The sequence below is a fragment of the Gracilinanus agilis genome, chromosome 4 (assembly GCF_016433145.1).
Source record: "Gracilinanus agilis isolate LMUSP501 chromosome 4, AgileGrace, whole genome shotgun sequence".
Taxonomy (NCBI): Eukaryota; Metazoa; Chordata; class Mammalia; order Didelphimorphia; family Didelphidae; genus Gracilinanus; species Gracilinanus agilis.
The window spans coordinates 505,373,164-505,444,090 of record NC_058133.1 but is presented as its reverse complement, the minus strand read 5'-3'; the positions used below and the strand labels follow the sequence as shown (position 1 = coordinate 505,444,090).

Genomic DNA, 70,927 nt, shown 5'->3' with positions numbered 1-70,927 from the left:
GAAGGTTCTAAGAAGTGGAGGTGAGGAGAGCCCCTTCCTCATGTGTAGGCAAGGGTGTCAGCCTGGGCAAAGGCATGAAGGGACAGTGTGAGAAACAGCAAGACAGTTGGGCTGATGGAGGGGAGTGATGTATAAGCCAGGTTGTGAAGGTCTTTTCGTAGTTTGAATTTGACCTTAAAGGTAAGAGGGAAGAGCTACAGGGTCATCTCCAAGGGTAGTTCCATTGGAAAAATAAGGCATATAAGAAGGAAATAGGTATCCCTGGCAGCTAGGTGGAGAGAGCACTGGCTCTGGAGTCCGGAAGACCTGAGTTCAAGTCCAGCCTCATTCACTTTCATACTGTGTGATCCTGGGCATCCGTTGACTCTGTCGGCCTCAGTTTCCTCATCTGTCAAATGAACTGGAGAAGGAAATGGCAAAGTTCTCCAGTATCCCTGCCAAGAAAACCCCAAATGGGGTCAGAAAGGGCTGGACCCGACGGCGCTGTTATAATAATTAAAGGCAGCATTGGCAGGGTCCCCTCAGATGTGCAGAACGACCGCTAGTTTTGTTCAGTCCTCACAGCAACCCTCAGAGTTCCAGGCTGGTCTCTAGGAGCTGGAGGCCGCGTGGCAGGCTGGGTGAGGAAGACCCACTTTCAGGTCTGCCTTGGTGACCCCAGGAAGGGTGCTTAGCCTTTTTGGGCCTCAGTATCATTTTTTGTAAAAAGAGGTTGGACTTGATGGCCTCGATGGCCCTTTCCAGCCCCCAAACAAGATTTTCTGGAGGAGGGAACTGGGCTAAGAGAGCTTAGGTGACTGCCCGGGTCACCCAGTGACCTAGGGTTGGAGGCTGGATTTGGATTCAGTTCTTTCTTGGGTCAATCCCTCTGGGCCAGGGAGGAGGTGGGAGGGTGCCGACAGACTCAACGTGCCTCAATGTTTGCCAAGCCGAGTGGTAAGAATGGGAAGAGTTGTCTTGGTGAGGGCTAAGGCTGGGGCAGGAGAAAGAGAGGGAAGGAGGGAGGGAGAGATCTTTAGCTTAATCTAATGCTTGGGGAATTTCTATTCTTCTCTGAAGCCAGTGATGGGCAAACTATGACCTGTGGGCCAGTTGTGGCCCCCTGAAATGTTCTATCCTGACACACAACATTATTCCTAATCTGACAAATACAATGAGTAGGATACGATACAATGAAACTTTGAAAGAGTTGCCTTAGAAACAGACTGACAGGAGCATTTCCTTTCCTTTGTCCCTCTCTTTAAAAAGTTTGCCCATCACTGTCCTAAGCCATTTCTTTGGCTGGACCATGCTCACCACTATAGCTGAGGCTGGTTCTTTTCTAGATAGAAGTTCTGCCCCAGAGGGCAGCTGGGTGGCTCAATGGATAAAGAACAAAACCTGGAGATGGGAAGTCCTGGGTTCAAATGTGGCCTCAGATACTTCCTAGCTGTGTGACCCTGGGCAAGTCACTTAACCCCCCATTGCCTAGTCCTTAATGCTCTTCTGCCTTGAAACCAAATACATACTATTGATTCTTAAAAAAAAAAGTGCTGCCCCAAGGTGGAATGGGGTCCCCTCTCTTTGAAGGTCTTCAAGTGAATGGCTGTTCTGCAGCTATGCTATGTTGGGGAGTCCTTTGGGGGTACAAGATGTACTAAATGGGATGCGGAGGTCTCTAAAACTTTTTTTTTTAAAAAACCCTCACCTTCCGTCTTGGAATCAATACTGTGTATTGGCTCCAAGGCAGAAGAGTGGTAAGGGTGGGCCATGGGGGTCAAGGGACTTGCCCAGGGTCACCCAGCTGGGAAATGTCTGAGGCCACATTTGAACCCAGGACCTCCTGTCTCTAGGCTTGGCTCTCAATCCACTGAGCTACCCAGCTGCCCCCTCTCTAAAACTTCTAAAGTGATTTCGCTTTAAAGAACAACAAAAGCAAATAGTATGTACGAGATCCATAGCTTTCTAAAATAATCTTTTTCAGCTAAAACTATCTAGAAATGCTCATTTCCTGCCATGTTTGTAAAATTCAAAATGAATCAGATCCATGGCCTGTGATTCGTGGCCAGGCTGTTCGGCCCAAGTCCATGTGCTTGTCGCTCGAGATCCCAAAGCTCTCTCTTCACACGGTTCTGCCCCTCAGCACACATCTTCCTGTTTCATAACGATGACGATGGCCAGCCTCCCCAGATCGCCACCTTCTTCTTCGTCTCTGGTGGCCAATTAAGGATCCCACCTAGTGGCGCTGCTGCTGCTGTTGCTGCTGGTTTCTTCTTCCTCTGTGTTCTCAGGTCGATGACCCACTTGCTCCCGGGAAGTCGTGCCCCCCCAGGATCCATCTTTGACTCGGTGTCCCGGCTACTTTCGTCACACCACAGAAAGAGCGTTTACGTCTCTACCCATAATAAAAAGGGTCGGCTGGGACTCTGCTGGTTCGGGACTTTGGTCGGTTTCTTAATAACAACCGCCAACCTTTCCCTAGCGAAACACATGGCCCGGACACAGAGGACGATCAGAGGTAGGGTATGATGGGGGTGCCGGGTGGGGAAGAGACACAACAGTGCTTTGGAAAAGGACCCCGTTGGTGGGGAGATCAGGGAAGGCTTGATGTGGGTGGCAGTGTCTGGGCTGAGCTGTGAAGAATTAGGGGGATTCAGAGGGGCACAGAGGAGGAGAGTGAATGCCAAGCATGGTGGGAGTCCTATGCAAATAGGCAAGAGGTGGGAGACACCATATGGAGTCTGGAGAACTGCTTCAGACCTAGCTTGGAACACAGAACACATGAAAGCAGGAAAGGCAGGCCAGGGCTAGGCTAAAAGATTAGGGTTCAGCCCATCCCATAGGTAATAGGAAGCCATTGGCAGATCTATAGGCAGAAGGGATCTTATCCAGCCCTCTCATTTTACAAAGGAAGAAACCAAGGCCCAAGTTGATTAAGCGATTTCCCCAAGTGTCTGAGGGGGGGATTTGACCCTTGATTAATTACCTACCACACCATATTGCTCCCAGAAGGCAGCTGTCCAAAGAACCTGGGATTCATAAAAAATGTATCTCTAGGGGGCAGCTGGGTAGCTCAGTGTATTGAGAGCCAGGCCTAGAGACGGGAGGTCCTAGGTTCAAATCCGGCCTCAGACAAGACAGACTGGCACTTTGGAGATGTTTGCTGAATGAACAACCAATGGACAGGAGCTTGAGGGTGAGATTAAAGCTCACTGTACAAAACTGGAAATGACCTTCATAAATGTGGTCAATGGACCAATGGAAAGGGATGGGATTTCCAAAAGGGAATGTCTTGAAAGAGAAGATAAGAGGTTATTATGGGAGAGTCTAGGGTTGGCATGGCCACCCAAACTTCAGGATGAGGAGGAAGAGAGGGAGGAAAGGGTCCTTGTGAGAAGGGAGTGGTCAAGAGCAGAAAGGTCAGAAGGAAGGAGGGCAGGAAAGGTCCCTGGATGTATGAAGGAAGACATCATTACTCTCTTACTCAAAGGCCAACATTTGTGTGTGTGTGTGTGATTTGAAAAATTATTAGAATATTTTTCCATGGTTACATAATCATGTTCTTTCCCTCCCCTTAGCCAAGGAGCAATTCCACTGGGTTTTACATGTCACTGATCAAGACCTATTTTCATATTATTGATGTTTGCACTGGGGTGATCATTTAGTCAATATCCCCAACCATGTCCCCTTTGAACCATGTGACTAAGCAATTGTTTTTCTTGTGTTTCTACTCCCACAGTTCTTCCTCTGGATGTGAATAGCGTTCTTTCTCGTAAGTCAAAAGCCACCATTTTTAAGAGTGCTGGGTTCAGAACCTGTGTTGTAGGAGTCTGAGGACGTGTACAAAGAGTTTAGAAATGGAAGTAAAGTGGGGTGGAGTGTGAACCTGAAGTGATATGAGTTTCAGGCTGTGGGGAAGGAGTTGGCCCAAAGCGGAGGACTAAGCTGATGAGACCACACACATTTGGGCTGCTGGCTTCAGTTTTGGGAACTGCATGTTCAAAGGCTCATTTTCCAGTTGACCAAAGAAATCTTCCTAAAGATTGGCAGTGTCCAAAAGTGACTGGGTGGATCTAGGGGTAGTGAACTCTCCATGATGGAGGATTAAGATATTAGAGATAGAACTCAACAAGTTGGATCAGTGGGTCTCTGAGGTCCCATCCAAATCTGAGAGTCTGGGATTCTAGGATTCATCAAAAGAGACAGTGTGGGATAGAGATCAAGGCCAGTCCTGGAGTTTGGAAGAAATGGCCTAAAGTCCTGCCTCTGACATACAGACGGGCTGTGTGATCCCTGGCCAAAGAATGGGTGCAGGTTTGAACTGGTCTGTCTGGTACAAAAAGAAATGAAAATTGTCAGGATAAAAAAGTGTCCGGTAAAAGAAAAAAATGGATCAGAAGCCAAGAGAACTTAGATAAAAAACTGGGACTAGGTCTGAGAAATAAAGGCCCGATGTTAGGAGCCTTACTTGCAACCAATTGGAAAGGAAGAGCATCTTGGAAACAGAACAATGGGCACAGATTTGGGTGTTTTTGCAGAGATTTCCCTGTTTTGTTCTCTCTCTCTCTAGGCCTGGCTCCCTAGCAACAGGACCACAAGCTTGCCTTTCTCCCCAAGGGCATCACTTCCTCAGAACTGCATCAGAACTCAGGGGGCTGCTGGCATGGTACTCTGGAGAAGGGAGGAAACAAGATGGTGACTTCTATTGAGTTGAGATAAAAGGGGAAAAAAGGACCTGGATGTTTTCTGGTTCTAGACTCAGCCCAAGTGAATGGACAGGAGCCCTTTAGAGTCCTGAGATCATGGGTCGCCTCCCACAGGAAGCCCTACCTGATCTCTCTAGCAGTCAGTGCTCACATTATTTTGGATTTACCTGTTGACTTTTATCCCCCAGCAGAATGCAAACTCCTTGTGGTTGTCCTGGTGGTCCCAGTGCCCAGCACACAGTAAAAGCCTGTCCCTCAGGAGTCCAGCTCTAAATTGCTCATCTGAGGTCTCCACAAGATGGCCGTCACCCAGGCCCACAGAGCAGCTAGTGAGGGAGCGACAAATGTCCCGGGAGCTGAGGATGCGATTCCAGGCAGCCTCACCGTTCAGGGACAATGCACAGGGAAGTGACAGGGAGAAACCCAGTTCCCATAGCTCAGTGATAGGCTGTGACAGAAGGGGGAAATAATAAACTTAGTGGCTAGAAATGCTGACAGCCAGGCTAGGATGAGAGAATTCTTGACAGCAGGACTCTATCGGGGACAATCAGGCGGTACAGATTCGTGCCAGAGTACATCATCCATCCCAGCCCGAGAGCATCACAACCAGGAGGAAAAGGGACAATCTCGAGAGGAAGTTCTACAGTATTAAAACAAACAACCCCCCAAAGTCCTACCTACATCCCTTCAAGACGCAGCCCAAGCCCTGACAACTTCTGCAGGGATCCGTCCTCCCAAAGCCATCCAGGATCCATTTAGGTGCTGCTGACTGCCCTGAGGGGATGTGAACTCCCTGAGGGCAGGGACAGCTTCGCCTTCCCTTTTCCTACCTGCAGCTAAGGGAGCCTGGTGCCTGGCACACTGTAAATGCTTAATAAATGTCTGTCCACTGAGGGATTGATGGCCAAGGTCAGTGCTTTGAGAAGGGGCTTGCTCTTAACTCCCCAAAGGCCATGGCCACGATGGAGCTAACGGATTGGCTTCAGCCGGACGTGACCACACTGGGCACAGGCCTCTTTACTCTTAGGGTGCTCCGTGGCCATGAGCAGAACTTTGCCTGGACTGGACAGGAGGGTGGTGATAGGCTCTGAAGTGGGCCGGGCCCAGGGGGCGTCTCTGAAGACTGGCACTGGATGAGGGTGCACCACGGGCATGGAAGGGCAAAGCAGGGTGGTGGATAAGGATAGACAGGAGCTAGGAGGTCAGAGATCATCCGGGGGGTGGCCGCAACAAAAAAAAAGAAATCCAGAAAGTCAGCAGAACAGAGACATGGTTCATGGTCGCTCTCAAGATGGAACTTTGAATTGGAGGGCAAAGATTTGAAGAGGAAGATGGCGGCTGGTCAGAACGCTGTTCCTCGAGGGTGGGAGACAAGCCGGCTCCTTCCCCGGTGTCCTCGGTGCCTGGCACCGTCCCGTGGCACACAGGAGGGACATGACAGGTGCTGCCTGATATGATTTGCTGGAGCCCAAGACAAGAGGGGGAAGCAAAGGGTGCACCTGGCTGTAGCTGCTGACTCTGAACTCCATGAAAACTTACTCAGCGTCTACTGTGCGCAAAAACACTGAGAAGCAATTTCCAGGCTTCCAAGACAGAAGAATTCCAGGGCAGGGCAGGGATTCGCAGGTGCCACCCTGAGCCCCTCTGTGTTGGCAATCCTGGAGGAGTGGTGGGGAACGGGAAGGGCTGGAAGCCTGGGAGGGGGAAGGAGGTCTCAGGTTCCAAAGAGGGAGGAAGCTGCCCACTGGTGACTCGGAAAAATTCTTGGGAAGGCTCATGGGATTGCAAGGCCATGAGGTTAGAGCTGGAAGGAACCTGGGAGGATGTTTTGGTCCAATCCTCTCATTTTATAGATTTCAGGAAGCTGAGGCCTTCCTGAGACCCTTGGGGGGGAGGGGAGGGGAACAGGTTTTTTATTTTTTGCTTTGAGAACGTTTTATGGATACCTTTTGTCCTTATATCATACTTAACATATATATGTATACATATGTACATTTTTTTTGGTGGTGGTGGGGGAAGCCTTCCACTTTAGAACAAATTCTTTCTAACTAAAAAAAAAATCAGGCAGCCCCCCCCTCCCCCCCAAATGGTGACATCCTGCCTTGCCCCTCTGACCAGAGGAAGAAGTCCGGGCAAAAGGACACGTCCAGGGTCACAGGGAGCAAAGCCAGGCGCAGGGGTTCTCCAGCTCAGGTCCCAGCGAGTCCTCTTATGCCCCCGCTGCCTCTCCTGCTTTCTCTATCATAGAGAACTTGGAGCTTTCACTAAGAAGCCATTTTAGCCATCAGATGTCTCCCGGGTACCCCAGTGTATCCTAGGGCTGCTGTTCTAGGGGTAGAAGAGAGGCTGCCTCCTCCTTCTCTCATTTTACAGATGAGGAAACTGAGGCAGAGCTGTTCCTAAGGGCTGGAAAGGACCTCGGAGGCCCATTCAGTCCAGGTCCATTCTGCTTCTGTTCGAATAAGCTCCTGGAGCGCAGAGGCTGTCCTAGGCCTTCTCTGCACCCCCCAAGCTCAGCACGGGGTCTGGCACTGATGAAGAACAACAGCTGAGCTAGGGCTGAGCTGTGCCCGATGAGCACCTACAAAGGGGAGTTTTCCCAAAGGAGGCCGCATCTCCCTGGAATCATTCACAGCTCCCTAGAGATGGTCCGGCACCCAGAGTGGAGAAAAGGACTCCCAGACCAGCTGCACCCCCACCCGCCCCCCAGTCTTGTTGGCTCAGCTCCGCCGGGAGAGGACCCAAGGTTAGTCCAATCGGCAGAACAAAATGGGAGCCAAATGGCCTTCCAGGAGTGGGTGGGCAGCCCCTCAGTCACCCACTCCAGCGAGGACACCCCAGCCCAGGCAGGGAGAGGAGCCAGAATGGATGGGGGGGCCCAGAGTGTTTGCAGCCATTGCCTACCCAGCCAAGGGGGGGTAGGAGGAAGGGCCCGCAGAGATGACGGAGGGCTCTCCGGAGCTTCGGGAGTCTGCCCTGCAGGCTGGCTACAAAAGATGCCTCCTTAGGCAGACCCCACCAAGAGGAAACCCCCCAGGCCTGGCTCCTGACCAGAGCAGCCGGTGACCTGGCAATTTGGATTAAGACAGAAACAAGGAACAGGCTCAGCGACCCCAACTGTGTTCACAGTTGCTGTTTCCACTTGGTGAGAGATTACAAATCACAGAACAAAACCAATGATTGCTTCAAACAAGGGAAGGCCTTGGGGGCACCTCCCTGGGGGTCTTCAGGCAGGGGACAACTCCCTGGACCTGTTTCTCCTTCTGTAGAAGGAGGGCTCAGGCTAGACGGGGCATCTGAGGTCTCCTCCAGTCTCAGAACTGGGAGCCCATGAGAGAGGGGCGGAACCAGACACTCCGAGGAGTGCCCAGGAGGCTGCCCATAAAGGCACCAAGAGGCACCTCAGGATCTGACCTGCAAGGTTCATGCTGGTCTGGTTTGAAGAGGCTGAGGGATGACCAAAGGAGCCCTTTGAGAACTGGCGAGCCTTCTCCATTAGGATGCTAAGAAATGCTTTGTTTCCGGGCCCCTGGCTAGAGAATCCTAATAGGGGGCAATGGGTTGCCCTGGACAGAGGGCTGAATTCTGAGGTCAAATCCTTGTTCTGATCCTTGGCCCAGTCCCTTTCAAGCCCTCGGACTCTGCCTTCCTCATATGTCAAAGCAGGAGCTTGGACCAAACGATCTCTTCCTGCTTTTAATCTAAACGATCCTTAAAGGCACTGATTAGTGGGGATGCTAAGCCTAAGTGCTGTCCTCTGTCCCCAAGCTCCTGGGTGCTTCAGCGCCTCTGGTACGGGGCCAGAGCACCTCGGTTTCCAGCTCGATCGGTCCCTCAGGCCTGTGACCCCCTCTGCAGGGCAGCTCTAACACGCCTCCTCCTCATCTGCTTTTCTTTCCTGCTGAATCTGCCTCTGGGACCCTCGAGTGTCCATCCCCCCCTTTTGACTTGGAACGACATCATTCCTTCTAGCAAACCAACTGGAAATGGGCTTGAAACACAATTTCTCCTCCCTGTGGCCCTCCTCCTTGTGTATCATGGAACCCCGGAAGGTCAGGACGAGAAGGAGCCTCCCCGGGTCCAGCCACCTGCTCCTTTGACAGAAGAGGATCCCAAGAGCCCTGCTTGGTCTTAGGACGTTTAGAATGGAACAAGAGGCAAGAAAAGCCCCGACAGTCCATGACAACAGGGGCCACAATAACAAGGGTGGGCAGGAGTTACGGGGCTCATGAGAGAAAAGACATTTTTATAGGCATCTCCCGAGGACTGACAAACAGAACAGGCCAGTCCATCACCCGGGCCAACCCCATCTTTGGAAGCAGAACCCCCGAAAACAGATGTGACTTCTAGAAAATCCCTGTTGGGGAGGCAAAATGCTAGTTTCTGAAGTATTGAGCTTTAGGGAGTACTTGTCTAATTCTAGACTTTGGGATCCTCCACAGAGAACCGCAAAAGACCTCAGAAGCCGGGGAGCCCTCTCACTTTACAGATGAGGAAACCGAGGCCCAGGCAGCTTGAACACAGACATGGTCACCAGTGGTGAGCCACACTTGAACCCAAATCCTGACTTGGGGCAGAAGCTTCTTCCCTTTCAGCACAGTCCCGTGACATCCGATGTTGCTTTCTTAGTTGAAGGAGACCATGTTCTCTCTGACCGGCCCCTCTGGGGTCCTTCCCTTTTGCCCTGGGCCAGCATCTAGAGCGAGTCCCCCCTCCCCAGGCCAGGGAACGGCAGGCTGTGCCGGACGGCCTGAGCACAGGCTAAAAGCGGGCCCCAGGCAGGGAGGCAGCCGCCGCCCCCCAATCCTTGGTGCGGTTTGTGCCGGGTCTTTTTAAGCTGGAGGTACGAATGGGCTTGACTGCCCGAGGCCCAGGGGCCATCCTGACAGCCGCGGAGCTGAGCCCCTTTCCGGGAAGGCCAGCGTCTAGCGCGGAGGGCCGGCTTTTCTCCTTTCTCACCTCCGGCTTGGCCCACGGCCCGCCAGCCCGTCACACAGGGGGCAGCTGACAGCTTCTGGCTCGTTTTAGGGACTCTCCTGGGGGGTCGCATCAGTCGTTCACTTTAACCTCATTATTCATTCATTAAATAGGAGCCAGCAAGCTCACAGCCCCGTCTGGGCCTGAAAATCAAACGTCTCCAAAATCTCTGTGTCGGGGGGAAGCTGCTGCAGGGTGAGCGCATCCCACCGGCCAGCACCTCCCTCCGAGGAAGAAGAGGCGACGCCAGCCGGGGTGACCTCGGCCACAGCCTGGGCCTCCCCCCAGCAGCGCCTGGCTGTGTCCTCGGGAGCCCGTCTGTACCCCCGGAGGGAGCTCCATCGGTGTGTGCTGAGCGCTTCCTATGGGCCCCCGACAGGCCTGGCCTCGGGGAGTTTGCAGTCTGACAGAGGAGACGAGACAGCCGGACTCTGGGCAGGATAAAGGAGGGCCGGAGAGGCTTCCCGCAGACACCGGGCCTTCAGGGGGCTTCGCGGCTGTGCCTGCACACATGCAGGTGGGCCTGGAGGCCGTGGCCGGAGCCTTGGCCAGTTTTTGGAGCAGAGCTTTTGCTCTTGGCTTTTGAGGCTGCTTCTCTCCGCTGAGCCCGAAAGTGGGGCACTTTTTACACCAGAAAAGCCAACCTCAAGCTCCATCACATGTCAGGTCTAGTCCCATGATAGGAAACTGGACAAAACAAGCCAAATTCTGTAGTTTTTGATCTGCCCATCTTTGTGGGCTCCCCAGGCTAGAACAGAAGCTCCCTGAGGACACGGTGCTGACACAAAGGAAGGCTTGTCTGATTAAAAATCAAAACTTCAGATCACATTTCAAAATGATTAATAATCACATCTCCTACTGCACTTTCTGGAAGGAAGGCTGGAGTAATAAGATGCAAGATCCGGGCTCCCCTGGGTCAGGGATGGCCGTCTTCTGTCAACAAAGTCCTTTTTTCCTACCACTGAAGTCAAGTTCTCTGTCTGAATACATGAGGGCGCAATGCCCAGGCCATTGTCCTCTCCTGCAGGTCGGGGCATTCCCAAATCAGGGCACAATGTGAGCAGGACAGGAAGCCACCCGTCAGCCCCCTCATGCCAGGGGCTGCTGCACAGCATACACGGGGAGGGGGGGCCCTCCACGTGCGCCACGATGGGCACTCAGCCGGCTCACCCAATCTGTGGGCTGCCTGGGGGAGAGGACTTGGTGCCGCCCCTGAGGGAAGCTTCCAGTTCTCCAGGCTGAGGAGCAGAACTTTCCTGCCCTCATTTCCTCGGCACCCCTCTACATCTCTCTTCATTTGAAAAATGCCATTAACTTTTCAGGAAAAGTTAAAAGCAGGCTGGCTTTACATTTCTCAACAATCTGAATTTCCAAGAAATAATTCTCATGCACGCAGATTCCACTGAGGAGGGCGATTATACTTCCGATGAGCAAATAATGGCTTAGTAAGATGCTGAAATTGGGGCATAAGCATCCTGATTCAAATGGGGAATTTTCAAATGTCGGATGAGCTGGGCTCAGGTTCAAATGTGAATTCATCCAAGTGACTGCCTTCCCACACCTAGATTACAATTTCTATTTAAAAACCAAACTGAAAATGGATCTCAATGTATTCCACTCAAGGGAGGCCAGCAATTTGCATTTCCTGTCTTGTGAAAATCAGTGAAGTCATCCTTCCAAACCTGGGCCAGAAAGGAGGTTTTCCTTCACCGAATACCAATACAGGGAGGATGAAGCAGACCAGGACACCTGAATGACCGCCTGGATCCACAGCAAAGCTGGGGAAGGTCCTCCCCCACCCCACCCCCTGGAGGCCGGACGGTCCTGGGGAGCTGCAGCCTCCTACAGCCTGGGAGGCGGACGTCGAGCTGGGCGCCTTCACCAGCCACCCCACCTCCCCCTGGAAGCCAGACGTCAAGCTGGGCGCCCTCACCCGGGCAATGACAATCCCGACACCGAGGCCGGCTTACTCACCGGGACTGGGGCAGGAGGCAAGCACTGAGAGGGACGTTCCCACGGCAGCTGCAGCGGCCCTCAAGGAACATCCTCCGCTTACAAACTAGAGACAGAAACATTTATTGTGTCAACTTTCTCTTAATTCACTTCCTACGGAGACAAACATCTGGGAACACCGTTCGAGCTCCAGGCCCGGCTTCTGGCTCGAGGGCCGCCGGGGGCATCCCCTCGTCTGTGTCTTCCAGGTGGGTCACTCAGAGGCGGGCGGCGCGGCTCTTTTCCAGCAGGATCACTCCGACCCGCCTCCCTTCCTGGGGCTATTAGTCCTTATTTCGTGCCAAATTTTCACCAGTGGCTCCCTGTTCTTCCAGATCAGCTCGTGGCCATACGTAACGTACCACCTGGAAGGAAGGAAACCAGTCAGGCCCGAAGTCTGATGCCCAGGAGGACATGGACCACGAGCACACCTGGACCATAGCTCAGAGGGTCCAGAGTCATGTGTACATGGAATTAACTCTAGCCGATGCATAGTCAAAACTCTACCCATCCCAGGCATAGAAATGATGTCATCCTCACCTCCCTTAATGGGGAGGGGGACGAGTTACCCACACGTGACAATAAGTAACAAATCTAGAACAAGGGACGGCCCTTTGGGCAGTCCAAAATCAGTGCAGAGGCTGCCATTTGTCCACTTGAATTAGAGGTGGGCCCAGGGGAAGTGACCGGAGACGCCATCTCTTTAAATACGTGGGTTACTTCCTGTGGAGGCAGTTCCCGCCTTGAACTTGGTGCTGAAGGAGCTCCTGAGACCTCAGGCAGCTTCCACTCTGAATGGTCACGAGGGTAAGTTAGGCTGACTTCCTGGGCCTACCTGGGCCGCTTCCAAACCCTGCCTTAAGTAGGCACCAGCGTATCTGGTTGCTGGGCCTTGAGGCTTGCAGCCTCATTTATTTAGCCTTTTAACCTTCTCTCTCTGTCCAGGCCTCTGCAGGCCTGGACTAGTCTCTCCCTCTCTCTTTATTTCCTTACCTTCACCTTCCTAATTGTAAATAAACTACCTAACCCGATGCTGACTTGGGTCTGATTTAATTACGGAATCAACCTGAATTGTTGATTCGTGGCGGCCACACTTTAAACATATATCTATGAAATACCTAAAATCTCCCTATTACAGTCAGCCGCACGGGCAAAGCTGGGCCGGGGCTGAAACGGTCGAGAATGCGTGTCTGGGTGTTTCACCTAAGGTGAGGGGGTGGGGGCTGAACCCCGAAAGGCCGGGCTGGATGAGCCGCTTCACAGCCCCGAGAAGGGCCAGGAGCAGCGACAGGGTGTGCGTGGTCCGGGTCTCAGATGAGAGGAGATCCCGGTCACGGAAGGCTCCCCAAAGGCTAAAGCACACCCACATGGTCTGCTGTTCGCCTGTGTGCTGGCCATTGGCAGCAGGAAGCCAGCTTTTTGTTCTCATAAAGCAAAAGCTTAACAAGAGGAAAAGCAATGAAACAATAGCCAGTATTTAACCAGGGGCTCTTAAAACCAGATTCTCTTGTAAGAATGATAACTGGGGAAACGGAGTCTTGACTGCTGCAGGCCAAGAGCAAACTTCATAAAAACCCAAGTATCTCCGGCGCTCCACAAGCATCCCTGGGACTGCAGGACGAAGGAGAGGATGCGGAACTCTCCAAGGCAATATTCTCGGCCGCTCTCCCTGGGGCCTTCTGGGAAGCCCCTGTTCCTTCCCAGCACAGGTTCAAGGGCAGTATAAACAGGTTAAATGGAGTTTATGATACTCATTTGGATTGCAGCATAATTATAGTTTTGATCTAGGAAACCGGAGATGAGACAAATAAAGATAACAGCTGTTGAATGAGTCATGTGCATGAGGCCACTTAAAGCAAATGAGGAAAATCCTTCAGACCAAGGAATGCCCGGAATATCCTCTCTTCTAGGGTCAGGACTTAAGAGAAGGCCTGTGAAATCCCTTCAGGAATAGGAAATCGTATTCTCCTCATTGTCCAGATTTCCTTAAAATACAACCTGCTACCATAAACTGCCTTAAAGATTAAGAAAAGATGAAGACTAGGGCACTTAGGTGGCTGAGGATAGAAAGCCAGACTTGAAGACCTCAGACCCTTCTTGGCTGTGTGACCTTGGGTAAGTCCATTCAACCTTCACTGTCTATCCCTTGCTGCTCCTTCTGCCTTGGAACTGATACTTATTACTGATTCTAAGATGGAAGGTAAAGGCTTAAAAAAAAAAAAAAAAGATGAAGATTTCTCAGTGACAACTTGGAGAAACTCAGGAAATGGGAAAGGAGTTGGATTTAGAGACTGAGGCAAAAGTCTCATGTCTTTTGGATTCTTGGTTTCAGAATGCACTGAGACTAAAATTTTGCATGTTAAAAAAAGGCAACCCAATTCTAGGGAAAACAGTGACAAAGGAGGTGTGTGGGAAAGAGAGAGCTGTCAAATGTCAGGTGCTAATATGAAACTCTTTGGAGACTAATAGGCATAAATTCTAAGCATTTGTCATGAGCTTCTTCTATTCTTTATCCTGTGATATTGTCAAGGAAGCTTTTACCTACAATGAATTACTGCCAAAGCTGGGATTTTTATTCAATAATCAGAGAAGTTATAAATGGCTCCGTGGCATGATGGCATCGCCCACGGAAAGGAATTGTTCCCATGCCACACACTGCTACTCTCTGGTTTCTTTAAAAAAGGGTAGGATTTTTCACACTAGGGAAACCAAGAGCTCCCCTTGCCCCTCGACGCGGGCACTGATGGACAGCAAAGAACAATCAGGATCCAGACTCTGAATTTGATTCCAAAGATATTTATGCAGCATTCCTTGTGTGTGTGTGTGTGTGGGGGGGGGGGCAGGCACCCTGCATGCCCACACCTATCCAGTCTCATCATGTGTATGTGTGTAAAACCAGACTATGATTTCACTGGTATAAGAACTCCTTGTGGGGAGACTTCCTTCCCAAATGCAAGGTAGCTCCTGATGGGTGGCTAACAGCCTCAGCCACCTCCCTAGGGCCCTAGCACCTACCGTCAGCAGCAGAACAGGAACACTGGTCTTCCCGACTCCCCAGCCAGGCGTCTAATCACTATACTAATCTGCCCTGCCTGTACCATTGTAGCTCATCTTCTTTTGTGCTGTGTGGATGACGCTCCAGTAAAATCTCTATTTTGACCCTTCCCTCCCTGGCCCACGTTCATTCTCCTACCACTTCCAGTTCACAACAGACTTTGTGCCTGGGTTAGTTTCTCTCACTCTCATTCTAATTCCTTTCTCTTCTTTAAAACCCAATTTCCATGCCAGTTCCTCCAAGAAGCCTCCTTGATTTTTTTTTTTCCACACTCTTGGTGAGTCTATGAGATAGCAAGAAATATTAGAAAAAACCCCAAAGGCCAAAACTAAGGAAGAAAATTTAACAAATCTGATATTAAAAACAATTAATCTGTCAAGGATGAAGGAATCTGAGAAGCAATCAACTCCCTGAAAACCATGATTCAAAACAAAACAAAACATCGTATTTCAAGAAATAACAAATCCAAATTGTTCTGTTAGAACCAGAGGGCAAAAAAATATCAAAAACCCACTGGCCATTTCCAGAAAGAACCCCTTTATCCCCACCCTCACCCCACCCCTGAGAAAAGCCCCAGGAATATCACAGTCAAAATCCAGAGCTTTCACAACAAAGAAAACAGACTGCAAACAAGTGGAAAGAAACTGCAAGTAACAAGAACGCTAATCAGGATCACACAAGAACTGGCAGCTTCTACTTCTCACTCCTGGAGACCTTGGAATACAATATTCCCAAAAGCAAGACACGGGCTTGAGATAAAAACCAGCCAAGTATGCCACTGGGGTGGGGAGGTGGATTTTTAATAGAATGTTGAGCTTTTAAGACTTTCTAGTGAAAAGACATGAGTTGACTAGAAACTCTGAAGTGTAAAAGTGAGTCAAGAGAAATCTAGAAAGGACAATTTATTTGAGTAATTAGAAGGGGCTGTATGACCATGATGTGGTGCTAATATTCTAACAGAAATCAGAAGCACACATTTCCCTCCAGAACCTTAATAGCCTCAAAAGATTTTGATGGAGTGAAATAAGAAATGTGGAGGATCAAGGGGTAGACTGGTTCCATTTTGGGGGCTTTAAGGCTGGACAGAGAAGGGACGATAAAGGAACTGATTAATGCAGAAAAGAGGAAGGAGGGGGCGGAACTTGATATTTCTTATAAATGGAATTCATGAGAAGAGTTACAAGACTTGGAGAAAGGTGCCCAGGGTCTGGGCAAGAGGTGAACTTCACTCCAATGAAATGGACAAAATAGAGCTGAACACACACAGGTTTTGTGGTAGAAACAAGTCAATCTCAATAGAGATACTGGGTGTGAACAACATCAGGAAGGAATAACTACAAGCAAAATAACCTTCCTTGTCCTTGGGGGGGATAAAAAGGAAAAAGAAAGAAGACAAAATTAAAGAACTAGAATAGAAGGGACCCCCCATCTACTCAGAAATAGCTAAGCCGGGGCATATGAATGTGATGGAATATTACTGTAATGTAAGAAATGATGAAAGACAATTTCAGAGAATCTCAGAGTATGAACTGACCTGGATGGAGTGAGCAGAACCAGAACAACGACAATGTGAGGAAAAATGACTTGGAAAGCCTCAGGGACTCTTGTCTAAGCAATGATCAACCATGTTGCCAAGGGGTGTGATGAAGCCTGCAGGGTGCCTGCTGCAAGGGGGGATGGACTCAGCAAAGAAGAGACAGACACACATTGTGTGACATGACCATGGTGTGGATTTGTTTGGCCTGACTATTCTCTGTGGCTGCAAAGGTTTTATTTTCCCCTTTGTTTTTAACTGGGGGTTAGCAATATTGACACTAGAGAGAGAGGGAGGGGGGAGAGCAAGAGGGAGGTAGAGGGGGTTTTTTTTTTTTTTTTGGGAGAGATGGAGAAGGGGATGAAGGGAGGGGGAGAGAGAGAAGGAGGGAGGGAGAGAGAGAGAGGGAGAAAGAAATAAATGAGAAGGAGAGACAGAGAGAGAGAAAGGGAGAGGAGAAACAGAGAAAAAGAAAGAAGAAAGAGAGAGATAGAGACAAAGACAGAGAGGAAGAAAAAGAGAGGAGAAACAGAGAGAGAGAGAGCCAGTCATTGAAACATTTATTTAAAATGAAGAAAACAGAAGGAAGCCCAAGATGAAGATGGCTCAAAAGAAGTGTATAGAATGTGTGATAAGCTTTTTAAAAATCAAGCAGCATGAACTGGAGACTGGGTTCCATAACCAATCTCCTTTTTTTCCTGAGTTCTGCTTTGTAGAGCACAATGCTCTTTGGTGTTTACATTCAAAATAAAAACAGATAATAAAAGTCAGTTTGGTTTTGGATGTCACAGTTCCATAGTGTGAGTTTAAAAAGGTGCCCATTTTGCCTGCCTAACAATGTGCTTGGCAGAGGGCACATCCTTCTCTGGGGCCATTGGGTCCTGTAGGATGATTCACTAGGAGTACCCAGAGACATGCCTCCTGGCATCTTCCCATGGCTTGACAGGGCAATGCTTCCTCTTTCTCATCTCTGCAGCTCGGGACACGCCATCACAGGATTTTGGAGGTATACCTGTTTGGACATCTGACAAGTGCTTGTCTGGCCTCTGCTCTGAAGGACTTCAAGGATGAGGAAGTTACTCCCCCACTCAGGGCAGCCCTCTGGGCCAGCTTGAATTGCTGGAAAGTTTGCCCTCATGTTAAGCCTAGATGCTACCTCTCTGCCTTATCCTCCCCCACTGGGGTCAAGCAGAACAAGTTTATCCCCTTCTCTTCCATATTATGTCCCTTCACACATTTGACCATGGCTCTTGTGGCCCCTACCGAGGTTCCTCTTCTCCCACCCTCATACGATATGGAAGCACAGCCTGTTTTCTGCTGAAATCTCTCCAGCATTATGCATGCGATTCTCCCAGGACACCAGCTGAGGCTTGGCACAGGACAAGGGGACAGTCAGTCGCTTTCTTCTCCCTAGAAGCTGTCTTCGGGTAGCTCTAGACCAGGTTAGTGTTCTGGCTGCTACATCCTTATGAAAGCCCTGCATGCTCCTTTTCAGACAAACTTCTCCCGTCTCGTACTTGTATGAAGCTGGGTTTCTGAACCAAAGTATAAGATTTTACACTCATCCCCGATGAATATCTCTCTGTCTTAAGCCCAGTCCAAGAAACTGTTGGATCTGGACTCTCATCGAGAGGAGGTAATCCTCTTAGCTTTGTGTCATCTGAAAAGGGGCTGGAGAGGCCACTTGTGCCTTTATGGGAGCCACTGATAAGGACGTCAAACAGCACTGCAGGTCCAAGCACTGAGCCTAGGGGGACACCCTGAAGTCCTCTCGCCTAGTGGACAGGGAACCACAAACAACCCCTCAGGGACTAGGGACTCAGCCAGTTCCAAATCTAACAGCAGGATCATCTAGCCTACATTTCTCCATCTTATCTATACAACCAGGAACGAGCTACTTTATGACGTCTGGCTAGAATTCCAAGAGCTCAGAGCGAGAATGGCCGTCTAGTAGTCTTACTGTGCAGAAGAGTAAAACGAGGTCCTCAGAAACTCACTTTCCCAAGGTCACATATTTTAAAGGGGGAGTGAAGTCTAGAGCCCAAGTCTCTTGATCCCTGGTCTAGCGTTCTTCCCACTGAAGTACAGGGTCTCCTTCAGCCCGTGGTGAATGGCCCAGTGGGGCAGAATACTGTTTATATTCAGACCCCAGAGAGCTGGGTGAGGGGGTCACGATGAGGAGGAAAAATGACACATGATGAATGCAGTGATTATACCAATCAAGGCTGATGAGAAATCAGATGCAGTGATTAATCAAGGTTATGCCTGTTCAACTCCAGATTAAGGACACCCGAACCACAACTGGTAGGAGGAATAGTTGCCAAAATGCTGCTTTTTCCAAGTGACCAGACTGTAGAAATCCGACCAGAGCAAATGAGAACACCTGATTTGGGGGGGGGGGGTAGGGAGAGGGCAAGGGGGGAAAGGGAGGGGAGGCATATCTAATTCTCTCTCCATGATGCTGGGGGTGTAGGAATTCTTCTGGATTTTTTTGAAGGAGACAGAGAGAAAGTGGGTTGAGGGTTGGAGGTGGGGAGAGGCTGGTTTGGGGCCATTAAGAAGTTAAACTCAAACTCACATTCCAAAAAAGGCTCCTCCAAGATGTGCTGCATGATCAAAAAACTTCCATCCTAGGATCACCCCAGCTGTATCCATCGCAATAATGGCCTTTAGTGCCTACAACACAAACAGCATAAAGGGACATGAGAAAACGTCAGCAAGGCCTTTCATTGCCAGCCACGTAGCCTTTTCTGCCTGAATGGCCACAAGTCGCCAATGCCGGATGTTAACTTTAGCCTTACAAGACGACCCTGAAGATGAAGCCCTTGCCAGGCCCCTGCCCCGGCCCCAGGCGTGTTTGATGTGTTCACTGGAGACACAGGCTGGGCCTGTGCTAGGGCTGGTGGGAGCTCTGGCTGGAGGAGACTCTCTCAGTGACACAGGTCGACCCATTCTCTGCTACCTGGTCTAAGAGGCTGCACCAGGCCCTTCCCAGCTCTCAGGCAAATGCTCCATCTTTGGTGCGGGGTAGCCACATGCCAGAGGCAGGGAATGACACACGGGACTAACCGTCCGACTGTGCATAGCAGACAGAAGAGAGAAAGAGGGCACGGATGTGGGGGAATATTTTTACACTTGGGCCAGAAAAATCCAGGGGCATTAACAGATCATCCACAAAGCTGAGTCACTCCATCATCTGCCTGGAGTTACATTAAATCAAGAGGAGTATTAATAATTATAAAATCAAACCATCTGGACAAGCTCCCAAAGTATGTGGCACAGCTCCGTCTTATTGGCTAGCTGGAGGCTGGCTCCTTGTCTAAAGCACCACATGGGGTGCAAATCTGGGGGCTGAGGCTGCTCCCCAGTACCACAGGAGCAGAAGGGTATCTGGAGGCCCAGCTGCAGCTCTGGGTGGCCCATCTAGTGGGTCCCCATCTTAGCTGTGAGATTCCCCACTAGGGGCACACTCTGAAGAATGCAGTCAAATGAAAGGACTCCCCAGAATGAGGATGGGGTCTGCCTGCTTTTGAGCCTCTGATCGTGCTTCCTTGGGCCTCCTATGGATGCTGGATCTGCCATTAGCTTATGGTAGGTCCATGCTTGGAGGCCACATGCCTCCTCTGCAGCATGGGCACCGGCTGGTTACTGCTTTGCCCCCTTTAGGCCTTGCTCTCCTCAGCTCTGGGGACTCCCAAGCCCTGACCTCTCCTTGGGGCTGGAGCCTCACTGAAAGGACCAGCAGTGGCTAAGCTTCACTCTTGGTGACCTGTCCTGTCCCTGATATGGGCAGAGTGAGGCGAGTGAGCCACTGAAAACAAACTAGGGGAGCAGAGCCCCAGGGACTTCCTTGGAGGCCAGGCTGCTGGTTCTACTCTTGTTGAATGAGAGCCTCCTAACACCCCTTCTGTATGCTCCTGGCTATGCTCCAGGGCTCCTCCAGGCCTAGCTCCCCTCAGTAAAGTAAAGGGGAACTCAGTAAAGGGGAAAGCAGGAAGGAGGATGGGGAATGGTCTTCTGCAGACATGATGGGATGAAAGGGCCAGATGGGATCTCCTTTAGCAAGGCTGTGTCATCTGGACCTTCCCCAGGACCATCCTGTCATCTGCAAGGGCCCTGTCAGGAGACCAGAGTTCATGTCCTGCCCCATTCTCAGCAAGTAATTTTAGCCCTCTAGGCCTCAGTTTGCTCATCTATAAAATGAGGGGGTTAGATCCACTGGCCTGTGAGGGCCTGTTAGCTCCCCATCACTAGGATGGAGACGGGGTCAGAAGTCCCAGGGCCATGAAGACTCTGTGCTCTAGGCTGTGGGGGGTGAGTCACCCAGGGTGAGTGGATACCAGGCCACCATGTCCACCCTGATGAGCTGAGGCAGCCTGGGGCCAGCCTGCCTGGAGAACCAGGGCTGGGGTCGCAGTGTCTGGCAGCCCACCCATAGGGAAACATGGACTAAGTTTAATGATTACTCTTGCGACAAGGAGCCGGCCTACAAAGTTTCCCCATTTGGTTCTAGTCCCATCTTGCCCATTATGCTTTCTCGTTACTCTGGTGTTGAGAGAAATGCAAAATTGGCTGAAAAGACTAATGCCTTCATCTGTTTTCAGTGAACAGCTGGGCCTCTGCTCAGAGGTGCTGGATCTGGAAATAAAGCAAGCACCCAGGCCTCCACGGAAGCTGCCCAAGGGCTCAGGGAAGGGGCCATCCCTGGAGGGGAGGGAGTCTAAGAAGGGGCAGACAGACAAGAGAAACCATGAACCAGCTCCCACAGGCCAGACCCACAAGAGCCATCCCTCCCCCAAGGCACTCACGTTTCCTGCAGTGAAGGTAAACATGGGGAGGAAGATGATGGCCAACTTCCCTTCAGGGATCTTTGTACAAACAGCTGCCAGGACAGTCATGATTGCTCCTGACTGCAAGAGAGAAGGGGAGGGGGAATTATGGAGAAGACCCAGGCAAACACTCCCCAAGCCCCCAGAGTGCTCGAGGTTGTGCTTTGCTCAGAGGAGCCCTGGGCACCAAGGTAAAAAACAAACAAAAAGCAGGACCTTGGGCAGTCTGCAGAGGCAGCAAGCAGACACTCATGATTTATGGGAAATCTTGAGCAAGGCCTTCCCTTCTTCCCCTTCCTTCCCTAAATTCCTCCTGTCCCAGGCTGTCCCAATCCATTATGTAAGTAATGGACAAACATTGCCACTGGTGAAGTCAGGAACAGTGACCTGCAACCATCCGTCGTCCTCTGCCTAATTACAGACATTTGTAAGAAACGCTTTCAAAATGGAAATTTATGCAATTTATGTCATGAGCCTTAGCAATCACAACATCATCAGAAATGTGAACTGGATGGAGAAAGAGGCCGGGCTCCCAAAGGCTCTCTGGATCCAAGATGAAGCAAACACCATTGGCCCAGGCATTCCCAACCGTGTCTCCTGCCCATGTCCCTCAAGTGAGCTCTCGAGACCCAGCTGCAAAGCTAGCCCTTCCAGGAACACTTCTTTGGCACGACAAGGATTTCTCGCAAAATGCTGTATGTCTCTTGGTCCTTGTCACATTTTGTCATGTACAACTCCTCATGAACCCATTTGGGGTTTTCTTGGCAAAGTCACTGGAGAGGATGGCCATTTCCTTCTCTAGTTCATTTTATAGATGAGGAAACAGGTAAAACAGGTTAAGTGACTTGCCCAGGGTCACACAGCTAGTAAATATCTGAGGCTGGATTCCTGACTCCAGGCCTGATGCTCTATCTATTGGGTCACCTTGCTACCCCATCCCACTACCTTCTACTGGGACAGCCTTGTCTCTACTAGGGTATAAGCTGACCCACAGCACCAAAAACAGGGCTTCATAGGTACAGGGTGCTCAACAAAGGTTTGGGGAATGACTGACTGACTGAATGAAATCACTAAAACCTTGGGTTCATTAACATTTAAGGACAGGCAATGTTCTATCCTGGACAATTTTTGAAAATACTGAAATCAGGGGCAGCTGGGTAGCTCAGTGGATTGAGAGCCAGGCCTAGAGACAGGAGGTCCTGGGTTCAAATCTGGCCGCAGACACTTCCCACCTGTGTGACCCTGTACAAGTCACTTGACCCCCATTGCCTGGCCCTCACCACTCTTCTGCCTTGGAGTCAATACAAAGTAAGGGTTAAAAAAAAATACTGAAATCACAAAAGAAAAACGATCAAACAGGATTCCAGAAGGCCAGTGATACATGCCAGTCCACTCCCTGCCCGAGAAGAGCCGGGGCTATGGCCCATGTAGGAATCTGTTTGGCTTGACTAGGCATATTTGTTACCAGAAGTGTTTTTTGTTTTTTCCCCTCAATAGTGATGGGAGGGAAAGAAAACAGATTTTTTTTTTTGTTTGTTTTGTTTTTAATTTTAAACCCTTAACTTCTGTGTATTGACTTATAGGTAGAAGAGTTGGTAAGGGTAGGCAATGGGGGTCAAGTGACTTGCCCAGGGTCACACAGCTGGGAAGTGTCTGAGGCCGGATTTGAACCTAGGACCTCCTGTCTCTAGGCCTGGCTCTCAATCCACTGAGCTACCCAGCTGCCCTAAGAAAACAGATTTTTGCTAATAGAAAAGTTTTAAGTTTAAAAAGAAAAATGAACATTTGAAAAAGCAGACCCCACACTTCCCATAATTCAACTTGAAAAGAAAGGAGCCACTAGGGAAGCACCCCTCAGCTAGATTTCAATTCTCAAGTATTCTTGGAGCTGTTGTTAATGTGGAGTGAGCATGGTTTTGAGGAAAAGGACCTGGCAAGTCTACGAGAATCCACCATTTTTCTGTGACTAATTTGGTCTCCAAGTGCCAGCCATCTGTACTTTTCCTCCATAACCTCACTGTTTAAGGGTCTTTGGAATTTCATAACCTCAAAAGCATTCTCAAATAGCTTATCTTTCCTAATGTAGAAAGCAAGTCACTTGTGAATCACTGTCATTTTAACCAAAGTGCCTTTCTTTCTGCCTCAAGTCATGGCTACGGGTGATCCAGGCTCCTTCCAAGCTGGTGCCAGCCCTGCCTGTGTCTGTCCCCTGAGGCCCAGGCTGAATCCCCTGAGGTCTGGGGGGAGGGAAGGGTGTCTCTTGGCTGCAGAACAGTTGTATGTAGTCTGTCTCCCAGGAGGGCAGGGCCAATTACTGTGCCTTTTTGGGTGCTGGATCAAAGGACAAACATTCTTTTAAAGCTCTTTGGTCATAACTCCAAATTGCCTTCCAGAATGGTTGGATCAATTCACAACTCCACCAGCAATGCATTAGTGTCCCAAATTTGCCACATCCCTGCCAACATTTGTTATTTTCCTTTACTGTCATATTGCCAATTTGCAAGGTGTGAGGTGGTACCAACTTCTCCACCTCAAAACTTCTCACTGTTTCAGTAAGGGATGCCACATTCTAACTCACAGGAGGAGCAGGCTGGAGAAATTAGAGCCTGGGAGGCAGAGCTGCCCTGAGATGAGAATTTGAAGGGTTTTAAGAAATCATTCTGACATTCAGACTAGAGCAACACTTACTGCACCAAGGGATGGTCCAAATCTGCCTGTGATCACTTTGCTGACATAACTGACGAAGGTGGAGATAACACCTAAAGAAAGTAGAAAGGAAAAAAAACCACATTGTAATCAAGAAGCTGAGTGGTCAGGCCCCTGTGCAAGCCTGGCCTAAGGCTACAGGATGGATCAGAAGGCAAGGTTGGATGGATAGGGAGGAGGGACCAAACCAGCTAAATCCCACGTAAGTTCTGAAGGTCACTGAGACATGGTGGTCAGCCACCTCACTGGTCGGTTGTTCCTCATCCCTGGAGGTCTTCAGGCCAAGCTGTGAGACCACTTCTCAGATATGCTATGGAGGTGGCACCTCCTCAGTGAAAGATTTGACTAGATGGCCTCAGAGGCACTGATCCATTGGGACATCTGGAGATTTGGTTCTGCCTGCCATTGTAGGGAGAGATTCACCCATTTTTGCAATTTACTTTTATTACAAACTTAATTTCAACTAAACATGAAATAAAAACTCCAATTCTCTGGTATGATCAAATAATCTGAGTGATGTTTAGAAACGTGAATAAATTCCTAACAAAACCCACCACCATCTGGAGTCAATGTGATTTTTTTAACCTTTTATGTGTTTTCTTCTTTATAAGACTGGCAAAGGTGTTGGTCCAGGAACACAGCAGGCACAGGAACTAACAGATGGACAACCCTAGTGCTGCTCTAGTAGTGATGGAATGGGGAAAATGGAAGCTATCCAGTTCCTGAGGTTGATCCTGCAGTTAGGCAGGATTTAATGGGGGAAGGATGACTGAGGCCATAGCGATGTATCCTGTTCTCTTCTTTTTATGTGACCTCCTACCATTCTGGGCATTTCTTCATATCCTTGTAATCACCATTTGAATGGGATGACAGTATTTGATCACATCCGTGATCTGTCTCTAATCTCCAAATGTGAGAAATGAGTGGGTTCAATTCAACAAGCATTTATTATTATTATTTTAACTTTCTGTCTTGATTCTAAGGTGGAGGAGTGGTAAGGGCTAGGCAATGGGGTTATGTGACTTGTGCAAGGGCACCTAGCTGGGAAGTGTCTGAGGTAAAATTTGAACCCAGGACTTCCTGTTTCCAGGTCTGGCGCTCTATTCATTGAGCCACCTGGCTGCCTCCACAAGTACTCATTATTAATGCTAATAAGAAACAACTGTGGTCTGCAGAGCACTCTACATAACTTCTCTGGGACTCACAAATTCCCCGGGAGGTTAAGGCTGGTCTGGTCCCTAGGCTATGGGAGAAGTGTCTCAGTCTGCATGGTCTTCCTGGCTACGAGCCTTGTGCTTTTATCTCTACAACATGCTGCCTCTGCTAAGTGCCCACTGTGCCAGCCAGCCTGCATGCACTTGTTAAGCACCTACTGTGTGCCTGGCACTGTGCTGGGTGCCTGCTCTACTGTGTGCCTCCATGGTGCGAGGCTTGGTGCAGGGGCAATGGTACATAAGCACAGACAAGCAGACATAATCTAGCTGGAAGCAGGAGAGCACGATCCCTGAGGGCAGAAGGGCAGAGGAGAAGCTGCAAGGAGAAGCACTTGGGGAAAACTGCTGGAGAGTATCCCTGGCGATGGGGGTGTGGGGGAGCTCTTCCCTCAGGCCACAGAAGCACTGGGCCAGGAGGAAGGGGAGGAAGCCCTCCCCTCCCCCCCGGGAGGACTTCTTGCTCCTTATGCCCACTTCCAGACCATCCTTTTGCCTCCAAGACCTAGAAAGCTCCTCCATTTGCAGGAAAGTCTTCATCGTTTCTTCCTCTTGGCCCCTCTGTGATGCTCTGCCACCCTGCAGGGCTCTGCTCCTCTTTTCCAAGGAGAGCAGTCCGAGCTCCAAGCTTTCCTCTCCACCTTGACCTCTGCTCTCCTCTGGGGGCTGCCCCTGCACACACTGATGTCCTCTCACAAACTCTGGTGACTCCCACAGGAAGGTGCTGCCTGTGATCTTACCATGACCCAGAATGCCGTCTCCTACGAATGCCACTGCATCCAGACTGGGTGCCCCTCCACTCTTGTCCCTCTCTGATCCGTCCTTCGGCAGGCCTAGCCACCTCCCAGGCCAGAGACAGAGCATGAAGCTCCCCCATCTCATGGGCTTCTGGCTGCTCTCGCTTTCCAGGCTCTTCTCAGCTGCTCCTTTAGAGCCCCACTGGCCTCTGGCTGTTCCGAACCTACACCATCACCTCCAAACGGGCCTTCCCAGTTCTGGGACCTCAATCCCAGAGGACTCCTGAGGGCTCTGAGGGCTCAGCACAGGGACCTGTGAAACCCCACTCCAGGAAGCCTTCCCTGATATCTGTTCTCAGTTCTTTTTGCTCTTCTGCCTTCCTAAAAGGACAGGGAAGACTTGTGTCCCCTGGCTCAGAGCAGACACGTGCACACCTGTGGAACATGCTGAGATCAGCTCTATTTGAACGGCTCAATAGACAACTTGCGGAGCTGCACCTGCTTCTCTGGTTGGTGGTCCACGGCTTGACCTGGAGCTTTCCTGGAATCGTTTCTGGGGATTTGAGAGCAGAGCCCTTTCCACGTTTTAAGGCTTCTTCACTCAGGCCTACCTTCTTTCTGGCTTGTTCTTCCACCCAGATGATAGCTTCTAGGCTTTGATTCCAGGCATTATTTTTCACTGAAATTCTGTCCGAATGAACTTCAATGACCCACCGGCCTTCGTGTGAAGACTTCTGGCAGAGGGGAGCTCCTGCTCTTAAATGTGGGCAGCCCATTCCCACATCTGCACAAAGGCTAAATCTGTGTTTGCCCTCATATTAGTTTTTGATGTTTTTCTAAGCTTTTTCATCTCTTCCTGAGAATTTTCTAGAGGCATTCAGACCTTTCTTTAGTTATCCTCCCACATATCTTTTTTGGGCCAGGCTGAGACCTCCCTTTAATTCTTCCCATGACTTTTTCATCTGGGTTTATGGCTGAGTCCTCCACAGGCGCTATCTCCTCTGGGCCTCACAAATCCTTGGGGATCAGGGGTCTGGGTGTGAGCACATCCCCGCTGTCAGAGAGAGGAAGGGCAGTCCAGCCTCACACAGAGAGAAATGGGCAGCCATAGAGTCAATAACTGCCTCAGGCCACCTGGATCCGAATCCAATCTATTTTTTGTCCCTTAGCCATGGGGGACTTGAAGGGCATCCTTAGGGAACTGGGCTTATTTCCTGAGATGCTTTAGTGCCCCTTCTTGAGCTACTTCCCTTTCATTATTATTTATTCTACTTTTCTTTTATTTAAATAGTAAGTTTTCATGAGATCAGAGATGTTCATAGTGGCCCCTTGTAGCCACCGACTGGGTCTCTTTGTGGGGGGACCAGGCACCTCTGGCATGTTAGTCTTCCCCTGCAGGCATCACTGGGGTGCTTCCTGAGGCCTGAAGAGAACCATGATTGCAGTGTGATGGCTCATCTTCACCATCATAGAGCTCTCCAAGTAAGTGACTTGTGGATTTTCTTACTTGATGGCTAACAAAGTGTTAAGTAGGGGTTTCTTGACTGATTAATTCAAAACAGACAAAGAGAATAAAGAATTCCTTTTCACAATGGCATTCTTGTTTTAGGGCCAGGGCCTCAAAGCAGGGATATTACAGATGAATGGAGGGGGAAACACCTCTGAGTCTGAGGCTGAGAGTAGGGCCTACAAGGGGCTTTTCCCTGATGTAGGGGTGCTCTACAAGCTTATTGCCCAATGGGGTGGATAGACTTGAGCCTCAGCATCCATATGACAGTTCCCTCTCCTTTTATACCATTATCAGTTAGCAATAGCTTAGGCTCAAGTGAGTTGTGGCTCACCATAAAACATGGCCCAATCTGGGCACTAGCCTGGGGAGGCCAGTGAGGAAGCAGGAGGAGCCAGCCAAGCCGTAGGGCCCGTCCCTGAGGTGCTCTCTGTCCTGTCAGTCAGTTGGTCCAGGGTATTTGTGGTCCTGTGGTCCTCCTTACCTGCAGACAGGTAGACAGCCACGAATTGCTCCTTCCCAAGGATACTGACAATGCTGGAGGAGAAGCTCCATAACACGTACATGTTTGCCATCATGTGGAACAAGGAGAAATGACTGAAGGTAGACAGCAGCATGGGGGAACATAGGGCTTCTGCAAGAGAAGGGAGCCTGTGTCATGGCCTGGCCTCAGAAGACAGACACCCAGCTATGATGAGGCTAGACAGACTGAGAATAAAGCACAGAATAAGGCAGACACACTGCTGGGGATTGGGGTCCCGTTTCCCATGACATCCGTGCAAGATTCTCTTACCAACTGTCCCATAATTCGGGAAAGGGCCGAGGGCAGGCAGGCCTGGAAGGGGAACCCAAAGGCATGAAGCCTGGTTACTATCTGGGAGCACCCCTGGAAGAACACCTCCCCATTCCTGCTCTTCCCAGGGCTTGGGGGGCTGCTTGAAAATAACACCGATGAAGCCAATCCCCAGCGCTCCTTTCAGTCGGTCATCCCATAAGCTGTAAGCACCTGCTCTGTGCTCCACACTTTGCCAAGCACCAGGGACACAAATACAAGGAATCTCCAGGCCATTCTAGAAAGATGCTGATGACTGGGAGGTCTTAGTAACAAAACAGGAAGTTTTGTGTACTGTTAAGTAGCCAACAGTAGCATACATTTAGCCACAATTATAAAGAAAAAAGACAGAACTATGATTCTTGGGCACATCAGGCTTTCCTTGGATGTTTCCTCCTGGAGTGGAAACCATCCAGCTTGGGTCTGATGAGGCCCCAGCAGCAGGATCTGAACTCTGCCAAAGCCTACCAAGATGGTACAACTTTATGCTGGCTTAATGAAGGCCACGTGTTGGTCATTCAAGGCCCAACCTGGAGGGGCTCACTGCCAGGCAGGAGATGAAACTTTGGGCAACAGAAGCTCATGAAGACCCTCCCTTGGGGCTGAGAGTTCTGCTCAGCTGTCTCCTGGCTGGCAAGGGGTTAGGAGATGGCTCCAGGTGACAGCCTCAGGGCAGGATGGCCACACTTGGGAACCAGGGATCTTGGGCAACATGGGTACTAGGTTATTTGACACGGACCTCATGTCTCTCCTTTGTGGTGTTTCCCCCAACCCCCCCAATATAGCTGTTGGGCCAGCAAGACTTACTGGAGGCCGGACTGGACGTGAAGTACTTGATCATTGATCGCTGCAGGGAAGGTACTCGCCATAAACAGAAAACAAAGATGTTTGCAGCTATGATTCCTACAAATACAGGGAATTCAAAATTACCCAGAAACATTTGGCTGAGGATTCCAGATATGACAAACTCTTCTGGGGAGCTTATGAAATGACGGCAGGGGGTGAGTAAAGGCCCAAGCAGCAGAAGGGGGAAGCCAGAAAGACAATGGGCTAACCCTCACCTTACACTGACCAGCACTGTATTCTTGTTTTGTAAATCCTTACCTTCCAACATGGAATCAATACTAAGTATGGGTTCCAAGGCAGAAGAGCAGTAAAGGCTAGGCAATGGTGATTAAGTGCCTTGCCCAGGATCACACAGAGCTAGAAAGTGTCTGAGGCCAAATTTGGACCCAGGACCTCCTGTCTCCAAGCCTGGTGCTCTATCCACTGAGGCACCCAGCTGCCTCCAGCACTGTGTTTTTTAGAGGAGTCCAATAACACTCATTCACAATAAACCCATTCCACTTAGAAGAGACCAGAGAGGCAAGCTCATAAAGTTAGAGGGTTTCTCCCAATGAAGAACTTTTGTCTCTAACACTTCTCTCTTAGATACTAGGTACATTGGTGAGGGAATTTTCCAAATAAAGGTCTTTATCTCTAGAAGAAACCATTTCAGTCAAGTCATCCTAAATTTCAAGCAAGATTGGTCCTATTATAAGAGCACTCACCCACTCTTTCTTTCCTCTGCAAGGCAAAAATTTACAAAACAAAAACGAATAATGTCCATTACTGCAATAAAATGAGTGTGCTGTTTTGGGAAAGCTGGGAAGGGAGTGGATTTCTACAAGTATTTTCAAAAGGCTAATTGCCAATAATACGCTGTCCAGAGTCTGCAGGAAGTACTTTCCTCTGACCTCAAGGGTTCCTGTGAAAGCACAGGAAAAATCAGTTCTACACTTGGGATGGTTCAAACATCTACAAACACACATGATTTCCCAAGAACTTGTGGGCAATCCCAAAGAATTTTGAAATTGGCTCAGAAATTCTGTGTCAGCCCTAGATTCATCTGGCAGTGAATTTGTGGGCTGCATGGGGGTTGTACATTGATGTTGTTTTTCTGTGGTCAAGCCTTCTGAGCTCATACTGGTCTGATCAGCCACACTCAGACACACACAATGGTGTGATGCCATTTTGGTTCTGAGTACAAAGGACAACCATCTTTCTGCCAAGAGCTCACTTCTCTTTAACTATGTTAAGTTGGTTTATAAAACTATCCTAACTCAGAATTTCGTCAAGAATTATGAGGATTTTTTTCCCTTGAGAAGTATATACTTAATATAAATCCATGAACCTTTACACATGAACGAATGAACATCTTAAAACAGTATTCCTCCAGTAAGTATTTGTTGAAAAAATAAATAACACGTAATACAATTAGTATGTTTTCATTTGTCTTATAAGTTCCTTAACAAGAAGGCACCCACCCATTTTTGGTCTCTATGCTAGAGACACAAGGCCAATAACATCTGCTACTTCCCTGCCTCTCTCCAAGAAAGGTGTGAAGGAGACATGACTTTCATTTCACATTCTGAATTTCTTGGAAAAGGGTGGCCAATTTAAGCAGGTGATTTTTAAGCAGTTCCTTTGTGATAATTAAGATGACCCAATGACTGCCAAAAATAAAATGGTGAAGGTGAGGTCTGAATGTAATGTCAAGGTGAGAGAACTTGAACAAGGCCAAGTATTTCGATTTTGATTCTTTCTATAATGCCCACTAGAAGGACTCAAGCTGTTCTTCTCACAAGTAGTTCCGACCTCAGTAAATCTGAATTATTTAAAATGTTTGCTTTCCCATGAAGCATTAGTGTGGACTCTTTCACTACTCTTTTTTTTGCTCTATTGTAGGAGGACTCACAGCTTTAAAAACTTTTAAGAAATGACAGCTTTAAGGTCAAAAAGGCCAACCTTTGGAGCGCTTTTGGGCAATGATTTCCTAGAGCCCTATCAGCTCTTCTCAAGACACAAAAGGAAAGGACAAATAAAATGGACTCCTAAAGAAGAAATGCCCTTAACTTGCCCAACTGAAGGAAGGGAAATAATCCAGGGTGCCTGTTATCCAAAAGGAAGGAATCTTGACTTTTTCAAAGGTTGTTGAGATTTACCGATTCTTATCACTGGATGCTAAAATTTTGACTTCCTAAAGGAAAAGTAAGTCTTTTGAAATAAGAATTGTATAAGTTAATTAAGTATGGAAATAAGAAAATATGGAAAAAATGGTGCTTTGCTCAAAAAAGAAAGGATTTCCTACTCTGTAAAATGAAGAGCCGGGGCTTGGAGATCTGGAAGGTCTCTTTCCAAGGCTAATGTTCTTTGACCTTCAAGTGTAGGCCAAGATACCTCAAATTCCAAACTAGAAGGAGATGGGGCTAGCCAGGCCAAAGTAATATTTGACCTCTGGTTCTAAATTCAGATAAGAACGATGTTGTTCTGAAATTTCACACTCAGGAACCAGAAAACCAAACCAGAAAAGAAAGCAAATTCCTTCTAAAACTTTACATCTGAAACCTTCCAGAGAACAGTCAGGCACAGAGAACAATTTAAATATATGGAACTTTTGAAATCCCAGGCTTATCTGAGCCAATGTGAAAGCTACTCTACCAGCCATTCCAATTAAGGGTAATCAAATTCAACTTTGGAAATAAAGAATTCTCCAGCATACACTGAGGTTCATGGGAAAATGCAATGGAAGGAAGCAGCTACCCTTTAAAATATAAAGCAGATTCTACTGCTGTACGATTTGCTCCTTGAAAGACAACATACCAAAGCAACTACTAACTTTCATGTATGGAAAGTGTTGAGCCTAAACCACTAGAACCAGAAAGATTACTTTAGTAATAAGGAGAATCTAAGCTGGTGCCAAAGGGCACAATGGGGATGGGGTTTCATCATCTTTCTAAATGCCACACTGGATAACCAGATGCTAAGGAGTTGGAATTGTTAGTATTCAAGTATTATTAAAAGCTTTCAAAGCCCTTTCTTACCTTCAATCATTAGTTAAGCTCCATAGTATCTCAATGGGGAAGCTAAAAACGAATACATGGAACAAAGAATACTACAACTAAAAGGGAATCAAAAGGCCACTGAGTCTGACCTCTCTCGTTTTTAAGAGAGAAATGAGACCCAGGGAAGAGAGATTTTCCCGTGTCATCCAGCTAGTCCCTTATGCAGGAGAATGGGAGCAAAAGCCTTGGAGAGAGCAATTATGGATTTTCATTTAAAATGAACTGATTTGCATGGATGAAGTGTGTTGCCCTGCTTGAAGCAAGGTTTTCAATCCTGCTCCTCAGTGACCACATTAGTTAAATGGAAGAAGAGTTCTGCCCAGCTTACCAGGACAATATATTAACTAGTTACTTACAAAATGCTTTGAAAATATCCAGGACAAAGGTCCAGATTGAATTCTGATCTAGGAAAGAGCTATTAATGTTGGTTTTTTTGTGAATAAGCAGAATGGTTTTTATCTAACCCATTGGCTACAGATCAATACACAATAACCTTTTCCTTCAGTCTAATCACCATGATGTCACAGGCTGCTCAGGGTCCTCCTTTCAGGATTTCTTTGCCTTTCCATCATGCCAAGAGATATGTGCTGGCGGTCAGCCACTCCCTGCTGCTGGGTTTGGAGAGAGGGCCTCTGTATGCCTGACACCATTCCTTAGGAGTTGTGTCTCTCTGTGACATGTCAGAAAAACTACCAGGATATGTCAGCTGGGTGAACTCCACCTACTTCTGGTAACTCATGTGTACACAAACGATGACACCCCAAAACCTTGGAGCTATGGGTTGGCGGTGCAGGTGGTATCTTCATCTTTGCTGCTGATGGACACTTTGGACCTTGCCAGGGAAAGGACGATACAGGAAGTGATGAGCAGGTTAATAAGATGAACCCAGGGAAGGAGTTTAGATTTCTGGGCTCCTATCTTCAGATCTAAAAGCAACGGATGGTTCTTGGCCAGGGATGGAGTACAGGGGTCAAGGACAGATTTGCCTAGAGACTAGCAGATCTAATTAAGAATCCATACAGACATCTGCTAAGCCTGACAAACCTACTTAGCACAGAGGACAGAGAGTAGGTCTAACCAGCTAAAAAGAAAAGCAGAGGAGCTACCCAGTAATCAATAGGAGACAACAATCAGGAAGGGGGCTGAGACAATGTGCACAGTGCCAGATGTCTATAGGGCAATACACAGAGCTGGGCTGAGAATATAAAAAAGAGATTTTACTAACCAGGAGGGAAATATGACAAGAGATATTGCTGTAAGAAGCCAAATGACTAGATTCTGGCAATGAAAGCATATATTTGTTTAAAAGAAGTAGGTATAGGATTAAAAACCACAGTTTTGGGTTAGTTAAGCAAATCTGACAGAGAACGGCAGTATGGAGCAGGCCTAGGAAGATGGAAAGTAGCACCTCAGACGGCACTAAGTATCAAGATGAAAGGCATGTGCTGAGGAAATCAACAGGTTTGGAAGAAAAGTCTGGTGAAGACCATTTGGGTGAGGATCACAGGAGGGAGGAACCATGGACCTCCCAGGTTTGCCCAGCTCACAAAGCCCACAAAAAGGCAGAACAAGGGACTTCCACTATTCCAAAAGTGGTTGGACGTCTCTCTGTGTTAATATCACCAACTGCTAAATTCTTGACTTGGCTTTTTAATAACTCCGTCTTGCAAAGGTAACGAAAGGGATACCTCTCTTGGACCTGCATCAAACTAAATAAACAAGTCACTGGATTTGTCAACTAAGGGATCATAAGTAACTTTGCAGAGAGTTGTTTCAGGGCGATGCTAAGGCTGGAAGTCAGACTGTGGGGGGTGAAGAGAAGAATCAGAGGAACGTGGAGGCACCTATTGCAGATGGTCTTTTTCATGAATTTAGCTAAAAAGAGCAGAAGAATGTGGAGGTTTTCCAAGATGGCAAACTCAGTGAATTAACAGTAACAAGACATCTGAGAGAAAGTTAACACTATCTTACTATTTATACTTAGAGGGATCTATAATCTTATCCATGTAAACAATTTCTTCTCTCAGTGAAGATGGCAGTCCATGAACGTCTTCTTGACCTATAGGATTTGCTGTCCATGCTTTCTCCTAGAATGTCTGAAGAGCATCTCTACCCACTGCATTAAGATGCCTTTCTCTAGGGAAGGGTATCTTCAGGTTTTTTGTGTCCTGGACCCCTTTGATATCAATCTAGTGAAGCCAATGGCTGTATCCCATCATAGTCATGTTTTTAAATGCATAACTAGAACTACAAAAGAAGCCAGTTATGTTGAAATAGTTACTAAAACCTTAAAAAAACCAAACAAACGGATGGACCTTAGATTAAGAACTCTTGCTCTAGATCTTTAAAATATGTTATACCTATTAGGATAGTAAGAATTCAGTTTCCATTGCTTACTTCTCACCACGTCATGTAATAAAACTCACTTCCATCTCATGGGCCCTTTTTCTTGATGGCATCCCTTAGATCAGGGGTCAGCAACATTTGGCTCTTTCTGCAGGAGCCATAAAGTCCATTTTTTTCCAGGCGCTGTTACAGGAGCAGCACTGTGAGCACTGTATGGCTCTCACGAAATTACATTTTAAAAAATGTGGTGTTTATGGCTCTCACGGCCAAAAAGGTTGCCGACCCCTGGTTTAGATTGTTGCATGCTAAGCTGTGACTGGAAATAGCTTATCTCCTATTGCTTTCATTTACCCCCAAATGGATTGTTAAGGCTTGTAACCCTATAGCTATTATATATGGGGAAAGTTTGTAAGACAAAGATAGGTTTTTATGCCAGAAAGCGGGCATGGGATCATTGAAAATGCTCTGTGTAATATCCTAAGTGCAACTGGGCCAGCTTTCTTCCTCTTATTCTAGGCTCAGCCATTCATTCATCTTTAGTAGCATCTCAAAGATATATATTCATATTGTGAAGATAGGATTAACTCTCCCCTGCCTACTTTAAAATTTACTCAACAAAAAGCAAAGACACTCCTACTTAACATTTAAGTAGATGAAGTCCACAAACCACTTACTAAAGTGGTTTACACCTCCAGAAGCAACTGACTGCCCCTTGGGCAGCACTAAGCAAATTTAAAGACTGTAATGGATCTCGGTAAAGTGGAGGAAGGGGCAGGAAGTGATGTGGAAAAAGCACTATAAAACCCTTGAATTTCCTCTGCAAACTCACTTTCTCCTTCGGACTTGGCTGTGGAGGAGTTCTGGCTTGGGACCTCGGCCTGGACTAGAATTCCGACTCTTGGATTACTTTTGGTAAGACTGCTCTTGGATTCTCCCTTTGGAATCACTACTTCAGTGAGTGAAAAGCTGACTTTCTTCCTGGCTTCTGGAGAAACTTCCCTGCCTTGGAGGAGGCCTTGTGGGTGATACCCTTGCTTTATTCACTACTGGATCCTCCAGCTGAAGGTCCTCAGATGAAGGGTTAACGAACCCTGCCTGATCTGAGCTGAGCCAGAGTAAATATCTAGTGTGATAGGATATATTCTTTGCCCTCTTTCTCATTTTTCTACTTTCACTCTTTACACCTTTTTGTAAATAAACTGCTAAAAAGTCTTTCTGACATTGAGTTATTTCTCTTATATTTAGCCCGACCATAAATTTAAGCCCTACAATATACGAATCCTAATCTGGAGAACAGGTGGCTTTCATCCATGTAGCTTCTGTCAGTATGGATTGTTAAATCAATCTCTCTTGGTGACTCATGGATTCCACTGGAGAAGCTCAGTAACATCCTACGGCAATGATGGCAAATCTTTTAGAGACTGAGTGCCCAAACTGCATCCTGCATGGAGCCTCTCCACTTCCCACTCCCCTCACCTTACCTCAGATAGGGGAGGGAGAAAGCACTCCCATTGGGCTGCTGGGCAGGGGATGAGTCACGTGAGAAATGTCTTCAGGCATGCATAGAGAAGGGGAGGGGAGCAGCCCACTCCGGCACACAGGCCATGGGTTCGTCAACGCAGTCCTAGGGCTTGATTCGCCTTACATAAAATCTTAGGCATCTGGGCTGCCTTGCCATCTGAGGAAATCCTTTCTCTGTTTGGCCTCTGCAGAGGACAAGGAAGACCGTGACGATGTATCTCTGATTTCTTTCCTTGATGTTAAAATCCAGTAGGGTAATGGAATGCAATTATCTCCATAGTTGTGTTTGTATAAACTTAACATGTGCATGAAAGATGCCTTGTTGGAGAAGAGGTCATGTTTTCAGTCAAATGCATTTTTTGTAATCAACAGACACAATGAGATCTGGGATTCTTGTCAGCTTTGAGTCAACCCAGAGATTGTTAATATGTGGTTTGCTACAGAAAATTATTTGTAAAAGGAAGCACATTTCCTTCTCATCCTTTCCTCAAGGTTGTCCTGGCTTTGAGTAGATCATTCATTTTCAAGGACTTTATAAAAATCGGAAAGCACACAGTAGTTACTGATGTCTTTTGTTTTTGATTGGGAGTGCTTCTCCCTCCCTTGTCTGCGATAAGGTGAGGGGGCTGGGAGTGGGGGTGGAGAGGCTCACATGCAGGTTGCAGTTTGGGCACTCAGTCTCTAAAAAGTTAATCATCATTGCCCTAGGATGCTACTGAGCTTCTCCAGTGGAATCCAGGAATCACCAAGAGAGATTGGTTTAACAATCCATACTGACAAATTTTGATTGCCTTTTTGGAATAATATTCTCATCTGAAATTTCTTTCTATTCTTTTGGCAGTTTCCCTTCCCTGAGATACCTTATAAACACCATTAAGACTATACAATTTTTCCAGTGTGCATTTGGTGGGATCCAACAGTTTTCTTCAACTTCATTTTTCAAGTGTCCTTTCTACTTCTCTGTTGAACCTGTTGGGAAGTGTGGTGTTAGGAACGGTTACTGAAGAAAAAAATAGTCAATCTGTTCCACTGACTCCTTGTGCTTGGGTAGCTCTGTTGATGAATGGTCTTTGCTCAGATGAATCTCAAATTGAGCTTGCTTTCTCCACTGCTTGTTACTGTTTTATAAAGCACTGACCAGTGGAAGGAACATTCCTACTGAGAAAGTCCCAGATTATGACAAGAGAGGTGACACTGTTGCAATCCTGCCTTTCTCTCTAGTGTATATTCTCTAGAATACAAATTGTATTCTAAGTGGTTCTTACTTGTGGTTGCCCTTTGTCTCCACTTGGTGAGGAAAGCAATTATGAACTGCTTTCAGTGGCTTCTGGGTTCCTTTGGCCTCTAGGTTACAGGTACTATTTGATCAAATCCCAAACTTGACAATTTAAGACCAAGCTGCTGCTCTCTTCCATGTCCCACTTTTGGCCAGGATTTACTGGAATGGATTTGGCTGAAGTCACTTGTCCAGTCCTTTCTTATCCTTATCTTTCCCTCTAGTTTGGGGTTGTTCTGACTTCTGCCCTGGCTCACAGCTTGGCCTAACACAGGTTTGGCTGGTTTGGACCAGACTCTCACGTTGGTACCCAAACATTTCCTATCTGCTTAGGCAGAGTCAATTTCGTTAAAAAAAAAAATGATGTTGTCACAGCTTGCCAAGTCTAGTGCCTTCTGACTCTTTTCTGTTAGAAAGTGTTGAGGACACACAGTTACGAAATGTATGAGTAGTCCACAAGTGTAAGCCACATTTCCTAACATGCTTATAATTTATTGGATGTTTTTTTTCCCCAATATCACTTTTACTGGAGTCCAGAGTTTATTAATCAGACTGAACTGGGCACTGATTATATACAATATTCTATCATATGTACTATGGAAAAAACCAAAATGAACAGTCCCTGCTCTTGAGGTTCTTATAATCCATTAGAGGGGACAGGGTACACACAACCAATTACACTTGATAGAATGTAAAAGGTTTGAAATAAAGTCTGAAAAAAATGTTATTGGGGGGCAGCTAGATAGCACAGTGGATAGAGCTCCAGCCTTGGAGATGGGAGGACCTGAGTTCAAATTTGATCTCAGATACTTCCTAGCTGTGAGACCCTGGGCAAGTCACTTGACCCCAAATGCCTAGCCCTTACCCCTCTTCCATCTTAGAACTGATACTAAGACAGAAGGTAAAGGCTTCTTTAAAAAAAAAAAGTTACCGGAGTCCCAAGCTGAAAGCTATCACTTCAGGTTTGAGGATCATTGAAGGCTTCATGCCAAGGATATGGCACATGAACAGGGCCTTAAAGGATCTTAGAGCATCGATTTAGAGTTGGGAAAATTATGGACAACATTTCAGCCAATTCTTCATTTTATTGATGAAAAAACTGAAAAGGGAATATGTTGAGTGACCAAGTCCTACAGGCTGTAAACATAAAGAGTTCTGTGAATTCAGCCATAATCCTGAAATCACTGCACTGTGTTCCCGTTGTCCCCCAACAACTTAAAAGGGAGAGATGTAACAAAAGGGAATTCTGGGCTAAACTTGAGGAAGGCAGAGAAGAACAATATGTCAATAAAAGAGTGAGATTCTTAATCTGGCAGCCAACAAGGATTGTGGGGAAAACCTGGACAAGTTGTTAAGGCCCAGATCTTGGAGGCTCAGTGTCTGCCTCTCCATCTTTAGAAAGAAACATGGGCCAAGATGATGACATCTCTAGCAGCAATGAGCAAGAGGAGGGAATAAATGAACCCCATCTGTTCCTGTGGGGATCAGGATGCCTTAAGAGGACTGATAGTTTCAGACCTGCCAGCTGGCCTACACAACTTGAGCTGTCTACAGAGAAAACCGGGGCCTGGCCTTGATTTCTTCCATAGATTAGTTGTAATTCAACAAATGTTTGTCAAGCACCTACTAGACCCGATGGGCTCTGCAAGAGCAGGTTGGGGAAGCAGAGTGGCAAAGTGGATTCCCATGTCTAATAGCACTGATAAGCTCAGGAATGCTTTACCTTTTCTTCTGGGCTAAAACAGGAGATCTATGAGCTGAACAGTGGTTCCTGCTGGCAGGGATTTCTGACATCCTAGGTGACAAGTGGCTGAATACTCTCCAAAATACAAAATAGAATCCCTGCTCAATGGAGTAATCTGTAGGCAACACTATGGGTTTTCTTTTGGCATTCTCAGCATTTCCCAACAATTCTAAATGACTAGAAAACCCCCAAAACACCTCATCCCATCATGGCTGTGCTCCAAGTACCTAAAGCAATGAAGCCAGAACAGTTTCAGTAAAGGCGCATTCCTTGAAGGCCCTGCTGGAACACTTTCCAAATGGCACTTCCTTCTCATGCAGGCAGTGGGGAGAAAAGGAAGGGATGGGGAGACAACAAAGGTCTAAAGCTGATATACTTGGATAAGTCAAGGTTGGAACCTCTATGGTCACATTTTTCTCTGCAAGAGAATTCATAAGCTATAAATCTACACACTGGGTGCTGAAGTACCTGGATAGTCTCTAGCTCAGCCAAGAAAAGTGACCACTGAGATCAGAAGCCCTCCAAAGAGAATCAGGACTAGAGTGGCCTAATTTCCCTCACCCCTTTTAAATCCTTACCTTCTGTCTTAGTACTAATTCTAAAAAAAGCAGCAAGGGCTAGGCAATTGGGGGTTAAGTGACTTGCCTGGGATCACACAGCTAGGAAGTGTTTAAGGCCAGACTTAAACCCAGGTCTTCCCAACTCCACTTGGCATTCTAACCACTGTGCTACCCAGCTGTGCCCCCAAAGTGGCTTAATTTTACAGGGTTGCTATTCAGAGAATTCAAAGGCTCTTCTTTCACAAGAAGAAAATAGAAACAGAAGAAATTAAGTCAGGAGTAGGCTATATAAAAATCATGGAGAAAGACTGAAGACTGAATTATATAGTGAATGTGTAGCCACAAGAAATGACAATAGCCAATTCTATACTGGAGGTATTAACCCCAAAATTGGTGCTATAGGGCAAGAGACATGAAAACTAGGGACCTCCATTCCCAGCTTGGAAAAATCTCAAAGGAAGGATTGAATAGGTCTTGTTACGCATCAGAAAGAACAATGCTCTACTGCCTGCCAGGCTACAGAAACATTAAAAGAGATAAGGTCCTGGAGTACATTGTGAACACCAGAGAAAGATCCTCTATTTCCAGTGTGGAGAGTTCAAAAATATAAAATAACCAATGTTAGTGTTTTGCTATCACTTCCTGGCAGGATTAAAAGCCTCTACATTCCCAGGGAGATGATTACATAAAATCTATGTAGGCTGGTTTTTTTAAGGGTTCATCTTAAACTTTTCATATATAAAATGGCAGGGACTAAATTATCTTAGAAGTGTGTTTATAGCACACCCTTTCGAAATGTTTTTTAATACAGGGTGCTGCTGGAGCATGCTTGTTAACTAGTTAATAAGGGAAGTAGCAAATGTTATCATCCTGTTAATTAGACAGAGAAACCCAAGCATAAGCAGATGACTTGTCCAAGTGAACACTAAACTTAGACAGCAAAGCAGAAGTCCTGACTGAGGAATTGCCCAGGCCCCATGCAAACACTACAGGTGCCTGCATTGATTACTAAGTGAGCCTGTAGATACAGAGCCTGTCTGCCTTGTAAACAATTGGTAAACACGGTACGAAAGCCATCGATTGTGACATACTGTACCTGTTAGTCTTACTTCTCTTCTTTTGAATGCCTAACACGTGTAAGCTAACACAAACCTGTCACAGTTCGCTGGCCATCACTTAGGGTATTCCACCACTTGTTAACCTAAAATGACAATGAAAACCATAAATTGCCCCATGGCACGAACATGTGAAAATGGACATCTAGAAATGGTAAAACAATTGCATGCATACAAACACACTGAAATATGAGAGAGAGGAAGAGAGAGAGAGAGAGAGAGAGAGAGAGAGAGAGAGAGAGAGAGAGAGAGAGAGTAAGTGTGTGTGTGTGTGTGTGTGTGTGTGTGTGTGTGTGTGTAGGTGTAGGGAATTCTTCATCAATGAAATTGAAGAGCTAAAATTTGCAGTCATACTAAGGAAGTTGGGTCAATTGTCCATGATCTTTGACCCAGAGATCTCATTGCAAGGAATACATCAGAGAGAGGCTGGAGACAGAAAGAAAAGTCCCATTCCATATACACTGAAATATTTATTATAAAACTGTTTTAGTAGTAAAGAACTAGAAACAGAACAGCTGCCCAGTGAATGGGTCAATGACTCAGTAGGTGCAGTACATGAAGTATAACTGCATCATAAATGATGAATATACTTCACATGGAAAGACTTATGTGACTTAATGCAAAGGGAAGTCAGCAAGCCCAGAAAATATAAACAGTGGCGATGCAAATGAAAAGAAACACGAAACAATTCAAAGTGATTGTTGCAAAATGACAAAAAGCAAGCATGGCCTCAAATAAGAGGCATGAGAAAAAAGCCCAACTCCACTCTTTCACAGCAGAAGGAGATCCATGGGTGTGGAACACTTGGATGAGTCAAGGCTGGAACCTCTATGGTCATTTTTTTTCCTCTGCAGGAGAATTCAATTAAGTTGTAAGTCTACACAACCAAGAGAAGTGACCAAGGAGATTAGAAACCCTCTAAGTGGCCTAATTCTTCAATGTACTGATTTTTCTCTTTCTTTTTTTTATAAAATATATTTTGTTAAATGGATTGCCTCTCTGGGATGGGGAGGGAAGGAATATTGGGAGAAAATCTGATGACAGGAAAAAACCAAAATATATCATAACAATTTATGTTTTAAAAAAGATACTGAATTCCCCTCCCCCACCATTTCTCCTAGTTCTTTCCCCAGGGCCCAGTGGAAAAAAAAGCTCATCCCTCTTTTCTAAGATAGTCCTTTGTCTCTCTGAAGGAGCTACCCAGTTGGAATGAAGGCAGATGGTGGAAGTCATCTAGACTTCAGGATTAGCAGGACAGTAAAAAGCCAAGGACAAGGAGAAAGGGAAGCTGGGGCAGAGGATAGAAGCTTTTTGAAAATTCTGACTATGAGGTTGAGACTTAAGGGGGAGAGAGATGGGGTAGAATCAGGGCAATGGTCAGAAAGGACTAAAGATGAGCATTACGGTGAAAATCAGACTCAAGAGAAATAATGTGGCTGGAGGGAGAAGGAGGATACTGTGATCAGAGAAGGAACTTTTAAAGCCCTTGGAGGCAGAGCAGTTTGGGGTAGCAGGGATAGCTCAGATATAGCCACTCTGTGAATAGAAGAGGCTGGAGTGTTCATTGCATGATTTTAATTCCATGAAGGGCACTCTAGATCCCTTGAGAAAGTGGGCTTGTCCTCCAACACCTCCTCAGGGTGACTGGGTCAGCATTTGCAAATTCAACATGATGATAATCTTTTGTATGCTAAGATGGTGATGGCAAACTTATGACACATGTGTCAGCACTGACACGTGTAGCCATTTTTGATGACATGCCAGCTGCATGCGGCTGTATATAGAAGTAAGGGGTCGCACGCCAAGGATGAAATATTTGCTGTCGTGTAGTGCAGACACTCTGTGCACAATTCTACCTATATTAATTTACCTATTGTGGTTTATTAAACAGTCATATATTACAATTATACATTTTTGTTATTTAAACTATAAATACCACAAAATTATGGTTTTTTCTTGAAGTGACACCACCCGAGCTCGAAAGGTTGCCCATCACTGAAAAATACAGCTCCTTCAATGACAATAAATGAACTCGTTCCCTTCTAGAAAAATGCAATTCTAAGCTGTGAAGTGGGACTTGTGTCTGGTGAGGAGGAACAGAAAGGAAAGAAATAGCCTGTCCTCAGAGTGATGAAGTCCACTCAAATCTTCCCTAACCAAACCACTGACCAGAAAAAGAGGGCTAAATATGCCTTTCTTTCAACCCTCCCACGAGCAAGAGAAAACTCCTTTAGAAAAGGGAAGAAGAGAGAGGCAGCCAAGTAGCAAAGCAGATGGAGCACCAGGCCTAAAGTAAGGAGCACCTGGGTTCAAATGTGACCTGAGACACTTCCTATGTGATTCTGGGCATGCCCACCCTCAATTTCTTGGCCCCTGATGCTTTTCTGTCTTAGAATAGATACTAAGACAGATGGTAGGGGTTTTAGAAAGAAAGGAAGGAAGGAAAGAAGGAAGACAGAAAAGCTCTTGCATTAGTAACTTTCTTTTTTCTCTTCCTTTCTTCCTTCTAAAAAATTATTTAGTAGTTTCTTTCTTTCCTTTCCTGTTTTTTTCAAACCAGACCTGACCCAGAAGGCTCATTTAGGACTAACTGGAAGTCACTGGCTCTACCCTGAACTATGACTATAACCAGGAGCAAAATGGGGAAGGTTTTTTTTTTTCCTGGAAATGAACCTAAAGACTATTTCATCCAAAAATACAGTACTTAACACATCAAATATTAAATTTTTTAAAAAAGGAAGTTAAAGGGGACATCTATCAGGCCAAAGAATGAAAAGTCAGAGCTGCTGTCCCTTCTTTGCCACCTCCACATTTCACTAAAACTAAGAAACCAGCCAATCAACCCTTAGAGGGGGACTCATTAAGGAGGCACAACCAAAGAAAAGGATGACTGGAACAAAAGGGCATCAGGAAGATACTCTGGGATCTTCTCGGCAGTTATCTTGCAGTAGGTACTTAACAGATTCTTTCTAAACTAGACTGATTACTAACAGCAGCACAGGACAAACATTTTCAAAAGTCTGACAGAACAAGGAAGTTTTTTTACCTGCTTTCTGAAGTCTCCTTCCTTCTGAGGTGTTATGCTATCGAACCAATCTGCCTTTACACCATCGAAGTAGCTCTGAACCCTGGATTTCAGGGCTTCGTACTGCCAAATAGCAGCTGACCCAAATGCACACCCTGTGAACTGAATAAGAGGAAATATGTTATGGAATTATGTAAAAAAAAAAAAAAACCAGGGAAAACTTTGTAAAGGGAAAAAAACCCCAACATCATCTAATTTTCATTGCTCTAATATACTATTAAGTGGGAAAGAATCTATCAGCACTGAATATCCAGTAGATACTTAAAAACTACTCAAGGAACAGAAAAATATTTCAATTACTTCCCTTTTTCCCCTAGACTCAATTATATGCAGTAGGCCTATTAAGCCCCCAAGTACTTAAAAAAAGGCCCCATGATAGATGAGAAATTACAGACAAGTGGATTTGCCTGGAGGAAGGAGCTTCTACCCATAAATGGAAGCACAGGTCTGGTTCCCTATCTTACTCCACCCCACACTGGGAAAAAAAAAAAGCAGAGGAAGAAAAGCAGACTGTACTATTAGTAGTTTGAAACTGCACGACAGGCAGGAGGACTCAAAAGCTTCTTATATGGATGGGGCTTCAGTGGATACTTCCTTGGCAGTGATGCTCACCCCTGGAGCTGAGCCAGACCCATTGGTTAAGGCCACCTGGAATCCCAGTTCTGGGGCCCCCAGAGGCTTTGGCCACTGGGCTTCAGACTAAGCCATGGCCTATCCTTACCCCGAAGCCCATCAAGTAGGACAAGTGTAGCTTAAGTCACCAGAAGGTAATAGTCAACTCCAATGGCACCAACTCTTACCCCGACAGTAAAAAACAAAGGTTTCACAAGGTTCCTTATAGGATACGGAGATGAGTAAAAGACAGTTTCTTCAACTGGAGGGGTCAAAGCACTTCTCTTATAGTTTTCACCAACTATGCTTCCATCAGGGCGTCGAGGTTCAACCTTTCTGGGTGCTTTTCTGAATCCATTTTTCGACTGAATAAAGAAGTTAAACCTAGGGAGAAAAAGGATGACTTAGTAACAGAACTGCCTCTCCATCAGATGCTGCTCTCCAACGAACTGCTGGCTCACAGTTCCAACAGGGGCAGCCTGGGGAATGGAAGATAGCAGAGCTTAAATCTAAAATAGGATTTCCTTTCCAGGTCCCAAGGAAGACATAATTCAGAGACTTAAGAAACTAAAGGGATCTTTATTTAAGCTGGTGCTTTGAAGTAGTCTGAGAGACCACAGGATTTGGCACTGGAGCTGAAAGGAACCAAAGAGGCAACTTCATTTCACAGATGAATAAACTGAAAGCTGAGGCCCTGGAAAATGAAGGGACTTGTCTTACTACAAAAGTGATTAGCACCAGAGACAGGATTTGAACCCAGGACCTCGGACTCCAGATGATTGGTATTCATTCCCAGAAAAAGGTAAAAACAAAAAACCAAGAAGTTATCATGGGGAAAAGAAAGGCTTTCTCAGTTCAGAGTAGAAACGTTCCCAGTTTCCAGAACATCAAACACAAACACATTCACCTGGAAATACTCTTCCCAAAAATATCCCTAAGTCAATTCTAAATAACGTTTAAATTCTTAATCCTCTGTTCTTTTCTTTTATGATAAATCCTCTGTTTTCTTTTATGATTAATCCTCTGTTCTTTTCTTTTATGATAAGACGGACATTTCTTATTTTCAGAGAAGCTACCTAGAAACACCAAAAGGCCCTGACCAGAGGCATTGTTAATGGCCAATCAATGCAAGGTACCGCTGGGGCAAACTTTCTTGAATGAAGATGCCTGGATTAGGGATCAGGTGCAAGAGATGAAGGGTGTTTAGAGGGCAAAGTCTGGGATATAGAGATGAGAGAAAGATGGCCACTGGCACAGTAGCCAGTCTTTTTCTTTCCAAGTACGCTGTATGGAATGAACTGATGATGAGTTTAATAACCTTTTGCTGAGTTCTGTGTTGCCAGCTTATTTCTAAATCTGACATGTAAATTGAAAGCTTTACAAAACTGCTCTTTGGTAACCTACAACAAGACAGCTTCTGCCCCACAGGTGCTTCTTCACCTCTTTGGCTTAGAATCCTACATTGTTCAAGACTGGTTCCACTGGCACCACTGATCCTTTGGACATCACCCCAGCTGTCAGTACCTCCCCCAAAATGACCTCTCACCTCTTTTATATACTCCTTCACCAGCATCTGAGACAAACTCCCTGATGCCACTTCTGCTTCTGCCACTCTTGCCCCAAAGCCAAACTCAGTGTTTTGAACATGGTAGGGCCTTTCAGGAAAGGGCTATCAGAGGTCTGACAGGGCTACGTGAATACTTGGAGCAAGGGCAGATGTGAAAGCAGGTCCAGCAGCACGTTTCCAGGATGATCTGTACAAAGGGCTCAGATTAAGTCTAGGAGAGAATCCTGAAAACAGGTCCAGAAAGATGATGTGCCCAAGGTCACAAAGCTCTAAGCAGGAGAGGCAGGATTCAGGGACCCCGACTCTCATTCCTAACTCTTTGCTCTCTCACCTCATGCCTGCCTGCCTGCCCACTGCCCACCAGAATCAGGAGCCTTCACTTGGCTAAACCTTCACAATTCGGTAAGGGCCCTATTGCTCATCCTTGAATGGAGGTGTCTCAAACACAGGGGCCCTGGTTCAGATGACCCTATTGCTACTGAATCTGTTGATAAGTGTCTCCTACTGGACAGGCTCTACCCAGGAGAACTGTGAGCTGCTGGCTGTCCCACTGCTCCTCCCACTGTCCTGACTGCTCCTTCTTTGTCCTTGTCTTTTTCTCAATCCCAGAATCTCAGAGCTGGGCAGAAGCTCCAAGGCCACTTGGCTCAATGCATAGGGTAAGGAAAAACCATACCAGCCCCGATGGCCATGGGGCTCAGGTTGGATTCTCTCTCTAGGAATGGAGTCCTCCTATAAGTGAGGCTTGTGTCCTTCTTAGAGCTAGCCTTGATACTGAACCGGCCCAGTGATACTGAAGCCATCCCTCAGGTTTCCAGACCAGAGTAGGCAACACAGATGCAGAGAAGCTGTGCTCTCTGAGTCAATGTTGTTTCCTGATGACTATCCTTCCCCTCCTGAGGCCAAGCAAACCTTTTGTTGACTGTTGGATGGCCCACAGATATCTCACTTTGCATTAATCCCAGAAATGAAGCACTGAATGGCTCGAAGAAGGCCTGGCTTCCAGCACCTGTATATTGGACTCATTCTAGGGTCTGAGGAACTGAGTTCAAATCTTACCTCAAATGCCTACTACCTTGGGCAAGTCTTTTAGCCACCTAAGGCTAATAATTAGCAGGAGGAAAGCCTTGGAAGCAATTTTTTAGGGAAGGTTTCCTTTTAGTCAAGACTTAAAGGAATCCAGGGAGGTCAGTAGGCAGAGTTGAGAAGGTATCCAGAGCCAAGTGCCCAGGCTCTTGTGGGTGGAACAGCCAGGAGGCCAGTGTCACTGGATTGGAGAGTACATGGGTAGAGAGTAGGGTGTAAAAAGCCTAGAAAGGAGGGCTGCTTAGGCAGGGCTTTATGTGCTGGGGCACTAAATCAGATCCTGGAGGCAGCAGGGAGCCTCTGGAGTTGATAGAGCTGGGGGTGTGTGTGGCATGATCAGAGGGGCACTTTAGGACAATTACTTTAGGTGCTGAATGGAGGACAGACAGGAATAGGGAGAGTCTTGAGGCAGGCAGGCCCCTAGGCAGCTACTGCAGTCATCTGAGGATGACAATGCCAGGGCTTGCTCCAGAATAAGGGCAGTTTTAGAGAAGAGATGACGAGGAGGTGAACTTGACAAGTCTCAGCAGCAACTTGGCTTCAGGGTGTGAGAGAATGAGGGGTCCAGGTGACTCCTAAGTTTCCAGGCTGAGGTCCAGGGAGGAGGGTGGTGCCCCCCCCCATAGAAATAGGGAAGGAAGTGGAGTTCTGTTATGGTCATATTAAGCTGGACATCCAATTCACAATGCCTGAAAGGCAGCTGGAGAAGCGAGAGCAGACATCTTCCTTATCACTTGGGCTCACAGCTTTGGAGTCATCCTTAATTCCTCACAAAAGTGAATAACGGCATCTCTTTTATCCATCCCCTTCTCTCTACTCCCACAGCCACGACTGCAGTTAAGGCCCTCATCCCTTCTTGCTTGGATTGCTGCCCCCGCCGTTGTTTTCTAACCTCTCTCCCAGCCTTGTTTCTCCTCATTCTGGTCCATTCTGCACTCTGCAGCCCAGGTTGGCCCATGTCCCCACCTGCACAGCAAATGCCTATGGTGTCCTATTACTCCCAGAATCAAACATAAAATCCTCCTTTTGTCATCTCAAACTGCGTGAGCTGTCTTCTTCCTAGTTTTCCAGCCTTATCATACTTGCTCTCCACAGTCCTACTAGTGGCCTACTCATACTTTCTCCACCACATCCCTCCACACCATTTCATTGGCCAAGCCTGGAACACCTGACTCCCTCACATCCATATTTGAGTTTCCCTAGTTTCCTGCAAGACTCAATTCAAAGCCCACTTTCTCGGAAGGCCCTTTGGACCTGTCCCGCTGAGAAGGAAGGGTTTGAGGTGGGGGTTCCAAGCCTAGTCCTGTCCATCTACTCCCTCCGTATCTCTGAAACACTGATTTAATTTTAAAAAGAGAAACCCTGACACCTGGCACGTGCTCTGCCTCTACGTTGACATTTTATCTCCCACCTCTGAGCCTTTGCCTAGGGTGCTCACTCCAGGTTTCCCTTTCATCTCTGCCTCTCACAGTAGGAGCCTTGGTGGACCGAATTAAATTGCAGAGGGAGACGGGGTCAGAATGGAGGAGCAAGCACTTACTAAATGTCTACTTTGTGCTCATCTGAGAGAGAAAGGAAAGAAAGTGTGGCGGGACGAAAACCATTGGGGGGGGGCGCGCACAAGAGGAGGACCGGGTTTCTAATCCTGCTGACAACGGGCGCCCTTGAGTCAGTCACGAGCCCCCGGGCCTCAGTTTCCCCATCTGCAGCACGAAGGCTTTGGCATCGATACAATCATGGTGAGTGGGGGCCTCGCAGGGCGCGGAGGGTCAGGGGTCAGAAATCAGGGGTTCGGGGTCAGGTCTCCCGCCCCAATCAGGGTGAGAGCAGGCGGGCCGGAGAAGGGCGGGGAGAAGCCCGGTCCCAAGCCGCGCCCAGACTCGACCCCGCCCTTACCTGGGGCCCAGGAACAGAGTGGGGGCCCGGCTGGCGCACAGCTCCCAGTCCTGGGCCCCCGGCGCCCCCCACGCCGGGCTGCCGCAGCCCCAGCCACTCCGAGCCCAGGCTCTCCACGCCATCTTCCCGACCTCCGCCCCCCATGTCCTGCCCCTTCCTTCGCCGTCCTTTGCACTTCCGGGGGCGTGCTTCCTTCCTTCCGCCCCCTCCCCCACCGCCGGACGGGCCGACCACGCCACCTGGCGGCGGCCGCGGGAACCGGTCTCAGCACTCCGGGGATTCGGGGGGCGGGCAGGCGCTGTCTCCGAGGAGGAGCCAGGACGGCTTATGTTTCCAGGGAAACGCGCCGTCAGGATGGAGTTAGGACAGTCCCGAATCCTGACCTAGCTGGGGTGGGTCAATCATTCAATAAACATTTATTAAAAGCCTACTATCGGGGGCAGCTGGGTAGCTCAGTGGATTGAGAGTCAGGCCTAGAGACGGGAGGTCCTGGGTTCAAAGCCAGCCTCAGACACTTCCCAGCTGTGTGACCCTGGGCAAGTCACTTGACCCCCATTGCCCACCCTGACCACTCTTCCACCTAGGAGTCAAATCACAGAAGTTAAGGGTTTAGTAAAAAAAAAAAAAAAAAAAAAAAAAAAAAAAAGCCTACTATGTGCCTGGGGCAGCTGGGTGGCACAATTGATAGTGTCAACCCTAGAACTAAAAAGACCTGAGTTCAATTCCTGCCTCAAGTACTTACTAGCTGGATGACTCAGGGCAAGTCACCTCACTCTGCTGGCCTCAGTTTCCTCATCTGTAAAATAAGGATAATAGCATGTACTTCCCAGAGTCATCGTGCCAACAAAATGGGATGAATGGAAAGCACTTGGGACAGTGCCTGGCACATAGTAAAGACTAAATAAATACTAGCTATTATTAATTTGAACCCAGGACCTCTAACTCTACAGCCAGTGTTGGTCCCCAAAGGTACAGAGGTAGGCAGTGGAGGGAATGGTGAGACCATTCTGTCCCATCAGAAGCCTCCTTTGAGGAAACTGAGCTATTTGGTGGGAATGGTGGCATGTTGAGTGGTGGGCCAAAGAACCAAAGACCAAGACTTTTTCCTGAGCATGTGACACCAAGAAGGGCAAATCCGATCATCCTGCACCGAGGAAGAGCAAAGGGGAAGCTTGGGATCCACCGACCAGAAGTCGGCTTAAATGAAGAAAGATGGGACTGAGAGAGAAGAGGGAAGAGGGTGAAGGAGACATTGATGCAGACCTGAATAGAAATGAATTTGGAGACACCTTGTGGACAGACAAGGATGCTAAAGGCAAGAAACTGAACAAGGATTCGATGAATGAATTAAAAGGCATTAAGTCCTTACTACTGTGTTAAACACTGGGGATGCCAAAAAAAAAAAAAAAAAAAGACAATCCCTGACCTCAAGTAGGTTTTACCCTTAATTGGATAAGATAAGACATATAGGAAGATTCCAAAACAGGGCAGATGGAAAGGGCCAGACTCTCTGGGGGTTCAGAAACAGGTGAATAGCAGCAGGGATTCCTGGGCTTCAGCAGCAGGTCAGGTGGCAGTGCTGGGGGTCTGAAGAGCCTAATCTCATGGCAGATGGTAAAGGCCCTGAGAAACTCAAGATACATCTAATCCATGTAGGACTGGGTCACCCTAATTCCATGTGCTCATCCATCCCTTGAAAACTCCTATCAGGCTTTTGGGGGGATAATTATAGAGGGAGCCATGGGTGTTCCTCCATAGACCGCCCACCAAGATAGTGTTGGATAAGAGACCATAGTTTGTGGCTAAATTTTAGAGTAACTTCTGGAAAATGAGAGTAGTGTTTCTCTTCATAATTGCTAGGAAGTTTTTCCTTATATCAAACAGAATCTTCTGCCCACTGATCCAGCATCCTTACTAACCTATGCCTAAAACCAAACTCATTCTCTAAAAGGGTGTGAGCAAGGCAGAGTCCCACAGCATTCCTGACATTTCTCCCCAGGACATTATGCTTTTGTTAAGTGAGTCCAAGATCACTTCATCTTTTAGGGGAGGACCTCTATGTGACAATTGACTTCTATTGAGTTTGTAGTACTTCCAAAACCACAGATCTCTTTTATGAGAATAGTGCTGAGTAGGGGAAGTTAGACAGGAAGTCCTGGTTTCAAATGTGACCTTGGACATGTTGTAGCTGTGTGACCCTGAGCAAGTCACCTAATCCCAATTGTCGAGTCCTTACCATTTAGGATCAATTCTAAGACAGAAGGTAAAGGTTTAAAAAAAAAATAAAGAAGAAGAAAAATGCTGAGTAACTATGTTGGCAGCCCATCCCTCTTTCTGACTTATACTTCTACAGTTCAAAACAAAACAAAACAAAACAAACACCATATATACAGGACTTTCCATTTATCTCTATTCAATTTCATATGATGCAGAGGACCTGAAGCCTATATTTTTTAGTTTAGTTGGAAAGGTTCCTGTTCAAGGACTCTGTCTCTGATATCTGCTGGTCCTGATGACCAACAGCAGGTCCCCTCATCTCTGAATACTCTCAGACAACTCTGGTTTGCAGAGCAGATTTGCACAATCAGAGGAAGTTTCTTCCAACAGCAGTTCCCTACACCCCCAAATAAAAACAATCTTAATATGGCATCTCATAACCTTGGGGTTTTTATCGGCCAACCTATAGGCTTCTTGCCATCTGCAAATCAATGCTTTCAATAAAGTTATTAATAAAATAGTGGACCAGAAGAACGTCACTCTGTTAGTAAGCAGGGGAATGTGAGAGACAAAGGCCACCTGGATTTCAGCCGAGCATTGGAGGAAAACCCTCCAGTTGTTCCTAGAGAGAGCTGTGGCTGGTAGACAGGCCCCTGCTGAGCAATTAGACCCAAAGACTAATTAATGGGCAGTGCACTACTGAGGCAAAGGAGGTTCTTGATGGACTGCCATAGGTCCTGTCCTTTTGCTTCATACAGCAACCACAAGGGTAGACACTGTAGATTTTGTCTCCACTGTCTGCTGATGGGGTTGGGACTTGTTCTGTACTACTTGGAATATTATCAGTGCTCTGGAGCACATATCAGAAGTTCCTTTTTGATGACTTTTATTTGTTTTTTCTAGAGAAGCAGCATGGCTGGTTTTGATGTTAAGATCTGGTTTTAAGTCCTGCCTCTGACCTATCCTAGCTGTGTGAGCCTGGCCAAGTCACTCACCTTCATAGTACTCTAGGTAACTCTCTAAGGTTATATTATATCTATTTTTTTAGAATGCTTGAAAAAATATTTTTTATTTAATTCAGTTTTATTTTCAGCTCTGAATTCTCTTCTTTCCACCCACTTTGAAAAATCAAGTAAAACAAAACTAATACCCATGTACAGTCAAGCAAAACAAATTCCTTCATCAGCTATGTCCAAAAAAAAAAAAACCAACAAAAAAATAAACCCTTCATGCCTCAGTCTTTCCTTTGGGGCCTTCAGGTGTTTTTCTGGAGTTGGGCAACACCTTTCACGTGGAGTCTTCTGGACCTGAGGTTGGTCATTTTCTTGGTCAGAGTTCCTCTGTCTTTCGAAATTGTTTAAAACTACATCCTGCAGTGAAGGTGCCAACCTTTGGTAGAGAATTTCCTCACTTGGGAGTTTCTGAGCCCATTGAAATTGTAGGTCCAGATCTTTCCTCTTTCCCATTTTTTCCTACTGTTCTGCCAGGGCAGAGACTCTTCATCTTCTTTGTGTCCTGGACCCTTTAGGTGTCAGGTTGGTGAAACCCCGGGACTCCTTCTCAGAATCATGCTATTTTGTATTCTTTTAAAAAGAATCCATACCTTCTGTTTTAGTATTAGTTCTAAGACAGAAGAGTAGCAAGGGCTATGCAACTGGGGTTAAGTGACTTGCTCAGGGTCACACAGCTAACAAGTACCTAAGGCCAGATTTAGAACCATGTTTTTAAATGCATAGAATACATAGGGTTGCAAAAAAAAATCAATCATATTGAAATATAGTCTGAAAATATATTTAGAGAGGAAAAAAAGAAATTTATGGGTTTTGGCTAATGAATTCCTGTGTTAGAGTAAAAAGTTTTAAAGACAAGTTTATCCACACTGCTTACATACCTCCTTACAGGGGACTCCCTACCTCTTGGGTTAACTCATTCCATTTTTTGGACAGTACTAATTATTATAAAGCTTTTCCTTGAACAGTACTTGTAAGAGATAGCAATATGCTATACTGGAAAGGACTGTGAACTTGGACTCAGAAGAAACTTGGATTCTAACTCTAAAACCGATGTGTCCAAGAGTGAGCAAAAGTCACTTTAGACAGTTTATATAAACGCTCTACATCTCAGTTTTGTCATCTATAAAGTTGGGAAAACAGTACCTATCCTGTGGTGAGCACAAATTAGATGATGCTAAGTCCTTTGTAAATCTTAAGTGCCATATAAATGTCAGCTATGTAATAATATTATTGTTATTATTATATGTTCAAAAACATAATAATAAACTCACTAATCATGCAGGAAGCACCTACTTGCTAAGCCTTACTCAACTTCAATCAAGGGTTAAAAGCCCTTCTAGCTCTGGTCTATTTGGATAATAACTGATAAGCTAGAATTAGAGATGATGGAGAGCCAATGGCCAGATTCCTCCATCAGCAGAAACACTGGTGGCATTGATGCTAATAGAGTAAGATGTCCTGAGAGCAGGCCTCCACATTTGGAAGGCCTGGGTTTGAGTTCGGTTTCTGACAGGCTGCAGGACCCTGGGCAGGTCACTGAATTAATGTTCCAGGCACCTCTCCAAGAATAAGAAGATGCTGACTGGATCTGATTTTTTTCCAAGGCCCTCTGTAATTCCTCTCAACCTTGCCTCTCTACCTTAATTTCAGATCCTAGAGGAGAGAAAAAGCCTTTAAGAAAGAAAGTCAAAGGTTTCAGACTTGAAAAGAACCATCACCTGCTCCTTGGACAGAGACGTTGAGGCCAAGAGACTAGAAGTGAGTGAGTTGCCCAAGTAATCTAATTGAGGATCCAGACGTCCTGGCTTGAGTCCATTCCGTGGCCTGGAGAGGAAGCCCAGAAAACATTGCTGGCACCCCACCTTGATTCTCCGATTTGCCCCCGTCTCTCTGGCATGGCTGGCTCAGGCGCCACCCCCCCCTCCCCCCCAGGATCTCACCCCTGAGCCTGTCTCAGAAGTTGCTGGGGGTCCGGGGCGGCCCTTTCTGGAGGGCTTCCTCATATTTCTGCAGCTGAGCCCAGAACCCTGGGTTGGGCTCTGCCACAGGTCTGGCATTCTTCACCACCTGGAGGGAGAGATGATCAACATGAAGCAAACAGAGAAAAAAGCAAAAAGCCAACAAAAAAAACAACGACGCATCCCTTCTCCGCTAATTTGTGTTTATTTGGACGGTGGCCTTGGCAGAGACCAGAGCCTGCCCAAGGACTGACCCTGCAGCGGGGCAGCGAGCTTGTGGTGCTCAAGAAAGATCTGCCTTCTTCGAGTCTTGGATAGACGTGGGGCAAAGCCAGGACCCGCAGTTACCTCCGGAGGAGCCGGTGCCCAACTCCAGGGATTCAGCTTCTCCTCTCGCCCCGCCCCCTCTGTCCCTCTCGCCCCGCCCCAAGCCCGCCCACCACCCAGGTTTTCATCCCGCTCTCTCATTCAAAGTCCTGCCCTTGCTCGGTTCTGGCTTCGCCCCATCCCCGCCTCCTCGGTCCAATGATGCTCTGTCTCAAAGCACTGTCCACCGCTCCAGGTTCTCACTCCGCCCACTTATTAAAAGACCCGCCCCTGCTCGGCGCTAGTTCCGCCCTGCCCGGGGCTATTGCTGCCAGGCCCCGCCCACCTGGAAGGCCTGCTGCAGGCTGAGTCCACCGTGCCGCATGAGGTAGGCGGTGCACACGGCGGCGGAACGGCTGCGGCCATTCTTGCAGTACACGAGGCACGTACTGCCGGCGCGCGCGGCTGCCTCCAGGGCGGCGCAGCAGGGTTCCAAGTGGACCAGCAGATCCTCTGCAGGGTCGTCGAAGATGGGCACGCGCATAGTGCGCACGCCCGGTGCGCTCGGGCACGGCTGCTGCCGGGTCACGTTGACGCAGAACGTGATGTGCTCGCGTGCCAGCAGCTCCGAGTCCGCGGCGACGCGCGCGGGGCCCAGGAGTAGCCACGGCGTGACCCGTGCGAACCGCCGTCCGTTCTCCGAGCTCGAAGACTCCGCCGGGCCGCCTACCGGGGCTGCGGGCCCCTTGTCCATGCCGGGCAGGGGCGAAGCTGAGCGGAGCCCCGGCGGTCCTGAGTCTTCTGCCCCCGGGCCTTCCCAGAGCTAAATTTATCGCCGCCGCCCGCGCTCCCTCGGGTCCTAGTGCCGGCCCTTTCTGCGCCGCCCTGCCCTCTCAAACACAAGTCCGCCCCTTCTGGACCTCAGTTTCCCCCTTTATCAAAGGAGGCCGTGGGGCCAGCCAGTTCTGTGTTGTGCGAGTCTCTTACCTCGGGAATCCTCGCGCTCGACCTTTTTACAGATTGGAAAACTGAGGCACGGAGGCGGGGAAAGATCTCAGGTCATAGACTTAGTGTTGGAAGGAACCTCAGAGGCCAGCTAGTCCAACCCCCCCCCCATTTTACAGTTGGGTAAATTGAGGCCCAGAACTGGGGAGGAAATGGCTTACCTCCCTGTGGCAACGGAGAAGGAAGAGCGGATTTTTAAAACCGTGCCCCACACATCCACTCTGGCATCTTATAGCTGTGACCAAAAAGCAGCGAAGTAGGAGGAAGTGGTGGGGGAGGGAGATAGAAAGACTAATGGGTTAGAGGAGGGACACTGGCAAAGAAAAGGCAGCTCTCAAGACAGCCCTCCCCGTAAAGTCTGGCTTCAAAAGGTTCACAAAAGGTCTGGGCTATTGACTGGAGATACTTCAAGATTTCTGGAAACTTCCAAGAAAGGGAATCACCCTGGTCAGCCATCCTCTGGTCACAAAGGGGTTCACTCCTGCCTCCGAGGAGATTCAGAGCCTACCCCAAATGGTGGTGGGATTCCTTGTAGGGGGTGACCTCATGCTGGTTCCATCAAACCTCCCCCCCAAAAGTTTCCTCTAAACATCTGCACAGGACAAACCAAAAAGTGGATGAAGAGTGTTTATTGCCAAGATTATGAACTGCTCTAAGCTGCTTCCCAAAGCAAAGGTCTATTTAAAAATATTATTCTCCGGTATTGAAGGATGACTGAGAGAAGATGGAGCACAGTCTCCAATTGAACGTGAATATTACACAAAGGACAAACGCAAGATGGTGTGAGCAGGCAGCAGACTCCAAACAGTGAGGCCGTTCAAAGAACAGAAGTACAAATATGTAACAGGAAGAGAAGATGGGGACTGACAGGTGGATGGGCAGCCAGAATATTATAATCATATCCTCATGATATCAGAAGATGAGGAATGCTTCCAGCACATTGAGTGGACCCCTTGAAACAAACCTAGGGGAAGGCATGAATTGCTATCAACCGTTTGAAGGGAAATGTCTAAGTTAATGAATTTTCACAGACCTGGGAGTAACATTGCATCATAAAAGTATTATACTTTCATTAACGATTCTCTGATGATTTTAAGCAGCTATTTACATAGGAATTAGAAGTGGAAGGAATCTTAATGATCAATTATTTCAGTTCATCTTTCAGGTGAAGAAACAGATGGGGGAAGTGAATTTATTAAAATGATTTAGCTGACTCTGGAAGCAAAGAACTTTCAATTAAAATCCAGTGTTTTTTTTTTTTGACTTTACCCTGCTGCCTCAGATGAACTCATAGTTCAGGCTGGCTCATAGTAGTTGCTTTAAAAATGCTAATTGAAATCTGGCCTCAGACACTTTCTACCTATGTGACACTGGGCAAGTAACTTAATCCCTATTGCCTAGCCCTTAGCATTTTTTCGACTTGGAACTCAGTACTGATTCTAAGATGAAAGGTAAGGTTAAAAAAAAAAGCCAGTTGATTAAGTGACTTAATTAAGTGACAAGTGACTCATTGTATCTTGTTTGGAAAGTGAGGGAGGAGGGGCTGTAGTCTTAGGAGATGGAATGGATCTGGTTAGCTTTCCAATCCAATTCATATGTGAAGAGGGCCTACATCTATAGCTTACCTGGCAAGGGCTCTGCCTCTAAAGAAGTGTTGGACAACCTTTTGAGCTTGGTGCGCCAAAATTTGCCAGAAAACCAAGCATAACTCGGGTCATGTGTCACTTTGAGAAAAAACAACCATAATTTCATGATATTTATAGTTTAAATCACAAAAATGTATAATTGTAATATGTAACTATGTAATAAACCAAAATAGGTAAATTAACATAGGTAGAATTGTCATCTACAGTGCATAGAGTGTCTACATTACACTGCAGCAAATGTTTCATCCTCGGCATGTGGCCCCATACTTCTCTGAATGCAGCTGCATGCAGCTTTGTGTCATCAAAAATGGCTGCATGTGTCAGTGCTGACACGCGTGTCATAGGTTGGCTATCACTGCTCTAAAGACTTTTAGGGAGGAGGAAACCTTTTGCTTCATGAGTCATCCTTAGATTGTGAGTTCCTCGAAGGCAAGGATTGTCTTTTGTGTCGTTAGCACTTAGCCCAGTGTCTGGTACTTGGTAGGTGCTTCATTAGACAATTATCAAGCTGTTTTTTTTTAAAAACTTGAAATGTGCCTCCCTGCAATTTCCTTACCCCATTTCTGCCTTCTAGGGCTAAGAAAAAAAATCACACCCCTCTTCCAAGTTATTTTTCTTGAAATTCTTGATGATACCTAGTCTATTTCTCTTTCTCACCCCAGGCCTCTAGGCTAAATTTCCCAGTTCTTCAATAAGTCTTCTTGAAATGATTACCATCCCTCCTTATCTGATCACTTGTCTCAGTCATTTGTCAATATGGTACTCAGAGTTGGACATGACATCTCATTTATACTGATCATGGTGAAGCACAGTGGCTCTATGATCTCACATTTGCTAGTCCCTGGCCATCTAATAATGCAGCTTAAAATCATCCTAGTTTTTCCAGCTCTTGCTTTTCAGTATTAATTCCCATTAAATCTCTAGTTCACTAAGACTGTAGGTTTTTTTTTTCCACTCAAATTCATCCAGTCCTGCCTTCTCCATTTTAACTTGGGAAATTATTTATTGTTTGTCATTTACATTTACCCTTTAAAACTCTATCATATTCAGTCCATTGTCCTGTTCTTTCAGTATCCTTTGGGATTCTGTAATCTAATGTGAAATATTGTGCTAAATTTCCGGTCATCCACAAATTTTACAAGTGTTCATTCCCTGATCCAAGTCGTTGATGAACATTAAACTGTGGTGTAGTGAAATGATGCTGGACCCTCTAGCCCAAATCTTGACTGCCGTAGTTTCTGAAGGGGGACCTGAGTGACTTTGGGCCAGTCATTTCCCTACTGTGGGTGCCAGTTTATAAAACAGGGGGGCTTGGTCAAGTCAACAAACATTTGTTATGTGCTCATCAGGTGCCATGTATTGTGCTAAGCTTTGGGGATACAAATATAAACAAACAAAAAACTGATGCCCTCAAGGAACTTAACATTCTTCTAGGGTACTGGAATCCGAAAGAGAGCTGTAAAGGAAGGAGTGTTAGAAATAACAAATACAAACAATACACATACAAATAATAAAAATAATCTCTGCTCTCCCAGAACTGACATTTGAATAAAGGATAGCAACATAAAAAATGGAGCTGGAAGTGGGGCAGGAGGTATGATGATGAAGTCTAGAGAATGAAGGATGGCTAAATGGAGACCTCAAGAACTCTACAGTGGGGAAAGGAGGCTGAAACATTGGTGTCACAAAGTCCATCTAGGGAAGGGTGATGATCAGGGGCCCTTCCTCTTCATCTGGAGGTTCTCTTTCGATTTTAAATCCAATGAACACAAGGCCCAGGCAGATTCCTTAACCTTCCTCGAAAGACTTCCCCATTGTTGTAGAATCATTAACAGACAACCCTTTGGAACCAATTCTGAATCCGCCTGCCATACTCTTTCTAGTACCGTGCTCTTGACCACAAGAAAAGATTTCATCAAATGTGTTGTTGGAATGATCTTGTTTCCCTGGTAAGATGAAACTCAGAATAAGGAGAAAGTTTTCAAATGTTAATGAACAATTTTAGTAAGTAATATAAAGTGATATGAACAATATGAATAATTTAGTGAACAATGTGAACATAGGATTCATTGTACCCAAATTGGTTTTCTGAAACATGATGGGCCAGATTTAGGGGTCAAAGATTTGCATTTGAATGCTAGTTCTGCTACTGAATACAAAGATATTGGGTATCTGGGGGTCTTGGTTTCCTTCTCTGTAAAATGAGATCAGACTGGATCAAATTAAAGTCTCAAATATGGATATATGCTTTAGGCAAAACTTCATTCTTTTGGACCTCACCCATTTGAAATTTGTGATTGAATTGAGATTAAACTGAAATTTAGCTGTGCTCTGTTTCTGAAGGGGGAGCTAAGCAAACAGTACAAACAAGATTTCACTGAGCACTTTGACTTAAGATGAGTGTTTAAAAAAAACAAACCACCAAGCACTTTAGAAATATTCTTATATATATATAAATAATTGTTGTGCCAATTACAAATCATCACTCACTAAAGTGGCTTCTTAAGGGCCTTTAGTCTAGATTAGGTTACCCTAGTTCAAATCAGTGTACATACTTGAAAGTAATAACCCACTGTACCTTGAAAAGGCCTCATTATATTTTTAATTAATTCAGATTGGCCTTTCACAATTTGTGGGTCTTGAGTGTGCTGCTTCAAAGGAGGCATACTTGTGTACAAGCATGAAATAAATGCTTTCTTGCTTGATGGCGTAATTTGTCCTCTTTTGAGGCAGAACACTTATACCCATTGCTTTATATAGCTATACTCCAGCTCAGCAGATCTCACATTGTGGTCTGGGAACCCTAGGGAGTTCCGGAGATTTTTATAGGGACTTTGCAAGGCAAAAAACCATTTTCAACAGCATCATAAGACATTGCAATGTTTGACATAATAAAAATCGATAGCTATAACCCACATAAACAAAAGTACTTAGCACAGTGCCTGACACATAGTAGGCACTTAATGCTTATTGACAAAACCTCCTTCGGGGGTCATCAATAATATTTAAGAGTACAAAGAGGGTCAAAGGAACAAAAATTTTGAAAACTTCTGCCTAGTCTATCATTCTCCTGCATGGGATTGAGTTACATATTGCTGTGATTTTTGTGTTTGGAGGAATAGCAGAGTATGTATCTGCATTTTGCCCCACCTCTGGATGGTTTCAGTGATGACAGTATTGTTTTTTTCCATCTTGCCTTGGTTTTATGTTAATTGCATAGAGGCTATTTCTACAGCCCAGATTTCTCTAACAAAGAAAATTCAACTTAATAATTGTTTGCATTTGTATTCTCTTCCTGAGTTCAAATCTGGCCTTGGACACTCACTATGACCTGGGCAAGTCCCTTAACCCTGTTTGCTTCAATTTCCTCATCTGTAAAATGAGCTGGAGAAGGAAATGGCAGACTGTTTGAGTGTCTCTCTCCCAACAAAACTCCAAAGGGAGAATTGGACATGACTAAAATGTTTTAACAAAAACAACACTTATGTAGGGCCGTGAGATTTACAAAGCATTTTACATGTTATCTAATTCAGCAATGCAAGTGTTAATATTGGAGAAATACTGCGATCCTAATATTGCTTTAGAAGATACAAATAGTGAGACTGAAAAAACATTTTCTTAAGTAATAATAGCACTTTAAAGTTAATATATGTACATATATATTTGCTTATAATTCAGGGCCTTCAAAAGAAATCATGGTCGTTAAGAACAAAATTTGGAGTCACTATAAAATGAGCCAGATTTTAAATATCTTCTAGTAAGATACGATTAGGAAACTGGCATTAGATCCCCATAAAGAGTTGAAAATCACCTTTAAAATTTTAAGTTCTTTGGGAAAAAGGCAACATCCAATTTATTATCAGACGTACTATTCGATGACTTGATTATGGCCCTCAATATCATGCATGTGCCTCAACAACTATGGTTGTCAAATGAAATGTTGTCTATTTTTTATGAATATTATCTCATTTAATTCTCTTAAGAACACTGGGAGGTAGGTCCCAGTATTCCCCCAGTTTTACAAACGAGGAAACTGAGGAATAGAAAGGTTAAGTGACTAAACCAAAATCACATAGCTAGTATGTTTCTGAGATCAGATTTGAACTCAAGTCTTCCCAACTCTTAATCTAGCTCACTCTTCGTTGTGCCAGCTAGCTGCCTTGCCTCTGTCTTTGCTACCTGTCAGGTAACAGAAAAGCAGTCAGCCTCCCCATCTAAGGGTCTCAAACTCTAATGGGGGACTGGAGGCAAGGAAAGCATTTGGATATGGGGAGTCACTGGTTTGATGAGTAGAAATGAAAAGTAATCCATTTAGATACTTTTGACCAAGGCAGTGGTGATGTCGGTTTAATAACAGTTGTCAGAGTTGGAGGTGGACTGTGTGTTTTATATATATAATATATATATATATATATATATATATATATGGGGGTGAAAGGGTGGGAGACCTCATCCTAGTTCAGAGGTCTGCTTTGGAGAGTGAGCCAGCAGCAGGGCGGAAATAGAAAAGTAATAAAGTTGCATTTATATAGCACATACTGTGTGCTAGACACATTACTGGTGGCTGGAGTAGTTAGAAGTTTCTAGAAGGAGGAAGATCACCACCTGGCCCTAAAAATGCTCTAGACCAGTGATTCCCAAAGTGGGCGCCACCGCCCCCTGGTGGGTGCTGCAGGGATCCAGGAAGGCAGTGATGGCCACAGGTGCATTTATCTTTCCTATTAATTGTATTAAAATTTAAAAAAAATTAAAAGTTTGGGAACCACTGCTCTAGGCAAATAGAACATCACAAGTAGGGATTGGGGATAAGTTGGCTTTGCTGGAGCAGAAGAAGGTGAGACAGCCATATTTTTATAATAGCAATCCCAATGGCTAGTACTCGTGTCTTTAAGGTTTGCAAAGTGCTTTCTATATTATCCCCGTTGGTCACTTTGTAGGGGTTTGACTCTTCAGGCCAGTGGATTTGGACTCGATCCAAAGCCATAGCAAAGATGGTGCTCCTGGACATTCCACGATAACCATTTAAAATGTTTTGTGACTTATTGAATCATTGAATTAGACGAAGGAAAAGTCGGTCCTGAATCCTTCCTGTGCTCTCCAGGCCTTTGGAAGGAGACCCGTTTGTCTCTTTTCAGTGTGGTTTGTCGAGATTTTGGAACCATTATTAAGATAATGAAGAGCGATCTAAACCCTAATTGGCTGCGATGGCGCACCTAATGAGGCAGCATTACTGAGGTTATGGTTCCAAGAGCTGTTAATTAGAGCACAGAACATAATCCAGTGAAGTAAGAACTCATTTTATTTGCATGCTTTGGAAGAGCAGGAAGAGTGACTTGGTTCATTCTGGGCCTTGGCCAAACCATTCCAAAATGGAAGCCATTTGGAAATCAACAAAGATACTTGGAGTAAAAACATAAATGGATTTGCTTTTATAATGTTGGTATTGCCTCCCCTAGCACTGATTGCAGCCTATCCCTGCCCTTTCCATTCTTCTCTATGTGCTCCAATTCTCTATAGAGGATCTATCTAGTGCACTAGGTGTCTTAGTCTTGGCCTTTTTTTTTTTTTAACCCTTACTTTCTTAGACAGAATGGCAAAGGCTAGGCAAGGGGGGTTAAGTGACTTGCTCAGGGTCACACAACACAGCTAGGAAGTATCTGAGACCAGATCTAAACCCAGGATCTCCTGCCTCTAGGACTGACTCTCAGGCTACTGAGCCACCCAGCTGCTCCCCTTTTGGTCTTCTAATACACTCAAAAACCAGTGTAACCTTCAGGCTGTTCATCTGTTATCTATCTCCTGAGTGAACTCTTTAATCCCACTTTTTGTGAGTCACTATTGAAAATATGCCACAGCATCTGAGAACCCACTATATGTCCTTCCACAAAAGCCCTGCTTCGAGGCTTCATAGGAGGTGACTGGCTTCTGGAAGGTTTTTCCAGCTGACCATAAGGCCTTCTGGTTGGCCTCCTCCTCTCTCCCTACTCCAGTCCAACTTCCGCTCAGCTGTCAAAATGATCTTCATAAAGGCATTCTACTCCCCTCCTGAATAAAGCTGCACTGGCGGCTTATCCAAGGGAAATCCTCTGTTAGGAGTCAAAAGCCCTCCATGGCCTGATCCCACCTACCTTTCTGGTCTTGGTAAACCTCACTTCCCTCTTTTTACTTCACGATCCATTAATACTTGCCTTTTTGCTCTTCTTCACACATGACTGTCTCCCAACTCTGTTCTTGAGCCAGGCATCCACCAGCCCTGGAACGTTCTCCCTCCCCATCTCAGTCTCCTAGCTTCTGTCAAGACTCGGCTCAAATTCTTTGTGAGAATTTATTTTTCATCTACTGTATTAATTCCTCTCTCAGGGTCTGTATACGAGGGAGAATTCCCATGTTAGAATCCCAGATCATAAGGCTCTGGCCAGTCTATTGCTGTTTATATTTGCTTTGTCCTTGGGAGTTCTTCCTTTGAACAGCGTTTGGATCACAAATGAAGGGGAAGGGTTCTTTTCCTGCCTGTAGAAGCCCTATCACTTGGGGATAATCTGACCGGCCCCCTTCTAAGGAGCTGTTTGCCAATTAGAGATGTCTAAGGGAGGACTTGAATAATGAGCTCCTAAAATCCTATTTCTAGATCTGCTGGAGGAACATTCAGGGCCCTTGGTCATGAAGAGGGCCAGTGACCTACCTTTGGCTTAATGCCGGCCGAATCAATAAACTGCTCCTTTTATTCCAAATCAGTCTCTTGAGATCAATTTAATCATAACGTTTTCCCGGGCTCTCCGCACTAGTCGTGCCTCCCTTTGAGATTTCCTCCCATTCACACCGTGTGCATCGTGTATATGTTATCTCGTGGTCTCTCATTTGAACGGTGAGCTCCTTCCTGGAGGGCAGGAATGGCTTCGCCTTGTCCTCACCTCCCCAGTCCAGCGTCTGGGACGCAGCAATAAGTCCTCCCTGACTAACTGGTTGAACGCAGAGCTGGGAGCAGACACGCCTGTGGGCAGAGGCCCAGACCAGCGAAGCCCAGAGGGGGCTCTTTGCCAGGACGCTGGTCACGACAATCAATGAAACGGCACAAAGATCATGAAAAGCAGAACCTCACAGTGTCCGGCACACAGTAAGTGACTAATAAATGCTTTATCCAATCTAATTCAATTTAAAACCAAGTCAAAATCTTTGATAGCTTCTGTTAGAATTAAGTGAAAACATTTCATACGTATGATGTAATTCTTTTAGAGTCGTGATGCTCATACCATCCTTCTCAAAAAGGATAAAATTTGGGGCAGCTGGGTGGCTCAGTGGATAGAGAGCCAGGCCTGGAGACAGGAGGTCCTGGGTTTGAATTTGGCCTTATATACTTCCTAGCTGCGTGACCCTGGCCAAGTCACATAACCCCAACTGTCTAGTTTCTTACTGCTCTTCTATCCTGGAAATGATACATAGTAACAATTCCAAGATAGAAAGGGAGAACTAAAAAAAAAAAGATAAAACCTAAAAAAAACTAAAAAAAGAAATTATTCCTGTTGAATAGGAGTCCTGGAACCCGCTTTTGAATCCTGACTCTGCTACCTATTACTGGGGTGACCTTGGACAAGTCACTTAAGCACAGGCTAAAAAAATAAGATAGTGGATATAAAGCACTCTGAAAACTTTAAAATGCTATGTAAATGTCAGTTATGAATGATTATTTTTAGATTATAGTCACCAGGCTTTCAGGAAGGGAGTAACTTCATTTTCCAAGCTTCTATTGCTCTCATCCTGAGCGCCAGTGATATTTATAGAGCCACAGAGGGGCAAGCAGGTAAATTAACAACCAGGCATTCTGGGGGGGAGAAGTGTATGACTTAAGTTTATTCTTGTCTAGACAATCAACCAAACGATAAATCAAGTCCTGATTCGTAGAGATTATTTATTTCTGAGTTGTAAATGCTCATGCTGAAAATTGAACAGTCCTCTAACATACTCCTTCATTTAATCTCCTTGGGGCTCAGTTTCCTCTTTTGTAAAAGGAAGGGGTTGGACTAAATTGTCCTTGAGATCTGTTCTAGTTCTAGACCAGCAGTTCCCACACTTTTTTGGCCTGCTGCCCCCTTTCCGGAAAAAATATGACTCGGCGCCCCCTTACAGTTATTCACCACCCCCAAATGCACCTGCGGCCATCACCGCTCCCCTGGATCGCTGCAGCACCCACCAGGGGGTGGTGACGCCCACTTTGGGAATCACTGTGGACCTATGGTGCTATGGGACAATTTATCCAAAAGAAAATTGAAAAAACAACCCTAACCATTAATATAATCTACATCCAAATAGTTGGCGGTAGCCAGACTTTCCAGTCTCTGGCCTGGATAGGTACTTCTGCTGGTAAGGCAGAATGGTGGCTCAAAAATCTAGCCTGTGAAGCCTGACTGCACCATCTTGGGGGGAACCTGAGACCTTAAGGCAGGGGTTCTTGATCTTGAACCAGGATGGAAGCAGGGGATGGTGTCTCTATTGCCACAAACTTTTAAATGAAATTTAACATTTCCTCCAAGCATTAAAAAAAACCACATTATTTTAAGAAGGGTTCCAAGACACAAAAAATGTTGACTCCCGACCTAAGGCAAATCAACAACATCGCCCTGGACAGGAACACACAAATGAAATGATCTATTGATTGACTTTGGTGGGGTGAGCAGTGGAAAGGTGTACCCACAGAGTGCATGAACACACACACAGAGTCTAGTTGGCACCTGATAAACACGTAATAAATGTTTGCTGGTACGTATGCAAAGGGAAAACACCTACCAGGCTAGCTCTGATACTTCTCTCTTCTGTTTGCTGCAGGAAGTGAGGGAAAAGAGAAATGGAAATGGAAAGGAAGGGAAAGAAGGGAAGGAACATTTATGTGGCACTGTGGACCAGGCTCTCTGCTACATACTTTACGAATATCTCATTTGATCCTCATATAACAACCCTAGAAATTAGATACTGTTATTATTCTCATTTTTCAGTTGAGAAACTGAGGCAAACAGATGAAATGACTTGCCCAGGGTCACATAGCCAATAGTTGGTGGAGTCAGAATTGGAACCCAGGGTCACCTTTGAGATTAGGGCTTGCTGATTCAAGCCTTCTGGGCAGCTGGTATAAGGGCTAGCACCAATAGGGAAAGCTTATTGCTTCTAATTTCTGGATGCTGGCTGGAGGCCACATCTGGCCTCTGGAAGAGGCTGGAGCACTCTTCAGGGCTACTACAACAGTTGCTGCCTTTCTGTCCCCACAGCTCAACTATGCTAATGCCTTCTTGGTGTTAACAGGAATCTCAGGTTGGAAGAAAGCCCTTCCTTGTCCTCCACAGCAAGCTGGGAAATGGGTGTGATCTGGCCTCTGACCATGCCTTAGAGAAAAAGAAGCCAAGGCTCACCAGGAGGGTTGGACCCCCCTCCCCATCCTCATTTGATACAATGGGATCCATAGAGGTTGCTGCTAAATCTTGACCCAGGAGTCACTGATGGTGAGTTAGTTTTCTCCTGTTAGATATTCTGAGCACCCAAAGGCTAGTCTCACACATCCCAGGGCTCATTTATCCAACCCTCTATCTTTTTAGAGCTTTGCTTTCCTAGTGGGTTGGGCTGTTCCAAGAGCCACTGGCCTAAGATACTATTTACCTCAGTTTCCTCATCTGTAAAATGAGCTGGAAAAGGAAATGGCACTCCAGGATCTCTGCCAAGAAAAGCCCAAATAGGGTCATGAAAAGTCAGACGTGACTGAAACCACTGGACAACAATACAATATGTAATGCCTATATAATAAATATCTAATAATTGTGAGGTAATGGATAGAGAGCTAATCTCAGCAGAGACCTGGGTTCAAACCCAGTCTCTGGCACATACTAGCTGTGCAACCCTGGGCAATTTATTTGACCTTTCAATGTCTTGGTCAACTCTCTAAGACTCGCCTTGGGAGAGGGAATTTCATCCCTGGGGAGCTTTTTACATTGAGGAAATCACAGATTCAGTTAAAAACCCACAATAATATAATAAAACAGTGACGTGTAGACACAAAACTCAGCTACTGAGATGTGTCTATGCACTCACCAAACTCCTCCAATAACAACAATGTGGACGACAGGAGAAAGATGGCATCTGTCATTGCTCTCATTCTCCACGGATTCCAAGGCCTGCCGATTCGGATATTAAAATTTCTCTTTCCTTGGGCCACTCCAATGGGTCTGTCTGTAGTTGAACTCCACTAGATAGATGCTGGGCCAGGCCTGACTTGGGAAATCACAGATGCTGAGATAGCACAGGCGGGAGGAAAGTGCTGATGCAGCCAAGAGGCCCTCATCTGAAGAGCAGGCCCTCGCCAATCCAGGAATGATCCCTCTCCATTCACTGGGTCAGCAGCTGGTTTACCATGAGGCCCAGCATGGGAGAGGGAAGCATGGCAGAAGCTCATCACTGATGAATTTTTTAATTGGAAAAATGAACTTTGGCCCAGAACACAAGGAAAGTCATCCACTGAGACATTTGTGTGAAGCGAGGGAAAAAGATCAAAGCAATAAATGGTAAAGGAGCGAGCACCATGGTTCTCACTAAACTACCCGACTGCTCACAGCACAAAGTGCCCTCCTACCTTTTGTGCTGGTAGCCCACAGCTAGTCCTAGCCTCACCCTAAAAAGCTTCCTCTAATTTCTCATTTCTCAGGCTTCTCTTCTGCTAGAAAGGTAGGTAGAGGACAAGTCTAGGAGGAACTTTGAAAGTCAAATTAGGATTTTCTATTTGATACTAGAGGTAATAAGAAAGCCCTGGAATTCACTGGTGGGGTAGAGGTAACATAAGCAGAACTACATATTAGAAAAACCATCTTGGCAGCTGAGTAGAAGATGGTTTTTGTTGGTCCTTCCTTTCTGAAGAGGACCAATGGCATTATAAGTGATATCTTGACTTACACATGAGTTGGATTTAAGTGAAGCAGAATTACACAAAGTTACCAATCTTACTCTCTCTTCCAGAGTCATCAAAGTCCAGTGGTAAGACCAGTCAGGATGTCTAGTGATGGCTGGAGATGCAGTGGATGACCTTGGTGTCTTCCATATTTGACCAAGTTCTAAGTGCCCTATAGCCATTTTTTAGTCACCTTCATGGAATTGTTCTCATCTGCTCATTCCTTAAGGAGAAGTCTTCACATACTTGGGGTAGACATCTCCCAAGGTACAAGTGGGTTTGAGGGTGGCAGAGAAGATGGTAGAAAGAGACTTGAGTTAGGGAGATGGAGTTCAAAATCTATTTAATGGTCCGGATGAGAGGTGATGAGCTAGAGCTTGAGCCATCTGTGGGCACAGAGAAGGAGCTATTGATAAGACATGCTGTAAGGGTAAAAACAAGATTTGTCAGTAGATTGTGGTTGAGGGGTGAGTGTGAATAAGGAGTTGAGGATGACACCTAGTACATGAGCCTAAGAAAGTGGGAGGATGCCAGTACTCTTTTTTTCTTTTCATTTTTTTGGTCTTTTGCTATTTTTTTGAATTTGGAAAACTTTAATAAATTTAGAATATTTTTACATGGTTACAAGATTCATGTTTTTCCCCTCCCCTTTCCTCACCCCCTCCCATAGCTGACGTGCAATTCCATTGGGTTTTATATGTGTCATTGATCAAGACCTATTTCCATATTATTGATATTTGTACTATGGTGATTGCTTAGAGTCAGTATCCCCAGTCATATCCCCATCGACCCATGTGATCAAGCAGTTGTTTTTCTTCTGTGTTTCTGCTCTCACGGTTCTTCCTCTGAATGTGGCTAGTTTTCTTTCTCATAAGTCCCTCAGAATTGTCCTGGATCATTGCATTGCTGCTAGTAGAGAAGTTCATTACATTTGATTGTACCACAGTGTATCAGTCTCTGTGTACAACGTTCTCCTGGTTCTGCTCCTTTCACTCTGCATCACTTCCTGGAGATCTTTCCAGTCCACGTGGAATCCCTTCAGTTCATTATTCCTTTGAGCACAATAGTATTCCATCACCAACAGATACCACAACTTGTTCAGTCATTCCCCAATTGAAGAGGATGCCAGTACTCTTGAGAGTAACAGGAGCAAGAGCTGCCTCCAGTAGTAACAGAATCATGAAGGTAGTAGGATGCTCCAGAAAGCACTCAGGACTTAAGGCAAAAGATCGGAGGTTCAACTCCTGGCTCTGCTAGTTAGCAGTTATGTGGTTTTGGGTCATAAGTCAGCTAACCTGGGATGCGGTTTTCTCATCTGTACAGTGGGGGAAAGGTAGGAAAGATAGCCCCTGAGATCTCTTCTAGATTTAATCTTTTACTAATTTGAACCATTCCTGTCTTAGCCTATTCCTTAAATACTCTCATTTTTCTAGGTAGATCCCAGTCTCCTATTTTTCCAATTTCTAGCCTTCTGGAAATGTTATCCTACAGAGCCAATGGGAGCCAGTGGGTAGAAGGAAGAGAATAAGCATTTACACAGCACTTACTATATATACCAGGCATGGTGCTTTTACAAATATGATCTCATTTGATCCTCACAACAATCCTGGGAGGTAGAGGCTATTGTTATTCACATTTTACAGTTGAGAAAACGGAGGTATACAGAGGTTAAGTGATTTGTCCAAAGTCTCACAGCTAGTGTCTTGAGGTTGATTTGAACTGAGGTCTTCCTGACTCCAGGTTCAACCATCCATCCATGATTCCACTAGTTGTCTCCATATGGAACCTTGAAGATATCGTGAGGGTGATCCATGCTCCCTAGCTCTCCCTGGATCTATCCTCGGCTTTACTGTATCCTTTTGGTCACTCCAGTGTCATGTGGTTCTGTTGCTAGCTAATTTTTTTAGTCATCTGCCATCTCTTTGAAGTTTCCATTTTTCTCTGCTGGTCATTTCTACAAGCCACTTGGCTTTCTAGTCTATGTGGAACCCCAGGATGTTAGGATCCAAAGCTGAAAGGAATCCATTATCTAGTCCATTGCTCCTATTTTACAGATGAGGAAACTGAGTTTCAGAGATGGAGTTGACTTGCTGGAATGAGTTTGAACCTCAATCCCTCTCCTTCCATGCAGAAACGTCAATGTGAATGAGCATCCCCTCCTACCCCCTGGTTCATCCACCTCTTTTACTCTCATGACTCCTTCACAGTCCACCTCAGCCACCACTAGGGACAATCACATGTTGAGTCTTAGCACTCCCCATAATTGTGCTGCTTCTAAGATCCAGGACTCTGAACTTCCTCTCTTTGAGCCTTCCATCTCTCTACCTCAGTCCTTCAACCTATTTGTCACCTTCAACCTAAGCTTCAGGCTTCAGGCACCCTTCCTCCCCTCTGGTTCTCCTAGCCTCTGCCACCTGGTGCCAGTTGACCTTAAGCAAGTCCTTTTAGTCCCCAGGTTCCTCTTTGGTAAAATGAAAGGATTAGACTAGATGACCTCTAATGTTCCTTCCAACTCTAAATCTGGGATTCTTGTGAAAAATCATTATATTACCCAGGTGACCTAAGCAGGCAAGCAGGCAAGTCCTATATCCATTTGCCTATGAGAAGTTCTTTAGCATTTAAAATAACTAAGGATAAATTAGGGCCCCTTCTCAGCCCTGGAATGAGTGGGAAGAAGAGGCTTCTAGTCTGATAATGAATTCCTAGAACAGTCACACAGGAAAAGCTGGGACTCCTAATGGACAGAGCAAGCTTCAAAGTCCTTCCCTCAGAGATGATGATGTCTCTGTTTTCAGAAAAAGAAAGTCTGTCTTTGTTATGATGAAAATTATCTTGAGAGATGGATTTTTTGGGAGACATAAGATAAGTTTATTGATTATATCAAGTTTCTTGGTTAGGCCAGCATGATAACCAATAAAGTGATCTAGGTCTCCATGGCTCTTTTTGTGACCAGATATGCCCCAGGCTGGGTCAGGCTGCTTAATAAATAGATTTTTAGCTCTCAGGGGCAGCTGGGTAGCTCAGTGGATTGAGAGCCAGGCCTAGAGATGGGAGATCCTAGGTTCAAATATGGCCTCAGACACTTCCCAGCTGGGTGACCCTGG

The 70,927-nt window shown here is 46.2% G+C and overlaps 2 protein-coding genes across 2 annotated transcripts; both read right to left on the bottom strand.

Annotated features, from left to right (window-relative positions):
- Window positions 1–11,722: 11,722 nt before the first annotated feature.
- PARL (presenilin associated rhomboid like) lies at window positions 11,723–48,880 on the bottom strand. Its single transcript, XM_044676472.1, has 10 exons — window positions 48,758–48,880; window positions 44,397–44,592; window positions 43,558–43,698; window positions 40,549–40,597; window positions 28,873–28,968; window positions 27,718–27,867; window positions 23,761–23,831; window positions 21,052–21,153; window positions 18,822–18,919; window positions 11,723–12,019 (listed from the first exon to the last, which is right to left on the bottom strand). The coding sequence occupies exons 1-10, from the start codon at window positions 48,877–48,879 to the stop codon at window positions 11,908–11,910; spliced, it is 1,137 nt and encodes a 378-aa protein (XP_044532407.1). The 5' UTR covers window position 48,880; the 3' UTR covers window positions 11,723–11,907.
- A 4,802-nt stretch (window positions 48,881–53,682) lies between these two features.
- DUSP28 (dual specificity phosphatase 28) lies at window positions 53,683–55,005 on the bottom strand. Its single transcript, XM_044676872.1, has 3 exons — window positions 54,598–55,005; window positions 53,928–54,054; window positions 53,683–53,811 (listed from the first exon to the last, which is right to left on the bottom strand). Exons 1-2 carry the CDS (start codon window positions 55,003–55,005, stop codon window positions 53,941–53,943), a joined length of 522 nt encoding a protein of 173 aa, XP_044532807.1. The 3' UTR covers window positions 53,683–53,811; window positions 53,928–53,940.
- Window positions 55,006–70,927: the final 15,922 nt, after the last annotated feature.

What these genes read in the sequence shown, in the direction of transcription:
- PARL (XM_044676472.1), bottom strand. Translation starts at nt 48,879, where the DNA reads ATGGCGTGGAGAGCCTGGGCTCGGAGTGGCTGGGGCTGCGGCAGCCCG. An exon ending in CTTTGTTTTTTACTGTCGGG is followed by an intron (nt 43,699 to 44,396) that starts GTAAGAGTTGGT and finishes CCTCTTATTCAG; the next exon opens with TTCACAGGGTGTGCATTTGG. An exon ending in TTGGACCATCCCTTGGTGCA is followed by an intron (nt 21,154 to 23,760) that starts GTAAGTGTTGCT and finishes TCTCTCTTGCAG; the next exon opens with TCAGGAGCAATCATGACTGT.
- DUSP28 (XM_044676872.1), bottom strand. Translation starts at nt 55,005, where the DNA reads ATGGACAAGGGGCCCGCAGCCCCGGTAGGCGGCCCGGCGGAGTCTTCG. An exon ending in GCCTGCAGCAGGCCTTCCAG is followed by an intron (nt 54,055 to 54,597) that starts GTGGGCGGGGCC and finishes CTCTCCCTCCAG; the next exon opens with GTGGTGAAGAATGCCAGACC.